Raw genomic sequence first — 70,519 nt, 5'->3', positions numbered from 1 at the left:
GAAATAGATTGTTTAGTGGAAACACTCTGGGAGAATTCCTTTGCCTAAGGGAGTAAGTGAGATCTGTGTGTGGCCCCCCTACAGTCAGTCCAAGGCTCGCAAAAGCATGCGCGCACATCCACACACTAATCACACACCTTTATACCGAAATGCACAAATCCCCCACGTACAAACACACTCACACATACACTCACCTGAACGTACCTGGAGACACCTATTATATGCATGAATGTACAGTAGTTGCACACTCACATCTACACACTCTTAAGGTCTCGCACTCACACACTACAGTTCTCAGATCAGTTTCTTTGCAGCACTTCTGCAGTGTCCCCAGAGTGCCAGGACTGCACCGCACAGTGTCATCTAAAGAGCAGACATTTGTACCTGTTACTCTCTCACTCTGATGAGAAGCTGTGATGATACCACTTCTAGCACTTTCCTTGGCTTGTGTGTGAAAGGGAGAAAAGTGAGTTGCACAGAAAGGGCTTTAGATAGAAAAGAGGAGGATGGCAGACGATGGGTGCAGACAGAGGGAGACAGAGAAAGGGGAACAGAAGCCTGATGCCAGTGCAGTGTTGGAACACAAGGCTCAACATTGTCATAAAGAAAAACTTTTTTTTAATAGAGTTAGAGTAAAAAACTAAAATACTGAGCGTCGTAGTGAAAGAACACATTTTATCTGTAGATATATGAATTTGTGGGACATGTGGGCCAGTATTATTAAGGGTTTCATTTATTTTTGGTTCTCTTAACAATCACCCCATATTAAAATGTCAATTAGTAACCACACACCAACTTGATACATACTCCAACACTTCTAGTTCTTTAATCCTGGTCTTCATTGATAATTTTCATCATGAGACTGCTGTGATTATTTTAAGGTACCTGAAATTATTCTGGTTGAAGGTCCTGAGTAAGTAACCCTCTGGGAATTTTAGCAAAGATCTCTTTGGGGTTATTGCCAGAGGCAGACATGTTTTGCCCCAGGACAACTTGGTGTTCACCCTCAGGGGCCTATAACCTGTTTTTGGTTTTTTGTTCTGTTAGTGTTTTTTGTTTTGTTTTGTTTTTTACTGAATTCTATAAATATTAAAGTCAGTTTGATCTGAAGTTTTGTTTTATTTGGACCTTAATGACAAAGTTATTTTCACATTGGGAGTTTTCCAAAGCGCCTTAATGTGTACCACATTCAACCAAAGAAGAAACTTCTTTGTATTACGTAACATTTTCATCAAAATAAGACAAAATGAGCATATGGTGAAATAACTTATTAAAAAAAATAAACATGCGCAAAGTGAATTCGTTCCTAATCACCCAAATGTTACACCAACTTGCTTGACCCCTCGCTGAGGAGAGTCTACTTCCTCCTCCATGTGTTTTGAGTTGCTCTCACACTGAACACACAAATGGGTCCTCTTCTCTCCCTCTCTCTCCTCTCGCAGTGCTCTCACTAATGGACAGATGGCATCCCATTGTTTACTGAGCCAAGGTACAATGCCTTATCGGCCATAGCAGCGGAAACTGGGCTAGCGTTTATGCTTGACCCAGCTTAAATCTGCCACCAAAAAAAAGGAGGAGGGGAAGAAGGCAGGAGGAAAAAGAGAGGGAGGAAGGGTATATGAGAACGGCCAGCCAATATAGATTCTTACAAAAAAATAAAAAGACATGCAATGAAATTTTTGGCCTTCTGCTTTGACCTCTCTGCCCCTGGTGTGTACATTTCTGTGCGTGCGTGTTTGTGTGTTGCAATGGTTGAACCCTCTCCCCCCCTCCATTTCCTTTCTCACCTCCCAGTAATCGAGTGAACTGTGACAGCCCCCATCATATATACTCACCCAAACACGAGTACACAAACACAAAATACACACATGCCTCGGGGCTAGAGGTGATTTCTTGATGATGGGATCCAATCAGCTCAGAGCCAATCAGTAATGAGGGTTAATCAGCTGATCGATCGGAGAAGAGGGTCTCCGTGGCTACAGTCCTCTCTTCACTGTGACTTGCTGTTATGTGTGGTGCACCAGGTAGGATGAATTATTTGTTAGAGATGTTATTAAATAAATACAATCATCATGGATTGCAGTGCACAGAAAGAGAAAGAAAAAATCCCAAATATTTTCATATTAAAGGCAGAGCTGGATTAACATATCAGGGTGGAAGGGATAAGTGAAAGGCAGAGTAGCCTTTTACTCACACACAGTAGGTTTCAGGTAAATGACTACCCTACGTTTTACAATACTGTGCTTTTTTTTAAAATTTAAATTATTTTAGGGGGGTTTTTTGTATTTGGGCAAGTCTCCGATATGAAATTAACTGTTTTGTTTCAGTGCGTCTCTCATTATGAATTTTTGGTTGGAGTTTCTATAGGCCGATATGTAAAACACAAAATCTGCTGCTGATTCTTGAATTTGTGTGTGCATGTGTGTGTGCATCTATGTGTGTGTGGGTGTATTTTTCCCTCTGTGATGACTTCACAAGCGCCAGCCATTCAAAATAACCAGTGAATCAAGGCAGACTTGTAATATATGTACCTATAAAGCATAAGAACCTACATATCTTCTCCTTTTTTAATCTGCTTTTTTCTAAAAGTCAGACTTAATTGGGACACAATTTAATTGCACTTCATTGATTGTTCTATCTGTTATGCTGGTGCAGTCACCCAAAAGAGTGGCTAGTACATCACTACTACTGAGAGCGCCCGTTTCACTCAGTCAGTCCCCAGCTCCTCCCCTCCTGTTAACCCCTGAGGGCCTGAGACCTGGGGAACTTTTAATTATCCACACCCCCAGCTCTCTTCTCCAGTGGCCACTGAATGGTCAACAGGCTTTTTACTACTTACCGAGGCATCAGTGCCTGAGTAATAATAGAAAACAATGTCAGCGTGCAAGGAGAAGTGTTGGGGGGGCGCAAGCTGAGAGAGAGAGGAATAGAGAGAACGAGAGAGATAGGGGTATCATTAGATAAGCCTGTCGGTTAATTAGCCCCCCTCCTGATGCCAAGAATGGCCATCAGGCGTTATCCGTGATCGCCTATTTTTTATGGTCCTTTGCGGACTCCACTGACGAGGTTGTTAAGCAGCATGGACGGCATATGGCGCCAGGACAGAAACACACTGTTGTCAGTCAGTTGTACATTGACTGAAAAATAAAAGTTTTTTTACGCTGTTGCAGAGGCGGGACTGGAGACGTTTCGCCGCAGCTGTTTGTTAGCCACGGACTTTAAAACAAGATCCCCACGAGTAATGGAGGTGTTTGGACTATTCATCAGGTTAGCTGTGTGGGAGGGAAGCTGACAACACAGGCTGCACCTACCGATGTCTAGATTCACAAGATTTACATCAGTAGCAGAACATTTTTTCCCAAGGACACCTGCCAGAAGCTGTGCTGGAGAGATAAAGATATCACAGTGTTTATTTGGACAAGAATTGCTTTGATTTAAAGGGTCGATTCAAATACCAAAAACATTCTGCTGGATACTTTCAATTTGAAAGCACATGGTGAGGTTTTCAGATTCCTACTGGCTCTGGTAGCTGTAGTAGGAAGTTCTCAGTATCTCAGTAATAATGACATGAGAGTGAAGCTTCTCTTGTTTGGATGTTTTAAAGTACATTGGGTTGCAAAATTATTATAACAATATTACAACACGGTTTACACACAGTTGTTTTTATTTGGTCACTTTGGGTTTCTTGCACACATGCTGAAGGCCTACTGCCAGCAAACACCAGATAAGAGCAAATTCCACCTTATTGTATATGTTTCCTGTTTTATACTGATGGGGTTTTTTTCTTTCTTTCTTTTGTTTCTATTACTTCATAATGTTTTTGTTTCCAGTTAATCACAAAAGACTCTTGGTTTCCCTGAAGCATATTCAAGAGGACGTACAATAGAAAGCATTTACACAAACATAACTTCTCTTTCTCTTTCTCTTTCTCTTTCTTTCTTGCTTTCTTTCTTTAAAGTCAATCACGCCTGCATATTTTCCCTTTCCCCCCCTCTGTTAGCCTTTCACACTCTTGTCCCTTACTGCCACCTTCTCCCTTCTTCACTTGCATGCAGTCCTTCACATTTCCAAATCTCTAAACTATTTCTAATTTTTGCCCTCATCTCTTCATCTCACCTGTCCTTTACCCTCCTCTCTCTTTCTCTTTCTCTCCCCGCCTCTCTCTCTCATAGTGGTGTCTGGGTAGGCTGAGCCCCAGGGCAAGAGAAGCAGCGCCCAGATCTGTTGTGTGTGTCGTATGACTAGTTATTTTATCTCAAGTCACTTTCTAAACCCGAACAGTTCCATCTCCATCCCTTTCTCCTCGCCCTCCCTCTCTCTCTCTTTGTATTTCATTTTCATTTCATTTTTTTTCTTTTCATTTTTGGCAGGGTTCCTGGTTTATTTACTGTACTGTATTTACTTCTTGCAAGCAGTGTAGCTGTGTAAGATAAGACGAGTGGGCAGTGTTTGTGTGCGTACAAGCCCGTGTGTGTGTGTCTGCTGTAAGATGATTCAACTTGCTTTCTGTCATTGACGTTGGCATGCATAAATACAGACCTGCTCTCTCTGCTGGTAAAATGGGTAAATGCTAGTGAAAATCCCAATAAGTCTTCTTTTCTTGCAAAATACATCAGCATGCAAGTATGACTTCCACTCTGTAGCCACATTGTATCAACATCAGAATCTGCTGTTCTGGAAAAACACCTTGGAGATTAGTCCTGGAGAGTTGTGGGCATGTTGGTTAGAACTAAATACCATGTCAGGAAAGAGGACACACAGCACACATATACACAGCCGCACACACATAGTCTGCTCTTCGGGAGGAAGCCTATTGTGTGGAGCAGAGATCGATGGAGGGGTCAGGCCATGTCAGAAGAGGTAAGGCAGAAACAAGAAGAAGATTGTTTTCTGTGTCTCTCTCCTCCACTGTCTAGAGACCCTGCTGCTCGATGCTTTGCATCAAGGTACAACCTTTCGGTTCAGGGAGAAGGCACTGCTCACTTGCAGTAGAAAATCACTCTGAGCAAATGTACTTCACAATGTAAAATATACATATATATATATAAATCATCAGAGCTCTCCCCATTGGATCCATGAATATTTTTTTGTGTTTGTATCAAACTGAAAGAAAGAAATGACAAACTGACCAAAATCACATTTTTATTTATGATGCAGGAAGTTTTTCTGAAAAGTATTTACTGTCTAGTACCTTTTTTGTCTCTTAAAACACTAATTTAGTAGCCAGCATTTGCTCTGGTGTTATATAAATATAATAACAGCAGATTACTGAGTAATAATTATCCATTTTATCACAACTGTTAATTCCTGGGGTCTTGCTGTTATTAGCCATCAGCTGTTATTTTCAGATTTTAGCCTCTAACTGATAAGTGTGGGAAAGGAACATGTGGTTCTCCACACTTGTCCTCTAGTCTCACCCACAATGGTCTGCTTTGTCCACGTCACCTCCCGCCTGCCCTGTCTTGGGCGATTCATAGAGTTGGCATTGTGCTTAATAAAGTTACAGTGGCCCTAAGACATCTGCCTTCACTGGGTAGCAAAAGCCAGCACATTAGGGGTTTAACAAGCTGGGACAAAAGATCTCCACCGTCACTTTGCCAGAGTCAGAGCAGCAAGACTGAGCTGAACAAAACTACCTAGTGAGGTTGAACCAAGCCATGAAATGCAATTATCATTCAAAATCCTACCTACATGACACATTTCTGATGTATTTAAAATAAAGGAGAGTTTGTCTGGAGGGCAGATCACTGACATGGCTAATGAGTTAGTCCTGGCTGGCACCAAACCAAGCTAATGATTCACTTGGGCTTTTCTGTGACCCTAAAATCCTCCTGCGCTAAAAAGAAAAAAAAAAGAAGCAAGGTTGCAAATTCAAATACTTAGCTTTTTAAAAAAAATAGCCACTAAGCAGTGGCTCCAGGACAAAGTAAAACAAATAAGTGAAATGTGATGCACTAATAGTGATTGGTGATGATGATGAACACACACACACATGCTTCCATTTATTTATTTTCTTTTTCTCATCTTTTGCTGTGAGTTTAGTTAAGATGAATAATCTTATCTACACAAAAGTGTTACTGTCATTTCTTTGCTGTCCTTACACATCACTTAGATATCTGCCCAGCAACATTTTTTAGTTAATTTTTTTGCAAATCACTGCTTTCTTGAACTTCTTTGATGTGAACAGATGCCATTCAGGTGTCATGGAAATTGGTGACTTAAGATTATCTGAATAAAAGCCATAAGGACTTTTTCTTACGCTTTGCTAAATTACTTTTACTTTATGATTCCTAAATACTCTTTTGCTTATTGTTCGATTCTCTTGTGGCTCATATTCATTCCCATTCCTGGCAAAGCATCGCCCCGTGTATCACCTTTAGACTTCGTTTGTTTGCTGCCCGTACAGCAGCTTTGCTCGTGTCACAGCCAGCACATGGCCAACTCTTGACTGATGGCATGCTCTCGTTCCCCAGAGCTGCCAGGTCCCTGGGTTGTCTCACTCTCCCCCACCACAAAGATCCCTCAGGGTGTCAACCACCAGTGTGCGTGTTCACTGTGTGTGAGTTTGTTAAAGTGTGTGCATGTGCTGTATCTCTCCTGCGCAGGTAGCTAACTGTGACAGCTCAGTCCACAGGTAATAGTCAGGTGGCTGAAAAGAGAGCCCCCTTGGGAAGATCCCAGTCCACCAGACCCCAAGGGATCGAGAGAAAGAGAGAGACAGAGGCTCAGAGGTAGGTGGATAGGTCAACCAGCAAGGGGTTTCAGTGTTGGCCCATGACTTGCCTACAACCACTATTCAGTTTGGCATGGCTGTCCTCAGGCTGTGTGTGTGTCAATCCATAAACACACTGATGGTTCTGAATTATTCTGGATGCAATGTGGGTGCATGAATGGGAATCCTAGGGTTGTGGTAAAAAGGTCAAAATTTGAGAAGTTAGTGACAAATTGCAGCTTTATCCTTTGTGTCCTTCTTCCAATTTGTCCTAATAACGATCGCGGCCAGTTGCTGAAAGAGTTTGGACCCATGAAAACTTTTAACAGCTGACATTAAAACAGTACAACAGCACAATCTAGTTAAATCTCCTCTGTGGTTACTTCTGTTTGGGGTTAATGTTAACCCAAAATTAGGCTGTAGAGTTAGATTTCATTAACTTACCGAGGATTTTTTCCAGTTTTGGGAGACACAACACTCTTAACCACCAAGTGTCAGTGTTTCAGAAAATTTATACAATATGTTTATGTTTATGACTCACGCACGTAGTATAGTAGAATATGTACATGATTAAAGAAAGATTTTGATTACTCCAAATACACTATGTTGCTGAACTAAAACAGTTGGTTCAGAGTATAGGTGGTGAGAGTAGTAACAAATTAAAACTAAATTATGTGCTGCAGACCATCAAACACCCCCACCCCAACTCTGTTATGCTATAAATTGAGCATTAGAAAAACCCTGCGTTGGCACTGCGCCACAGCAAATCCAAGATGTTGCCCCAAAACCGATTCAGAGGCGCAGAGTATAAAAAAGCAGAAATACACATTAAGAAAACTGCATCAGTGATGTAACTTTGGGACACGTGACTAGATGTGCTGGAGAAAGCCCTCTGACTTTAGGCGTTGAATCTAAAGGCCTGTCAATGGATATCCTGTGTTCTAACAGGTATGCACAATGCAGTCTTAGCACGCCTAAATACATTAATGAAATAAGGCTTATCATCCTTAATACCTGTGCGTGGGGAGGTGGTGAATTTATAGCCACACTAAACCTGTAGAGTATTACAGCAGGTGTTTGCAGGATTCTTAATAGCTCCTCATGTGTCTGAACATGCCTTGGCCTACACTTACAGTAAGTGTGCATTCAGCGGATGGATCAAGGTGGATTTATACACATGCTGTTCAAAACTCCTTTTCTTTTCTTTCCAGAACTGCATGTTTGATGTAGTCTTTTCAGGAGGTGGGAGGGGAGGACACTATTGTGTTGTCTGTTCTTCTAGCTAACCACACAGTTTGAGTCAGACAGTTTACTCGGTTCTGGAAACATTCTGACTCATCTGTCACGAGACCGTGAGACCTCCTAACATCTTGTTCTGCATTGCAAACGAACCCCTTTAAGAAAACTCTCCTAAAAGGCAACACAAACAGGATTCTCCTCCTCTTGACTCTTCTTGTCAGGGACACCCTTTATCACCCTCTCCGTTTTTTATGAAGGGAGGCCTATCTTTGGACTATCATTTGACATCATGTACACATTCCTCCTACCAGATGCTCCCTTGTGATATGCTGTGTGTGTGTGTCCTCCCCCCCTTGCTATGTGACTCAATGGGTTGCTTTCTTCCTCTGGAGAGTCCCCCCCCACCTCTTCCATCCACACACAAACATATAGACCATGTCACCCACAAAGTCCATTCAGCTGACGGAGACGGCTGGCTGTGGGTGGGGTGGGCGGAGGGTGGTGGGGTAGGGGGTTGAGCCACCACATGATTGTGGGTATGGCCCCTCACAGAAAACCACCTTTTCTGTCAGAGGGGGAAACAGACAATGCTTTGTGGACCATATAGAGGGAGTCTACCCCTTCTATTAAAGGCACTGACACCCAGCTGCTTAAGCACGTTGACTAAACTATGGACCATTGTTCCATGCATGCCTGCTTTAGTCACAATCCTTCCTCGATAGTCAGCTAGTAATGATCAATGGCTGGGCCCTGCTGGAGTGGCCGAGGGTCTGCGGCACCCCACAGGTCTCCGTCCTGGGCCCACTCATCTTGAGAGTGATTGCCTGTCACTCTCCACCCTCTCCACACCCCTGGACTGCAAGAGGCACTCATCTTGTCTCCTCAATTAAACCCACACAGCAGGTCACAGACTCCTTGCTACTGGTTGCTGGCTTTGTCAATCTGAAACAGCAGCTAACATTGTTTTGTTTTTTTTCCCTTCCACGTTGAAGTACAGTTTTTATTGGTTTGGAGATTGCAGGAGATAGGTGCACCAGTTCTTATGTTTTTCATCCCGTCTCCATTTTACGACAGCCTTTAAAAAGCTAATGTCTGTCATCTCATCTGTTTGGTGCAATTAAATTCTTCTTTTAGTGGTATTGCAAGGAGGCCTCAGCTAGCACGTCCATCAGAAGAAGAGCTGTGTATAGGAGACATGCTCAGTTAGACCGCATGGTCATAAAGGTTATATTAATGGTTTATGTACCCCAGTGCAGCATTGTTAATGGCAAATGGCATTTACCGGGTTCTGCAGAAGAAGGCCATTCAATCCACTGTATGGTTTATCTATCATGTCAAGCGCTCAATAAAAAAGCCCTCAGTAATATCAAAGAAGACTCAACACAAAGGCTCTACCCTTGGGCTAGATTTAAACCTTCTCTTGTGTTCTACATAACGAAATGAATAGTTTATATTTTCAAAATCCGTCTGAAATTAATCAAATTTAATTCCTCTTTGCGCCGAGCCTAAGTACATGCACATGGACACACAGCGACAAACACACACCACGGCGTGTCTGTGTGCGTGCACTCGCGAGGCAACAATGCGATCCGCACACAGGGAAACAAACCCTATTAAAAGAATTTCAGGGGTCGTTTCAAATCTGGCTCTGTGAAATAGCTCGCGCCTGAACCAGCGACTGGTTTCATGTGTCCATTTGATTGTTTAGCATTTCTTTATCGGCGCTGATGTCATCAGAATGGCCCCGCACCACGGCAGCACCTCGCCGGCTTTACAGTTAAGCAATGTTGGCTGAATGCTGAAGAGGATAACGATAATGATGATGGAGGTTATCGTGGAGTAATTACTGTGCACAGAGGATTCTACACAGTGTGAATGAGTAAAACACCCAAGCGAGCGAGATTGAAAGAGGGAATGAGGAAAAAACACTGAAGGAGGGAGGTAGTGGGGGTGGGGGTCTCTAAATGTGTCGCTTGATTGAAGTGCGTAAGGTTCTGAGCTAATTACATCCAGAACCACAGCCTAGGAACAGATGCCACACTTGTGCATCAATAAATGCTTATAAGTAACTTATTTAGGGCTGCCTGCCATGCAAGGAAATGGCATGACTTAAAGCACAAGTGCCCGGGGGCTATTCCCCGGCTCTTTGTCTTGTCATCCTGCATCTTTTAAATCTATTCACCGCTTCAAAACAACACAGGCAGACAGCAGGGCAGGCAGGGAAAAAAAGAGTAGAGAAAGAAAAAAAAAGATACAAATATTCACACTTTGCAGACAGTATTATGTTTGCTGTTTGAGTTGTCTGGCATCAAAAGAAAACGCTGTCTTCTCTTAGATTTGTGAGTCGTAAAAGGAGTGGTAAGAACACTGCTTTAAGGCCAAGCTCCTGTTTGATGAAATGCAGCTGTTCTTTAAAGTTTTAAGATAAATATATTTTGACTTGAGTGTAGAGAGATACATTAGCTTGACAAGTTGCTGCTATGTTTTATTTAGCTTTTCCTGTACTAAGCTGTCTTCGTGCCTGAAAGTTGTGTGCTGTCGGAAATTAAAGGTGAATGTGAGATGACTTTCTTGTTGTTTCCCTTGTTTAGCATACATAAATATGAAGGTATCTTTATCTTTCATGCTAAACAAGAAAAATGGATGCTAGCAGACAGCTTGATTGAAAACTTGTTAGCAGAGCACACAATATGGCTGTGGCTAAGAAGGTAGAAAGGGTTGCGTACCATTTGGATGACTGGTGGATTGACTCCTCAGCTACTCTGGTATCACTGGGAAAGATACTGAACACTGAGTTGCCCTCATTGGATGTGTTTAAGTCTATATGCGAATGTTAGCCAAAGCGCTAAAGTATAGAGGAAAAAAATGGAAAAAATATGCATGTGATTCCTTGTACTATTAGTTAGACTAGAAAGGCACTATACAAATACCGTCCATTTACATAACATGTAATCAAAGGTAGATTTAAGACTGGCTTAACTCAGTATATGCTTTTAATTGACACAATTAAAGTCAAAGTTAGTCTTGAACTGCCTGGAGTTGTTGAAATGTAATTCAAGTCATTGGTGTGTTACTTGATATATCTTTGCTTTCTAACGTCCAAATACCTTCAGCTAAAACTTTACGTAAATCTGACCCAATACCACAGTTTCCGTGGTCTCTCGTAACTCGTATTGTGTGCATATGCACTCTGGCTTGCAACTGTGTGTGCATGTTTTGCAGCTTGCTAGTGGTCCTTGCCAAACTCGCAAAGCTATATAAAGCAGCAAAGCCAGAAAATCAACTGTGTGTTAACAAAGGGCCTCCGCACATTCCCAAAGATTTACACACAGAGAGAAAGGCCAACCTGATGACTGATTGCTGTCACTATTGCAAGCTGTAAAAGGGGAAATTCTGTAGAATTCTGCACAGCCTGCGCAACCGGTACCAGAAACACTGCGGTGCCTAACACAATGCTAATGCAGCTGGAGAGGAACCATTTTTCTTCCTTTACTTTTTTTAAAAAAAAATGCAACAAGCTGTTTTACAAATGATAATTTAAGCAACTTTGCACTTACACCACACTACATATATTCTGTTTTACATTAACACATTCGAAACGTGTGTGATCTTTCATGTTAGCAGACTATGCAAATGAGAGTTTAACCAATGGGAAAGCACAATGACCCTGTTTGTTTTGTAATATGTGGTATAATGACCTTAGAAATACGTTTGCAATGCAATTCTCACTACGGCCTATCTTTTTGTTGTCACCGTAGGCAAATTATATCCAGAACAACATCCTGCCAAAATCTGCATGCACATGCGCAAACACACACACACACACACACACACACACACACACACACACACACAAATGAGATTTCTTAGTTTATGAACAATGTGAGTACTTTGAGAAAGAAAGGCTGGTTAAACTAGAAGACTTAATTAAAGGGAAAAAAAAAACCTAACAGTTTTTATGTATATGGGTCCTTGCGTGTATTTGCATACGTACACACATGCTTGTTTGTGTTCGTGTGCCCACGTATGTGCAGACAAACACACAGTTAAAAGGTGTATTTGTCACAATCTTAAGAAAGCGTAGGATGTGAAGACGTAAAAGTTGCCAAACATGGTAACTTTTCCATGACATCACTCATCTGCTGTTAATAGTATTCCCACTGTCCTGCTTTCCTTCTCTCTTAGAGGTATATAGCAGATATACAATGAGTGTTAGTGTTTTATAGGAGCTCCAAAAGACCTCCTGCCAGAACCCCTGCTTTTGTTTCATGTACTACTAATTTGTCACACCCATTTCTTACTCTTTCTTCTTCAAAAGTGCTTAATGTCTTTGGCTTTAGTTGGGACACTTCTGTACTGTATTTCCAGAAAAAGAAAAAAAAAACAGTGTGCAGTGTGTATTTAGAGTCTGTTATTAATTATTATTATTATTTATGCTTTCATTAACTTCTTCCCAACAGTTAATAATGAACACAGGATGCCCAGTCCAGAGATCAACAGGATCTATACTTTCACTAACACTCTATTAATCTTAATCCACGTTATGAGATTTTTTAAACATGGTGTACAAAATTCTTTGAACTGTCAAACAATCAAACTTGAAGCCTTATTAGTGCCAAAGCAGCTGGAACATACTTTCTCACTGCGTGAAGCGAGTCTTTAAATCCATGCACAGTATGTGACAAGTATGAAAAAAAAAATGTAATCCGAGGTGTCTGATTTCACCTTCAGGGCAGAGGTGCGTGTGTGTGTGCGTGTGTGTGCGTGTGTGTGTGTGTGTGTGTGTGGTGGTGGGGGGGGGGGGGGGGGAGCTCTGTAAAAAGGCCTCATATTTTAATGCTTTCAAAGAAAATTACCGCTCACTGTTTGTGGACTTGTTTGGGCAATGAGCAAACACTCTTGGCATATATACCTCCTGGCCCCACCTCTCTCCTACAATCCACAGCTGCAACCACCAGCCCCAATCGTTTTGATCTAATTTCCTCTTTTTTTTTCCTTCTTCCTTTACCTTTCCTGCTGAAATTGATTTCTGCTTGTTTGGTTTGGCAGTAATAAGATCAACAGTAGGATCATGTTTCAATGGCATACTACCTTGAACCCCAGGCAAATGATTTGTCCAAACTTAATAATGGAAATACTTAGGATGTATTGGGAGATGTAAACAGTAGTTGTAATAAAAAAGTGCCGGAAGGTAAGGGCTCCTTTAAGTTGCAAAGCCTTTCCACTTATGTTGGCCGTACACACCTCGGGCTCTCCCCAAACACCGCGAATAAAATGTATCCCCATTTAGCCTGGCGAAAAGTCACCCAATAAAAGCTATTTAACTGGAGTGCGGTCTGGAGCGTGGCATGTTTAGCCCACTGCAAAGTTTGACCGCCAATGACAAAGCTGTCAGCAGAACAGGAAACAGCTAATGCTTCACTACACAGACAATTAGTTTAAGCCACAGTTCGAGTCGCACACATATAGACACTGGTTAAGTCCCACTTTACACTTTCATAACGCTACATACAACACTGTTTGTCCTCTCCAAACACAGATAAACAAGAAATCCCCAAAGAAAATCACATATGCCTAAACTGTTTGCAATCAGGGTTTAGTTTTTTTCTTTTCAAAGTTTCAAAGGGTTTTTTTTCTTCCTACTAACACAGGGTGCTACTCTCAAGCCAGCTTTTGTGCTTCTCCACATTGTAAACCCTCACGACTACATACAAGTACAGACATTTCTGAAGCAATTTAACACAGCGCATTTAAGGGGACTTGTTTGGGATTTGGGGATATATTGTCTTCTTAAGACCTGTCTACACAGACATTACAATAAAACCTCAGCAATTTGCTAAAGTCACAGAAGTACCAATTTTAGGTTATATTTAGGCCTTCAAAAGCTATATTGTCTGCGTGTCAGTTTCTAATTAAACCCTTCAAGAGTTTTGTTTACAGGCTGCTGCCTCACACCTTGTATGCATTGGCCCACGTACATTCCTCAAAGTGAATTAGATTAGTTTCACTTCATGCAGGATGGCAGAGTTGCTCTCTGTCTTGCGCCATAACGTGAAAATGTATCCATTCAGGAAATGCTTCACATCCTCCCTCCTTCTTTCCCACAGAATTAAAAAAATAGATACTTTACCAAAGCTTCCACACCTAATAGTACATAACAAGGTTCTGAATGCTGGGATTTCTCTAACGTATTTTCTATAAACTTACATTTGTTCTTTTCATCCTCTGCTTCATTCAGTCACTGGATAGGATATAAATCTTGAAAACGTTTCTGCAGCTGCACTCTGTGGAGCTATTGCCCCAAAATAGACAGATTCACGGCGTATTTAGTTCTGTATCACACCCAGTGTTGTCTGCCTCATGCAGTCCTTGTGACCAAGCCACAGAATCAAGATTTTTTTTAAAAACCCTTTATGGCTGAAAGCCAAAAGTTTGCACTTTGTGAGGCAGATATTTCAGTATGGATACTTTAAATATCTATAAAGAAACTGTTAAATGCTGTATTAATGTATTTATGAACACAGACTCAAAGCAAATGCATGCCAGGAAAAAAAAGATGTAGGAGTTCAAATGCTTACTCATGCTCAGCTAAAAGTCTATTACCCCAAATGTTCTTCTTTGACCGCTGTCCCTGCACAAAGACTCCATTGAACCAACAGCAACATGTCTCTCCTGCCTATAAAAAAAATGAAGCATGTTAAACAAATTGAATTTCAGTTTGTCCAGATTCAATTTGTTATTACGATGCATTTATTTCTTTCTCCAACACAAATGATAAGATAACAGAAAAAGCCCTCTTGGACATTGGGCGGCTTTGTTGCTGGTGTAACTGGGGAACTGATCATTCTTACCCTGACATGTTTACACATAAATCAGTTTGCAGTGTTACAAGTGAGTCAGTGTTAAACCTCCACTGCTGCTCTTGCAGGCTAATTCTTAGGTTCTCTCCTTGCCATGGTAAGAAACCACTAAAAAGAGGCTTAACTGGTGATCGGTCATAACACAGAAAATGTTCATCAATTAACTGCCAAGGGCCCAGTGTTTCTCCTCAGGACTTGCTTTTTCTGGAACAAAGGCAAATATAAAACCAAACAGGAAAATAAAGTATAAACGATGTGATTTGATGCTGTCATCTACTGCGTGGCTTCATTTTTTTAACCCTTAGCCGAGGGTAGAAATGGAAACCCTGGAAGTTGGTCGAAATAAACAGCGGTGTCAGCGTGGGGGGCGGATTCGTAAAACACCTGTTTGCAGTATGGGGCCTGAAAGCAGAAGTTGTTAATAGCTGGCCATAAATCGCTCACTCCATTGTTCTGTCACCAACTCGCAGGACTGGATTTCTCAGCGGGATTCATGAGGTAAAACTTTGTTGAGAGCGCAACACCGGCCCGCCGCCCACCACCTTCTCTGCTATGGCATCAAACATTTAAAGCATCAATCGCCAGGCACTCCTTGTGAACCTGTGGGCCTCCACACATTCCCAAAGATTTACACACAGAGAGAAAGGCCAACCTGATGACTGATTGCTGTCACTATTGCAAGCTGTAAAAGGGGAAAGTCTGTAGAATTCTGCACAGCCTGCGCAACCGGTACCAGAAACAATGCTAATGCAGTTGGAGAGGAATCATTTTTCTTCCTTTACTTTTTTTTAAAAAAATGCAACAAGCTGTTTTACAAATGATAATTTGAGCAACTTTGCACTTACACCACACTACATATGGAAAATGAACTTCTGAGCCGTAACCATCCACCGTGGCGCAAACTGCCCTTTGAATTTCGACTTCTCTCCAAGTCACTCGGCTCCCTTCTAATAATCTGCGTAAAAAACATTTCACAAATTTGAATAAAAAATGGATGTCTCCTTTTGTGGCATATGATTTAACTACGTTGTAAATTAGTCACGGCCCTTTAGCAGACGCTTTTTGGTGGGATGCTGATATTAAGATTAATGTTTGCAGAAAAACACACTAATTTATCATAATTTAGCTGCTGTTGACCTTTTCAGGAGGGCTTGGGAGAGCCAGCTGAGAGGGGTCTTTTTCCTAATCGGTCTTTTGACAACAAACACAAGCTGTTTGGACCACAGAAAACATTGAAGTTGTATGAAAATTCCATTCATGTCTGCACTCACGTCACCTGGACAGCCCTCTTTTCTAAAATAGAGCTGCCAGACAAAAAAAAGGAAGAAAAGGAAAAGAAAAAAGGAGGCAGAGAAATTGCTCTTGGGGGAGGGGAACCGAAAAAAAAAAAAGAGCAGTTGCTACAGACAAGTCTGTGCGGGACAGGAGGGTGACCTCTGGCCTTCTACCAGCCGTCCCTCAGAGTAGCCTCAGAGTAAGGGATCAGCTCACTGTAACAAGCTGCACAAAGACAGCAGGAAGAGCAGAGGGAGGAGGGCTGAATACCTGAGATCAGATCTGCTGATCACTTGACTGCATTAAAGAGTCATCTCAACATTCTTCCTTTAAAGAGCCAAGCCTCTGATATGAGACAAGGATAAGCTGTTTCACTCATCTAAAACACAAATTATGTTTTGTTTTCTTGGTTTTTTTAATACAATGTTGCCAGTTCTGAACTCCAGAACTCACTGTTTTCCATGAACAGCTTCAACTTAATTTAAATGTTAATTTTAGTGATTACAGATCGTTATTTTAAAGAGTTTAAGTGCACTATAAGTCTTTCAAAATGTGGAATTCTAAGTATGGAAGCCTGTGTGCTCTTGTTCTAAATAGAAGGAGTTAAAAAAAAAAGATAAGGGACACACCAGCTTTTCTACATTCTCTGTCTAGTTAATGTTGGGAGGCTCTAATAAAAAGCCACCATGTGCCAATTGAGCGCCTACAATTAACAGATTAGAGTGATAAAGAGGTTGCATGGCTGTGAGGCAAGGGGGCCGCCTCCCCGGGCCCTCAGGGCTCCACCATGGGCAGGACCGTGAGGGGGAGGTGGAGAAGGAGGGAGGCTGAACCACTGATGAAGGGCCCAGATAATCTCCTCCTCCCTCCTTCTATCCCTTTCCCTCCACCCTTCCCTCTCACTTCACCTCCCCTCTCCCAGCCACCCCACCCAATCCCTTGCACTCTGTGCCCTGGAGCACCTTTTTGCAAATACCTGCTCAATATTCTAGTTGGGGGTGCAGCAGCGGCGGCGGCGGCGGTGGTGGTGGTGGTGGGGCATGTGGTGTGTCTGCAAAGGGGAGATACAACACACAGAAAAGCTGCTTGAAACAAAAAGCGGAACATCTGCTAAAGCGATTGTGGGGTAAATATGTTTGACAATTATTGTTTACAGTGACAGTGGTAACAGTTTCAACAGCAAAATCAAAACCCCACCATTTCTCTATTTGGAGTGAAACAGATGGGCCTAAAGCAATCCATTAGCAACCTGTCAAAGGCTTCATTCTCAACTTACTTTTATGTCTTTGCTTCTTTTGCTGTGTGACTGAGGAGAGGCGCTATTTGGGCGTGATGATTATTATCGGCCCGGCATAAATCAGATACCTACTGCTTATTGTGTATATGTTTTTCTTTTTTCTTTTTGTCTCTCTGTTTCTTTACTTTCTTCTCATGCCAGTGTTTGCTGTTCAAGGAGAGCTGCTTGAATCCACATTTGTTCCTCCCTCTTCTTATATTATTGTATTATTGATGGCGAAACGCTCCACGTTGCACTTGAAAGAACCTGCGAAAGAGATAACGATTTTTCACTTTCTCTTGTTTTGTTTTTTTGTTGTTTGTTTGTTTGCTTCGGCACCGAGCTCCGTCTAATACTTTGGGGGCATTTCTGATTTTGTGTGAGCGGGATTATTCAACAATAGAAATTATTAACAAGCCGCTTCTTTTATCAGGCACTCTCAATATTCTCACATTACCTTGAGAGATCAACAATGTGAGTGAGTATTCAAAGCAAGGACTTTTACTATATGATGTTTGGACCTCAATCAAATCAACTGGCAAAAAGTTAGGAAACAAGGAAGCCTTGACAGATTAAAATTAAGAATTCCATCTTATAAATTTCATTAGCTAAGGCTACGTCTAGGTCTAGATGAAGATCAGGGTTAACTGGGTTAGGGTAAGTCTCTAGGAAAGCCAATGCATGGAAACAGTCTGCATCTCTTTGTGTGTATGTGTGTGCACATCAGCATCCACGTGCCTGTCACTCTCTTCCTGTGACTGTGGAGTGCTCATCAATAAAGACTAAGGTGCTATCTACCGCCACCACTGTCCCCGTTCTTCCCACCACTGTGTTGTGCTCTAAATATGCTCAATCAAATAATGTGTTGGGAATAATTAACCCCAGAGCCCCCATTGGTTCTAATTGGCACCTATTAGAGGGCTGTATGATTTCTTGATAAACAGAGGAGGGGGAGAGCAAATGGCAGCAGTGGTGGGCGGAGATTTGATTGGTAAGCAAAGTGCGGGAGCGATGCATACCAGGGGTAACCAACATTTAATTATCAATGAGGTTTTCGCAACACTTTAGAGAGGCCCCGGGCACCGTTTCCTTCAGTAGTAGTAATAGGCTCTTTTTAATGGAACTTGTGTTAAACACGGTGCTGCCACTGCAAAGCTTTGGCGCTCAGCACCAGCCCCCTTAGTTGTGGCTGCTTTAATTTAGGTGAAAGAAGACAGAGCTCATTTGGGTTACACACTCAGTGAAAGCATGCGGCAGAGCCATGGAGGGGAGATAAAGGGGGATGCCCACAGTGACTTCACATAGTCTGCTTTAACATTTTCTCATTTGCATCCGATTTGCCACTTCTTTAGGAAATGATTCATTTATTCAGGTTGCATCTAAGAGGTTAGGACTAATCTACACTTAACTAAACTTTTTTTTATCAAAGGAAATAAAAGCACCTCCGAATTGACTTTTAACTATATGCACATTTTAATCTGTTGAGCCACCGCAGTGGAGCCCCAGTGTTTTAAATGACTTGTGGTTGAATGTCACTCTAATGTCAAACTCCACCAGCTGTCACCACAGTCATTAAAGTGGTTTGCCAGTAAGACCAGTGTGAACTTTATACATGTCATATGATTTCTTCACCAAACAAACTGGTCTCTGTATTCTATATTTGAAGCATTTGTTTATCCTAAAGCATTAAAATATGTTTTTAGCCCTTTCTGCTTTACATGTGCTGTCTAATAGCACTCTGGCAGGTCAAAAACGAGTTACCATGAGGCCTTAATATGTTGCACTATGTATGAATATTGGGTTCAAAGCAGCTGAACATCTGTTATTATTTCTGTCTCTTTTCCTTTTATATTTACCATTCACAATCAATTTAATTTGTGTTCTGTCACCAGATTGGAGCCATGGCTGTCAAACCAATAAACACAAAGGATTCTTAGTCTGCTTGTTAGGAAAAAGGATAAACACTTTAAAATATATATCTTTGAAAAGGCCGAAGAAACATGTGAAGTCAGTCCGTGCTGGACATGACAAAAACTAAGTGTTTTTAGTGATCATTTAAGCATAAATATGTAAATATATTTTTAGTTACAAATAAGAAAAAGAATGGTTCTGATTTTACAAATCTATGTTAGGAGAGGGCTTGAGCTTTGGCCTTTATCCGAGGCCTGGGGCTCGATCCTTCTCTTCCACTCTTTCATTGGGACCGGCGTTGGGGCAAAGGGGCTTGAGGCAGAGCCAAGCCCAAGAATGACCCAGTTTTCAGGGGTTCCTGATAGCAGGCGGCCGGGAGTCTCAGGGTAACCCTCCATCAGCACCAGCTCCTGTAATCTGGCCTAGCATGTGCCAATCAAGCCGACCACGATGACAAGCTCGTGATGACACGGCCATCGTCCACTCTCCTCTCCTTTGCTGCCTGGACATCTCAAAAGCACGAAAACATCCCAGTGATTATGGCATTTCAGTGTCAAGTGGCATGTTGAGTTTGGCCAGAACCTTGAGATTGACAGTGTGGAGACAACATGTTTGTGAGCTTTGCAAAGTTTATTGGGAAAGGTTGAGGTTTTTGGCACACAACTGTTCAACAGTATTACATAAAACTTGTTTGTGAAAGCAAACTATCAGATCACATTTAAATCTGTAAATCTGTGAAGATAAAAAAAAAATTGAAAAATAACTTTAAAAAAAACACATTTTTTCAACCATATTTTCTTTATATACTTCTTCCATTTGGTCTCGTGCATTTAACAGCTGTCAGGGGGAAATCCTTTTTCTGGACACTGACATATAAGCATAATGGAGGAGAGTAGGGGAGAGAGAGCGAGAGAGAGAGATACTTGGTGGGAGAAAGGGAGAGAGAGCAGCACATCTGACAATCCACTGGCATGAAAGTGAGCCCCTCAAGCTAACAAATTCAGAGAGAAAATTACAGTTTTGTGCGTTTGTGTCAATATGCATGTCAAAAGGTAATTGGGAAATTGTTCTGCAATGTCAAGTCCTGTTGGCAGTGTTTAGCCTGTGGTAAGATCAAAACCATTTCTTCACAGGCTCTGAGAGGCCAGACCAAGCTCTCTTACTCTCACAGCCACACAAGGCTCCCCTTTAAGCTAATAACGTGGCTGTTTATCTCTAAGTTATTACATTACTATCAGCTGCTCTACTGAAAATGACAGAGAAACCTAATTGTGCTTCTGATGTGCCACGTGCTATTTTTATGTAAATCTATTTTCGTGTCCATGAGATCACTTACATCGAGACAATCAGCAAAGATGAACTCAGTGCGAGAAATAAAAAGCATTTGCCCTTCAAAAACATTAGAAAGGAGGAGACTGTAAAGTCAGTCAGCAAACAAATTTTTTCCACACAAGTTTTTAAAGATTGTTAAAAATACAGTCGCATCTAAATTTCAGAGTATTTACTGTGCGCTTCCCGGTGTCATCTATGAAAGCTCGAAACAAAATGAAACTGTAACTGCATGAAAAGCTACTCACACAGTGATGATAAATGATCACAAATTCCCTGAGATGACTTGAAGTGTAGTGTTTTGAATGAAGAATTATATTTTGTTAGATGCTACATCAAAAATCTTTTCCCCTTATAAAACAACTGTGATTTTAACGAATATTCAAACAAAGAATAGACTGTAACAGAGCTCTGTAAAGCCCACCCTCATCACATCTGTGTGAATTCATTTGATTTTCTTTAAATCCTAATTTGTTGTAAATGATTTAAATGGTGTCCTCTGACACTAAATACTGGATACCCACAAGGACCAGCATGCCTTAAGGTGCTGTTAAAGCATTAGTTTCACACTTTTACTTTAACATGTTCTATTTTGCCTGGTCGCTCTCAGCTATGTGTGGTATTCTGAACTAAACAGTAAAACTTATAAACACCTAAGTCATGTTTAATAAGGGTAATGAGTATAGCTTAGCAGAAAAATTGTCAAAATGAAAAAATTGGCTACCTCAAAGTGGCTTTTTTTCTTCTTATTCTGCTTTACTGCCTTTTACAGATAGTGGCTATTCTATTAGGGCAAGAGTAATAATTTAAGCATATTTAAGCCTGGTTCAATAATATTTACAACTTCTTGTCATAAAAATAAATAATGCTATAGAAAACACCCACCACACTCTCGTGAGACATTCACACTCCCACATCTCACTGCTGGAAGGAGCCTTGGCTTGGAACTGGCTCATGACCTTTCTCACGTGTCACAGACATTTTTTTTTCTCCACCTCTTTATTTATTCCTTCCCTTGATACTTTTGTTAATGTATCAGTGATTAAAACACACGAAAAAAATTAAAATGATGATGATGTTGGTGGTTGATGGTGGTTGGGGTAAAGAAACAACACCAAAAAATATAAAATAATAGTAGTAGCATTCCTTGAGTTTCTCCCACGTTTGCCCCATTTGAGGAGAATAGACCCCTCGACCTAGCATCACCTACTTTTAAGTCAGTACCATTCAAAGAAAGGAAACTATATTATGCCTCATTCATATAATGGGTTCAGCCAAATTTCAGAAGCAAACTGTGTGGTTGTTGAACAGGTGTAAACAAATTATATACAAACTATAAAAGAAATCTACTTTGGCTTTATCTTATAGAGCATATAACTGTCTTTATTATTATTATTATTATTATTATTATTATTATTATTATTGTAACTAAATGCAGTTAATACATGTTCATGAATACGTGCAGAACACACAGAAGGAAACAGAGAGAGGGAATGGGAAAAAGAGAGATTGAGGGTGTGTGGGGGCGGGGGGTGGGGGTGTATACCAATCGTTAAAGGGCCAAGCCAGTGAGTTGATTAGGTTCGGGAGAGAGAGAAGCTGCTGCAGCTTTCTTTGCGCACAGACACAGTATAAGTCCTTTATCATGGGGAGGCACCGGCGTGGCCTCGAGCTATTGCTGGCCTGAAGCGAAGTACCAGGGAGAAGGAAAAAAGAGAGAGAGCGAAAAAAAAGAAAAAAGAGGGGAGGGAGGGGGCGGGGGGGTCTATCATCAAACTTCATAATAACGCTTGGGGTTTGCCACAGCTGCGCAGTGACCCTTTTATTTTGCTGTGATGGAACAGATAGCTCACTATGAAATAGTGTGAAATTATCATGTCTATTAATTCAGTCAGACATCCACGGCTCTCCGTCGCTACCCATCCCACCCCACCTCTCCCTCTGTCTTATTTCATTTCTTATCCGTGGAAATATGTGATTTCCTAGCAAATGTTCCATTTTACTAGAGTGATTTTTCATCGTCGATTCACTGGGGGGAAAAAAGAAAAGGCAAACGATGACATGGGGTGTTTAAACTCTGTGTGTTTGTATACAAGACATAACAGAGGTCCGTGTGCATTTTGATTTACTTTCTCCACTCACAGGGGTAAAAAAAAAAAAAAAAAAGTGCATGTCTGTGATTTCAGCACAGGAAATAATGCATTTCAGTTTCCTTATCGAATCATATTTTGCTGTTAATCCCACAATGAAGTCAGAACGAAAAACTTGGCACACTGGGATGGTTTGCTGCTGCCCTGGATAGTGATTTTTAGATTTATTTTGAAAGAATTCAAATTATTATTATTATTATTATTATTATTATTATTATTATTTCTACGACTAGTCTAACGAAAAACCGTCTAAAGCGTAATTACTTTTGAACTCTTCAGCTTACATTAATATTTTTTTTGTTTGTTTTGTTTTGTTTTCAGTCATCCACAAATCACATTAACTTATAATCAGCCTTGTCAACTTTCTGGTTGAACGGCCGAGATGATTTCCTCTTGTTGACTGGATAATGCTTGTTGCTTAGAAACTGTAAAAAATAATCATAATGATAATAAATGACTAAAATCATCTGAGATGCTGACAGAATTCACCAAAACGTCATTTGTAGTCATGCGACCGTTTTTGCCAATGAAGCCTGCCAACGGGGTGCACTGTCAATATTAATGAAGACGATGCTCCAAATATGATGACCTGACAGCAACAACAACATGAAGGCAAGCCAACAAGGCATTTTAAAGGATGTGGCTCTGTGCTTGAGAAGCGTGAGGGTCTGGTTTGATAAAAGATCTGGAGGTTGATGCAGAGAAAGGGAGAGGAAAAGAGAGTGTGTGAGAGAGAGGGAGAGAGAGAGAGGGGGGGGGAGAGAGAGAGTTGATTGAAATGGCGTGTGCCTGGCTGACGGGAGCCAGTGAGGGACAAAGCCCCTGCGAAGCCACGGCCACTCGAGCAATTATTCCTCCACGCTGCATTTGGATTAGTGCAATGGAAAGAAGCATATGTTTGGCCCGGGGCGACACTCCCCCCCGGCTGACTGCAGAGGATTCAGGGAGAGACACGGAGAGAGGCAGAGGGAGAGAAGGAGAATGACTAAAACTAGAAAATAAACTGCGTTAAGCGAATGGAGAAATATTAACACAATTTTAATCCGCTCATCTTTCATATATTTGGAGATATACAAGCTCGGTTTCATCTCAATGCTTGATAGAAGAAGAGTACATATATATATATATATATATATATATATATATATATATATATATATATATATATATATATATATATATATATATAAAGTGTGGGCGCTGTTTATGTTCACACACCTTTCATTTTCATTTTTGTGAATGAGTCATATTGAGGTGGAATTATTGAGCTCTAAAGCCTATCAGGAGTACCTCTGTTTATTCAAAGTCACTTAATGTTTTCTAATCGATTACCTAATGTCTCAAGTAATCAAGGGCGATTTGGTGAAGTCATTGACCTTTCTTGGCTTCTGAGCCCTGGCTTGCTGAATGGGCAAGGGGGCCCAAAGGGGGTCAGAGCCAGGCGGTGGGGGGGATAAGCTGCAAATGACGGCTGATGTCAGAGTTGACGACAATTAGCCATTTTGCGCTTCATTGCAAACTTTAAAAATCACATAATTCAATTGCGCCAATAGCCGTATCAAATGTCTTTTAGGGGAACCTTTTGCGCCTTGTCCGCTCTACTTATTATTAAGTCGGCAGTTTGAAATGCGCCGATAGTAAAAATAAGATACAGGTCGTTCTACATAGCAGACTCCAGTGGATAAAATGACCATCTGTTTGCTATTATTTGAGACTTTGCCCTCTCTTACTACTTCTAAAACATCAACATGTTTAGTCCATCAAAAGCCTTTATCAAAACACCTCTGCTCCATCAATCAACGGAAACTTTCCCGCATTGTGTGGGTACTAAAAAAAATTTGGTGAGGAGGACCCGTTTTTTTTATAAAGTAGTGCGAAATAATAAATAAATGAATTAATAAAAAACATTAAACTATGTATTCCATCTCAATCAATACTCAGATCCCCCTGTTTAAATGTCAGGAACACAGCTGGACTTGAATCAAATTCCAGTCATACCAATATAATATTTCTGTCAGTGCAGAGAACAAATCTGGGCCTCATAGACTGTTGCCCTATATCTTCCCATGCAAGCAAGCAAGCTCCAAAGCATTGCCTCCAAGCGTTACAGTGCAGACTGCTGTAGTGATGCCGCTACGGGGTAATTAGGCCATCCAGACAGTCCCTTCACCCAGCAATGATCTCAGCAGTATCAACTAAATACTTTCTGACCACAAAATAATAATAATAATAATAATAATAATAATAATAATAAAGAAGGCTCCCAGCGTGCAGAGTGGATGGGACACATTTGTACAGGAGTGATGAGCGCAGCAGTGATGTGCAGCTGGTTGGAGATGAAAAGTTATAACCCCGAAAGACGGCGATCAATCGAAGGCGACTAGCGTGGAAAAAATAAATATGTTTGGAGTATCAGCGCACAAGCATTAATTTCTCCTCTAAATGAAACCTCCGTATAAGCCTCATTTATTTAAATGTTGCTGCTTTGCTTTTAAACTTAGATATGAGTGGCTAAAGTGCGCGCGCGCACACACACACACATAGAGGCGGTTTGACTGGCTCTGTCTGTGTTTGTCCTTCATTACATCTCTGCTGCAGACTATAAATACCAGCCCTGCACTGAGCCACATAGACACATACTGTATGAAATAAATAGATAACACTTCTATTTTTTGTTGTTTCTCTCCCCTGAGCGCCATCACGCTCTATCACACAAATTTATCAGTGTAACCCCTGGAATATATTTTGTTTCACATATTCTCCCAGAATATATTTGATAACAACAGGCCTCACACTTATTAATTACTATACGGGAATCAGCTGTAATTGGTTTAGTTGAGACAACCAGCAGTTAGGGATTGAATTATCCAAATTCAGCTGCTGACTGGCTCTTCAAATTTCAGCCCCCCCCCCCACCACCACCACCCTTTTTTTAATTTTTTTGTGTTGTAAATGACTTTTGCTGTGAGGCATTTGAGAAACTAGTTCTACCTGTTTAAGATCAAATTAGGGTAAAATTCCAATTTTGTTTTTTTTAAGGTGTCCATGCAAATTGCAGGCCCGGTATCGGTGTAAACAAAGGCAAACAATGGGATTTCGAGTTTCTTTAACACCCCGATTCTATTTAAAACGCGCTCTAATTACGGGCCTTTCGATCCTCCTCATCTCCTGCTAATAACGAGCACAAATTTCCGCCATTGTCACCGATATGACTATTTCTAATGCGTTTGTCTCACCGTCAAAAAACCTGTTTTCATTCAGCCCGGCCCTGATAAATTTATTAAATAACATTAGCATTAATGACACACGCGAGGGGCTTCCTTTTCGCTAATGCCAATGAATGCTGTTTTAATACGATTGTTTTCCCCTTAAAGTGACTATTTATGCTAGTCCCCCTCCTCACCACCACCACCACCTCACATCCACCATAGCAGGAGCAGCCGGGTAGTCTCTCTCCTTTATGAGTGAGCTATTGTGCCTGAGGACAGGATCCCACACACAATCTGAGGACTGAGCCAACAAAAACAGGGCCTGACAGACAATGCCTCGCTTCACCTGCTCCAGCACTGTGCATCGCAATTATGCCAAGGACATGTACAGTTAGGCTTCATTCACCCTCCTGCAAAACAACTGCCTCAGAATTAAACCAAGGCCCGAAAATCATGCAGATAATAAATACGACTGCCGAGGAGACCGGGGAGAGGAGGAAGAGGGGAAGGAAGGGAAGGGTTGGGTGGGGTGGGAGAAGGGTGGGGTGTGGGGTGCCATATCTCCCAGTGTTACAATATTTTAAACTGCATGGTTACCAGACAGTGAAATGGGGAAAAGCAAGAAACAATACGAGAATGCATATATCACCAGACTGATTCACGCCGCAGACGAGATTGATTCGGAACTATAGGTGCCAGGCCATCAGCACACAATCAAACGCAGCTTAAATGTTATGCAATGGGCCGCTCTGTGCAGCTCATGCAGCAACAAAAAAAAGAAAGAAAAGAAAAAAAGGCTAGCGCCAGATTTGCCATCACAAAGTACGAAAATAAATACATAAATAAATAAATAAATACAAATTTAAAAATGGCCACATTTTCAGAACCACAGCCACAAAATCAGGCGAAATTGTAGTTTAAAGCTGGAGATTCGTTGTTAAAAAGTGAAAAAAGTGTTACGATTATGCCACGGAATAGACACGTGAAAAAAATAAATAAAAATCCACCACACTGAGCTCTCTGATTGTTCATTGATTACACTGAGCGGCGAAACAACATAACAAATATTTGATGCGTGTCTTTGAATAAAGATCCGGCACAGAATCAACGAAGAAGAGCCAAATATAGCCTATAACAACAAAACATTGCACACCAGGCCTATATACATCTCAGAGGGTTTTAGCTGGAGGGGTGGCGCTGCACACTTCAAACGCGAATATATCCATTGTTGTGAGCCATTTGGCCTGCATAAGATCCTGTGCTCTGAACTAGGGAGTTTAAAGTAAGATTTTTTTTTTATTATACTTGAGGGAAACAGTGAGTTCAGCTGCTTATTGCAAGGAGCAATCGTCAGGGGAGACTTAAACTCAATTACTGTAGCCGTTCAGAATAGGGGGGAAAAAATACCAAGACAAAAAAATCGTGAAGAAGAAAAAAAAACACCCGGGTATATCAAGCAGTGAATAAAAAATTAAAAGATATTAATAAAATCGAGATGAAGCGTATCAAATATTTATTTTTTTCTGGGCAACAAAGGACTATAATACATTGACAGGCATAGGAACTATTGCCAGCACAGGTCTATACAATACAGCTAAAACCGCCTCCAATTTTCGGACATTATCGGACATAACAAGATATCAGGTGGTCCCCAAAAAAAATGTTTTTGAATGTCTTCGAACATTGAAAAAAAGACAATATTCCATTTATTGCTTTTATGGTGCTTCAAGGAGAGAACAAGAGGTGGGAACGTATTTCTGATTGGCACAACACATAAAAGCTCGTATAAAAACGAAAAATAGAAACACACACACGCACACACACACACAAGAACATTTCTCCTCGGGGTGGTGGTGGGGTGGGGGGAGGGGGGGTCTCACTTATGCTCTGTCTGAAATAAAAGTTTAAAAAAAACTGAATAAGGATGATATATAGAGAGAAAATTGGAAGTTTATTTCTATTAAATTTGTTCACTTGCTTCAATGTCGCCTCAACATGCTACAAGAGGGCTGAGTTGAAATATCCCAGAGAAATGAAAAATTACCCCAAACTTCTGTTTTTCTAAGAACCATAAAATCACATGAAGAACTAACCGAATATTCAAACCCACTAAAACAGGAGGCACCAGATAAATAAAAAAAAAAAAAGAAGTTTCAACAGACGCACCATATTTACAATTCCCATTAAATTACACATAAATAAATATATACATACATGAACACTGATTCCCTTATATAACCGTGAATCGTGTTGAAATTCAAAAAAGTTCAAGTTGGTCGCTTGGACAGAGAGAGAGAGAGAGAGAGTGAGAGAGAGAGAGACAGAGTCTACAACTGAAGTCATGGCATGGAGATCTGTGGGATTTCTCGTTGTTTTTCAAGTTTACTATTCACAATACTGATAAGAATTCGTCCTCTTTTAGCTTCTTCTTCTTTTTTTTCTTTGTCACAATCGTAAAATTGAGATATAGAGGGGTCGCTGGATTTCAGTCCATCCGTTGCAGCTCATAAAAAATAAGGGGAGTACATAAAAAGTCCTCTGGGTGAGGCAATACAGCTTTTCCACGCCCTGGAGCTGTTCCTCTGCAGCTTTTTTCTCCTCTTTTCTTTCTTTTTTATTTTTTAAATAACATTTCATATGGTTCAGGTGGTGGAAGAAGATTCTTGCGACTTTTCTTTTTTTTCCCCTCCCCCTGCTCCTGAATCCAAAGTGGGATGTAAAAACATAACAAAACAAAACAAAAAAAAAAAACATGTAAAACCGCGCAAGATCAGGAAGTGGCACGTTTAACTTTATCAATAATATTTATAAGGTATTTATAATATTTATATTGGATGGTTGGGGGCAGAGGGGCGCCGGGGCGGAAGGGTGTGGGGTCGGTGCAGAAGAAGGGCCCCTGCGTGGGGGGGCCGGTTTGGCCCTCGGTGAAGATGGGATGGAGAGAGAGAAAAAAAAATCACTTTCTGTGCTTCTCGTCTTTGTCTCCGCCTTTAGTGCCGTTATCTGAGTGACTGTTGGGGTTGTTGTTGAGGTACATTTTGTCCATGGCTTTGATAGCCTCGGTCAAATAGTTCTGCAGGGCCGTGATGGCCGCGCACAGTGCAGGGGTTCCGAAACCGTGCGAAATTAGACTGAAGTGGGTCAAACAGCTTTGAATTCCCGGTTCAAGAATGGGCTGTGGCCGCGAGTTTCCCAACGGCGAGCGGTCCTGGGACAGCAGGTCTGTGAACTCTTTGCAGACTTGCCTAAAATCAGAGCGACAGGAGGTGTTAATGACCGAGACAGAAAATCCCTGCATGAAAATTTAATGTTCCAATAATGCAAGAAAAAGAGGCTAAATACAAATGGACACACTGCAAAACGAAATGCCCCCGCGGGAGTGCTGGGTTGTAAATCCTAAACTTGCTTAAAGCGAGTTAAAAGTATCCGGCTGGAGCTTAAAAGAGAAACTTATTTCATCACATTCTCATATCTGCGTGGACAAATTTGTTGTGTGAGCCGGTGTTTCCTTCGCTTCGTTTCCAAAAATAACATTTGGGGAAAGAAAATGTCCTGGAGCTACAAACAGGTGACAGTTAATCTCTTAGCTGCAGTATTTTACTTTAAAATATAAATAATCATTTTTAAAAATCATAATACACAAGGCAACTACACAAGGAAAGATCTGCTAATATAATGAACTTCTTCTTCTTTTTTCTTTTTTTTTGCAGCCTCAACTCTGAACTTTAGTGGCTGATTATCAAACAGGAAAGACAAAGAAATGAAAAAAAAAAAAAGAATAAGAAATTCCTGCTTTCATCCTTTTATTTTCATCATTTAAAACCAACGATTTAGCAATATATGACATTAAATTATTAAATACATACATTCCTTTTAGGGGGCTCCAGCATTAAGGGTGGATTAACACAGATACACTCTCCATATCATGTCACTTGTATATTAACGTTAAAAAAAGCCTATAATAAGCAGTTATGGCCAACAGCTGTTTGATTATAGCAGCCTATCATCAATATTAAATGCTGCCTCTGCTTTTCTTTGCCCTGTAAGGACTTCCCATGTTTTAGTTAATGCATAGTAAACACCAACAGTGTGCTGGATGAAAACCAGCTATGTGTCAGTGTCACTGAAATCTCACAGTAAACAAAATGCTGCTGCGCCAGTGGATGAGGCGAAAGGCCCATATTGAACAGCGGTATATTTAGCAAGCCTTGTAATTATTATTTATGATATCATATAGAGGCACCTGCTTAAATAATAATAATAAAGAAAACAAGGAAGTGAATTAAATCTATAATTAAAACAGGTGAGAAGCGTGGGGTTAAAAAAAGAAAAAGTTTATTAATTAATTAATTATTAATTAATTGTTATTCGGTAATGCTAGCCCGATATGTATGAGGCAAACGCGTTGTTTATTTATTTTGTTTGGGGTTTTTTTTTATTTATCATGGTCACTCGTCTGACGTAGCATACTCTAATTAAAAAATAGAAAATAAAATAATGCAAAATAAAATATCCAGCCTGTGAAAACTGCGTAAAAAAACAGCACTTTGATCAAATTCTGTGCTGGCACAGAGCGGCATGCATTTGGTGTGACATGGTGAAATGTGATAATAGCACTTACTTCGTGGCCAATAGCATGTTTTTTCTTTGGACTTGTTCGTTTGGGTCGGAATGCTGACGGTTTACATATTCAGCTACTGCCTTGGCTGGAAACTCGGTCTCGCATACATAACCGAAATCCCTGGCAAGATGCACCGCTTCGCCTGAGAACGAAAAGAAATGAGGTTGAATGTGTTTGCCCATAAAGCATGGTTACATCAAGCATAGACAAGTTCACACTCCCTGCCCGAACACAGCGTCCAGTCTGTGCGTTCAGACGGCAGGGTTAAGGCACCTGTGCGTTCCCAGCAGCGTCAGTGATGATGCTGCTGCTGATGACGACATAATAATAATAATAATGATTATAATGATAATAACAATAATAATAATAATGAAGCTGGCCCTGCGAGCTGTCAGTGCACCCCGTCTTTCCGTCACACCGTGGGAAGACTTAAGAGATGGAGGAGAACCTTTAAGTGGAGGTGAAGTATAGACGGAGCGTCATGCTCGACACCATGTCATTGATTACCAATGCCTGCGCATTATTGAAAGTCCAGCAGATCACAGCAATTTTAAAAGGCTACACCTAAATCTCACTTTGCCTTTGCAAACTTCACTTATGAGACTTGCTGCTTTAATTCCGTCCCAAGCTCGCCTCTCTTGTTGGTGGATTTTTTTTTTTCTTTCCAAGTCTTTGGTTTTAATTTCCTGAAGCAGTTGAGTTTTTACTGCGGGGCTTCCTGCCCATAAGCCTCTGCTCCGGAAGAACGCATGCGCCAATTAGCATCAAAGCTCAAGTCCGGTAAGCTATTTTCCATAAAATGGAGCGGATCGTAAACAATGACAGCACAGAAAACCCACTGTCCCTTCAATAAATAACCGGCTGTCTCAGTCCCCCCCACCCTTCTCTGTCATCCACCACCCCAACCCCCCACGTGCCACCAACCTCTTATTACCCACAATCAAACATTTCTCCAGGCTCATTACAATACAGCACCAAATTTCTACGAAACACAATGAATATTGCATTCGGTGCTCCTCTGCAATAATGATTAACGGGGACCAATGAAGCATCGCAGGCTTTCACCTTTGGAAACCAGCGGCACACCAAATACCACTGCACTGAATAATAAGGTTCAACTCTGCTAGCAGAATGGATTTATCCAGTCGCGCAAAAGGCATCTTTTCTGCGCACAATAATTGACTAATTTATTTTATAATAGGCCCAAAACATATAGCTCCCAATAGGTCAGCGCCACGCCATTTGCATGCAATAAAAATTCCACCAAAAGCCAAAGCATGGGAAGCTATTAACGAAAGAATTAAGTCACCATTAAAAATCAGCTCTGTACTGTTATATCCAGACTATATTAACGTTTGAAACAATGCAGGGTTAATAAATCAATCGACTTCTCATCCATGAGGTGAAACAGTTCAGCGGTGCCCAATAAACAAGCAGCACTCAATAATTAACTGGACTTCAACACAAATTAATCCAGTGTATAAACTAGGCCAGCCGTGGACCTGCAAGTGTGCTCCTGAAAGCGAAGGCCAACGCTGCAAAGCCACTAGAATTACCAGCACCATTCTCACTATATATACATATACGTGTGTGTGTGCGTGTGTGTTTCTCTTCTCACACACACTCGCAGACATACACACACACACATCCTTCATGCTTTATTACTTGCGAGGCAAAGTCGGTCCACATTACACGGATGAGCGCATATGCTGATTTCCAACACAGAGAAAGAAAGAAAGAGAGGAGAGAAAAAAACGAGTTTGCAAGCACCTGGTATCGCGGGAGCAACAAGAGTGGGAACGTGATTTATGGTATCCGACTTACCTTCGACTAGTGACGTCAACAAGGTTACGTTGGCTGCCTTGCGTCTGCCCGCAGGTAGATTCAAACCGATTTTATCCAGCTTCTCCCTTAAGCTTCTTCCTCCGTTCTTAGACTTGGCCCTGTGACAGTAACACAAAGCAGAAACTCATTGTAGTGTTGCTTATGTGGAGGAATTTCTATAAGGGAGGCTAATATATGAGCAAGAATATTTTCTTTGAATATATATATATATATATATATATATATATATATATATATATATATATATATATACATATGTATATATATGTATATATATATATATATATATATATATATGTAGATTAACAGACATATAAAGGTAATGATTAATCCATAACTATTAATGATTAACTATATGTATATATGTTTTGGCTAATAGTGGATTTGATTTAAAGTCGGACGTGAACTTCACCCTCCTCCACATATCTGATAGCTGCAAACAATAAATAATACTAAAGGAGCCCCCTCCGCCTTTTTTCTACCAGCAAATACTGTACAAACTGAATAAATAAAGTCCTACTTAATAGGCAGCGCTATTACTGGCTGTGTGTCTGCAGCACTTCTGTAGACAGTTCACTGGAGACCAATGTTTTCATGTGTAATGCCTTCAGTGGGCCTATAGAGCTGGGCTTGAAACAGACTAGGCCTACATTAATTTGGGAGAGAGAGAGAGAGAGAGAGAGAGAGAGAGATACCCAGTACGCTTGGGAAGTTGATATGGAATTTAACAGACCCCCCTGCTTTAAATGCAGGAGCTAGGTGTCATGGTTGGTCGATTTTAATTATTCTTGGTACAGAGGAGAGAGAGAGAGAGAATGGGAAAGCAAGAGAGGAAGGGAGAGATGCACGCTCGCTGAAAGAAATGATTGGAGTAGAGCGAGAGTTTCATACGCACGCGCACAAACCCACAGGTAAAGAGGGAGTAGAGAGACGAGGTTTTTTTCCAGCCAACCAGTCAATCTCACCTCCTCAGCACCCCGCCCAGCAGAGAGGCGTTGAGGCACTCGGGCGGCGAGAGGCGTCTCTGCACCTCTGCCACCGTGACCTTGTACTTTGATGTGGAGCTGAGCAGGGACAGGCGACCCGGAACTGAGCAGAACACCTCATTGGGGTTAACCACCCCTCCGAAAAGACCGTCCTTATTTACTGGGATTGCGGAGACGTTGTTGTTCTTGGATAAAGACACTGGACCTATAGCCAGGGAGGAAGAGAGGGAGAGAGAGAGAAGGGGGAGGGGGAGATAAAGTGAGGGATGGCGGGATGGAGAGAAGGAAGGAGGGAGGGATTGCGGGGTGAGACAGAGAGAGAGAGAGAGACCGTGCTCAGTGAATTTCATGCAATGCAGAGCCTTAACTAAATGAGAAGGGGTTGGGGGGTTAGGCCCCGAAATTGGAGTTTAGCACAACATGTGTACATGTTCGGTAAGACTGGCGAATAATAACAATAATAATAATAATATATTGCAGAATCAGTAAAATCAGCACTATGAGGCCTGATTTCCGTTCAAATATACCTGCCTGAAAGCCAGTATACTTCCGCTCGTCTGTGCTCTTTTGTTTTATTATTATTTTTATTATTATTATTACTTTAAAAAACACCAGCCAATGACGTTATGTAGACAACTATGCAGCAGACAATGAAAAATAAAAGGATGTGTGCGCCCTAAACAGCATCTCCGCACAAAGCAACCATACCAACCGAGAGATTCTGTAAAGTCTACCTATTCTGACATATCCTGGGTATCCAGCAAAACACCGTACCCCGTGTGTGATTTCACACTGGGGGGGGGGGGGTAGTGGGTTAAGGATGTGTGTGTGTGTGTGTGTGTATGTGGAGGGGGGGCTCAGCAGTGCTGGGCTTTACACCGTTTTGGTGTGCAGTAACCGGAGACAAAGGGGACTGTGCGCCTTTGGATAGATCACTTGTGACATTAATGGCTCAAGGGAGCCTAATAGAGACAATAGGAGTTAAACGAACTCTTGAGATTACTAATATAAGAAGCCAATTATCATGTTGATGTGCAGATAGACAGACTAAAAAAGAAAGAATGTTTAAAAAGATAAAAAAGAAAGAAAGAAGTAAAAACCGAAAAAAGGAAGGGAAGAAATGGGGAAGCAAAATCACTCCGTATCTTATCCAGCGAGTTCTAATTTGACCTGACAAAACGTTTTTAAAACATGGCCACGAAAAGAATGGGACTTCCTCGTGTTGTATCAAGTAATACAATTCACTGAATTTTAACAGCAAATAAACACGACGGACTGAAGCAGCAGCAACAGCACAATCCAACAACCTTCACCAAAGTAGCCTAAATATATATTTAAACAATTACATTTCACGATATTAAAAATCCAGCCAAGTGATTTTTTTCCCCAAGCCTAGTTTTTGATTCCCCTCACTGAATGACAGACTATCATCCTACACACAGCAGGCCTGTGCTCCATCCAGCGGTACCAACTCCCATTTTAGATTTGACCACGCTACGTGATTGCAGCTATTGGCTTCCTGAAGTGCCAGGATCGTCTATGAGGCCTGTATCTTTGACCATCAATAGCACGCGGGCCTACAAAGCCCACCAGCTCTACTCATCTCCCCGCTGCGCTGAAACGCTGACAGTAAATTCCATCAGCGAGGGGGGAAAAAAAGGTGCAGCCAGTTTGACGCACTTGGAAACCATGTAATGAAAAATAGGCTACTGCGTATTAGGATCAGTCAGGCATTACCGCATTGCATCGAGCTCTCTCGAGCAGAATAGTGAATGGCGTTTGTGCGTGTGCGTGTATGCGAGTGTGTGTGTGTTGCTTAGTGGTGTGCAGCTTGAAGAAACATGCATGGTACTGTATCTCGGAGGAAATTGCTTACCTTTTTTAATTACAGTCTGGTCGGGGATGTGAATTCCTTGATCCTCAACAGGCTATGACACAAATGCAAAAAAAAAGGTATACGTTTAAGTACAAAGGCAGGAAAGAGAAGGAAAAATCTAATAATGTCAACCTCGGTCCTGCGTACGTAAACGCACCTCAGGATGCGGTGCAGGAACAAAGCCTGACACAATTAGCAGCCACAATCACCCAACATGGAGGCTCCCGAGGCCCCATACCTGTTATTATTGTCCATGTGTGTTTTCGACCGGTTACACTGATTAGATGACAAACGCAGACTTAAATAACGAAGCTGTGTCGCCCCATAATCCTGACCTAATTTCGCCCTCAGATTGGCTGTACTCACAAGGAAACTTCTAATCTAGATTGGATAGTAATTATGGCGGCGCTGCCTATTAAAGGCCTATGAACTAATTAGCGAATTATTGGTGTTTGTTTCTGATTTTTTTGTAATGTTCTCAATATGAATGGAGTTTATTGACAATTTTAAAAGCTCGTCCATCACAGATCTTCAATAAAACGTCTGCCTGAGCTCCGTGCAGCAAAGTAAAATTCTCTCGTTATCGGGAAGCAGTATACTCTCGTGTTATTGTTCTCAAATAAGCGTCGGCTTCATTTATTTTATTTTTTTAAAACAGCGAAATTAAATTAAAATCAAACGACAAAAAAAAAATTACTCGTGAAAATAGAGATATCAGTTATTTTCATCTATTTCATGCCTTTTTAGTTTCAGATGTCGAACAAAAGCCATGTGTCAACGAACAGCATTATAAATGTTTTCTTTTAAATATATTTCATGACAGAAATAAATTGCAAATCAGTGCTGCTTTGTCTTAAACCGCATTGAAGATACTGGGAAAAAAAAATCCATGCATTTATTATTTAGTATATTTGCTATTTTAAGAGCTACAATGAGCTCCCCGAACCTAATTTACTGCGTGTCAGTCGTGTTTTGTATCAGCTAATATTAATAAGATAAACATGATACAGTTACAGCACTTCTATGACTAGTACCTGATTTCTTAAAGGCGGGGTGACAGAACAATTTTCATTATTTATTTAAATAAAACACACACACACAAACTCTCACTGATAATAGCGGGTTGGCACCCGTGGTGCTCGAACTCTTAATGACAGCATTATTCCTTTTCTTTCTTTCATTTTTTTTCTTTCTATTTTCATTTCTTAAAGGGAGTAATTCCACAGAAAGAGAAAGCCAGGTAAACGCTGCCTCACCTGCACGTCTTCTAAAGATTGGTGTATTCCATGGATAGGGATAGAGTCCGACAGTCCCGTTTCGATGCCGTGGCCGGATGGCAGGAGCACTTCCCTGCGATACTCCCGGCACAACTGGTGGGGCAGGCCGCGGTGCTGATGCAGCAGGCCGCTCTCCTGACCCTGCCTCTGGCCCGGCCAGCCCGGGTGCTGTGGCTGCGGTTGGGCGTGCAGGGAGTTGAGGGAGTATGGGTCGTTGACGTGCGAGTAAGGGTCCTGAGACTGCGGGTAGATGGGCTGGTAGGGTGGAGGAAAGTACGGGGGCTGGAAGTCCGAGTTCGGTGTGTGGGAGAGCGGAGGGGCGCTCGTGTAGGGACTCTGGCCCACGCTGCCCAGCTGAGGTAGCCTGGCTGTCCCATTGCTGGTGCCGTCGTGACGATCCTGACAGGTAAGGAAAGAAGGAAAAGTGCGTTTTAGCCTGAATACGTTCAAAATAAAAATCAAAATAAAGGACACGGTCATAAATTAGCGAAACGTCCGTCTATATTTTTACATGTGAATGCTCTGCGGGCATTATCAAATATGCCCCTGAGTGGATGACACGAATTAGCTCAAGTGTGGAATCTGTGTTGAATTATTCCAGTTAATTGGGGAAAGGGATTTTTTTTAAACAACAAAAAAACAATAACACCTACAACACATCCGCAAAGTTTTGGGAATCCAAAATAACCTGACAGTACATGAGCAAAATAAATAATTTAAAAAAAATCCAGAGAATGAAACGGCATTAAATAGGAAAGTCCTGACATTTTTTTTTTTATTTTTATTTGCAGGATGCTCAGCTGATTTTTTAAGCATGCACGCTTTGCAAAAAACTTGAAGTAAAAAAAAAAAAGAAAAGAAAAAAATCTGGTAGGCAAAGAAGCAAAGAAAGAAAGTATCTGATAGTGGGAGACTCCAGCAACTTACCATCGCGGAAAAACTGTGCACTAACATCTGTAAGGATTTTTGGTGGGGACTCAATAATAATAAAAAATTATTAATATAATAATCAGTTCACAAAAACACGGAGTCTTTAGGGGGGGGGGGCGGGGGCGGGGGAGAAGAGCAAAAGGAATAAACCAGCAAAACCCAAAAAGGAAAAAAGAAAAAAAAAGAACAAGGCCCCCGAAAAGACTCTTCTCTCCTGCAAAGATCACGATGGCCCCGGCGATCAGATATGTGCCTCGGTAGCAGGACGATAATCCATCAGAAATAAATGGTTAGATCCCAGCTGCCCTTCATTTGCTTCTAACAATGCAGATATTCGGCGGTGCTGGCCGATCGAGGTTGAAAAGTTTCTCTTGGTAAACCCTCTTTTCCCCCCTGTTCTCCGGGCTTCTATCACAGTGCTACCGTCCCTTCGCTCGAGCTCATATTAGCCCAAAAAAAAGAGCCGCTTCTTCGTCTCCCTCTCGGACTCCTACCAGAACGCATTCATTACAATTAATATCACAGGAATACTTAATAACAAGGAAAGAATAGACGGAAATCTGGCGTGAAGCGGAGGACGCAACTCAAGGCAGGAGTCTGCGCTTAAATGACGTCCATTGAAAGGAGGAATCAGTATATCTAATCAGAGATGGGGAGAGAGAGAGAGAGAGAGAGGGGGAGTGAGAGAGAAAGAGGGAGTGAGAGAGTGTGCGGAGAGAGGCACACACAAAAAGAGGGACATTCACCTCGTCTGACGAATCAGAGAGAGAGGGAGGAGGAGGAGGGGGGCATTTTAAAAGAGTCCCAGGCCAAAGCGCAAAAGTGAAAGAAAGACAGGAATGGGAAGGGAGGTGGACCACAGGCAGGAATGAAGAAGCCAGCGAAGGAAACAATGTGCACCTCTGAACTGGGTGAAAATCCAGCAGACGACGCTATGGGCATTCCAGCCGGCTCATTTCTACCGTTTGTCCCTTTGTTTTCCACCTCAGACTCCGACAGCGAGCTGTCCTCCATGGTTCTCTCTCACTCTCTCTCTCTCTCTGCCTCTCCTGTCTCCGCCGAATTAATCCACCGATCCGTCCTCGACTCCAAAAAACCCAGAGTCACGCCGGCTTTAACTTTAACGTTGACCCGGAAAGATGGAACAAAATAAAATTCCCACAGTGTGAGACAGGGCCGCTGGATCCTGCGCTCTGTAACTTTTGCGCGCGGCTTGAAATAGCTCCACTCCCCTTCCTGCCTAATCATGCACTTTAAAATTACGAAACATCACTTACTGGGGCCTCGGCTGGATCGCGACTGCAAATGTTATTTATCTGTTTATGTATTTCTTTTTTTGCCTCGATACCAGCGGATGAAACAAACCGTTTGCCTGTAAATTAAAAGAATCCATTTAACACGACCGCGGAGGTGCCACTTTCTTTCTTTCTGTTTTTTTTTTTTTTGCTTTCTTGCTCCCGTCCTTCTCTATTCTCACAGGACGCGGGCGAAAACACGTCCGACTGGCTTCTCCACTCCTTAAACAAGCCACCGGTATTACTGCCAAACTTCGTCTGTGTCCACAACAACAACAACAATCACTCAGTGTATGCACTTCACACATACACGCACACGCAGAATTTAACAGCTTCTGCAGTGATAGAAAAACCTGAAGAGTCCAAGAGCTTGTAACTGAAGCGCAAAATGAACCAGGCAGTGCCAGCACTCACACTGCTTTAAAATATTATTTTTTAATTTAATGCATGGTAAGTGTATATTATTGCTTTAATGTTTTCACGTGCAATAGAATTTTTAGTCATATTTATTTTATTTTTAATGTAAGTTTTAAAGTGGAAAATGCTGTGATTTTTATGCAGCCAGGCGATATTAAAAACAGCTTCCTATTATCATTATTATTATTATTATTATTATTATTATTATTATTATTATTATTATTGTTATTATTATTACATTAATTAACAAAAGCCATAATATGCAGTCTATTCATCTTGCAGTTAAATATGTTCTCTAACAGCTGTCAAAAGAATCTCATAGCTGGATCAAAACAATTTTAAAAAGCAGCCATGAAATAATTATTGAATGTTTAAAAATAATAATAATATAACAACAACAAATTTAGTAAATTAAAAACGAGCCTCTTACCTCGCAGTCTTCATATTTAATGTTATCAGTTAATTTCCAGAGCATTTTCATGGGTTGTTGAGGTGGATATTGAGTATAGGTATCGCCTTAGTCTTGTTTTCACTCAGTGAATTGTGCTCCCCGCTCAGAAAAACTACTTTTATTGAAGCTGTGGGTTGGTTGTCTGTCTTGCGCTCTGAGGTCTCCCTCTAATGGTGGAAGTGAAGGGCTGGATCAGCTCTGTAATAACACTGGCACCGGGCCTCATTAGCATATCAACAGCCGTTTGATTCCCCCCATCTGCTCACACAACACCAATGGACAGCATTACAGGTAAAGACTAAAAAAGCAACAAGACGCTACACACGGTTATTATTTCTACTGTTCAATGAGGTGTGTGTGTGTGTGTGTTTTTTTTATTGAGAGGAAGGGAGGGTACGGTCATGCATGGGGACCTGCTCGCACCTGGGACACTTTCTACAATCATTTTGATTTCATATTTGGGAGGATGGAAAAGTGCACATCCTAAAGAATCCCCCAGAAATTGTATATTTTTAACAAATTGTCAAATATATTTTTCTGTGACTTTTTTTTTGTCTAAACTGAACTTACTTCTATCCACCTCTTGATGACTTTAAATTTGATGTAAAGACAGCATGACTATGCTACCACCCCGTCACACACACCGTGGGGCCAACCTTGATTTTTTTTTTTCTACAAAAAAAAAAATAAAAAAATCCCAAAGTGTTATTTTAATCCTATTGAGAGCGGAGACCTCGAGAGGCTATTCTTTCAGTGTGATGTTAAAAAGGGTGAGTTATTCAAAGCTGCTCTACAGGTCCACTGGCTACCTGTAAGGTTGGCAGGGCTTGTGAGGGAGTCGAGGAGGGAGGGGGGGTTGGTGTCAATAATTAACACAACAACATGGCCTTGTTTCATTTGAATGAGCGGCTGGGGGAGCCTGGCTCTGTCCTGTCGCCGGTCGAGCCTTCACCTCACCAGGTCGTGGGTCAGCAGACAGGTCCACGGCGCTTTAAGGCGTTGTCCCCCTTTTAAAAGCCTGTTTGGTATTTTTGGTGGGACAGAGACAACCCCCCCTCCCTTCTTTTTTTTTTTTTGTAACAAACAGTTGTTATTAATGAACGTGGAGCGGCTGTCAACGACAGCAATGCATCCGTGCGTGCTGCAAAAGAGACCTGGCCTGCTCGCCTGAAACGGGAGTGTTTCTCTTCCACCAAAGATCTCAGGTCGTCTCTTAAATCCCCAACGCATCCACAAGCCGAGGCCATACTTCTGAGTCAAGCCCAGATCATTTTTTAAAAATTAGACTCTACAGAAAGTCCACTGTGAGATGCTCACGCCATGCACAATTGGAACAGCTGCAAAGCACATGAAAAGTTTATCATTGTTATTCTTTGTTTTTGTTTTTTCTGCTTTAAAGCCTAACTACACGGTTCGAGCACGGGCTGTGTTTTGTAATCGCCCCACCTCTAACAAAGCACCTCAAGTCTGTTTCCATACACGTCTAACTTATGATGAAACAAATGTGGATATCACAGTGTGTCTGAAACGCGCACGATGTCCTTGCAACAAACGATCCATACCTTCAGACATTCAGAACTAAAAAACAACAACAACAACAACAACAAAAAAAATATGGTTAATTCCACACTTCAGGCTATACCTCCCCGCAAAAGACTCCAAAATATCTCCTGTGTGATCAAATCCAGGAGCCTCTACAGAACTCTGCCGCCTCTCTTTACTACAGGATTTCATAGCGTCCATGCAGCCTCATCCAACAAGTCGATACTTTGACTGTTTTTATGTATTTTTCCCCCTTTTTGCAGCCGTTTTCTTTCTCTTAAGGTAAACAACACATACCTGCCATTCCATCATTTTGCCCATAATTGACATTCTTTATCCTCTGCTTCCTTTTGTTTGTTTTGGTCCGATCCGACGGCGCGTCTATTTCATTAAGCCTTCGTTCGCAAAAGTAAACCTTTACCTGGGCCGGAATCGCTTCACCTGGCCATAAAAACGGTGCGGAGCCACCTGGCGACGCATGCGCACTGCTACGGGTGTGGACCAGAGAGTGGCGAGCACCTGGGAAGAAAAAAAGAAACAGCTTGTCTGTGTCTGTGTGTTGAATAGGTCTGAGCTGTCATACTTAATTAGTTTTTTAAACAACAGCGTTCACAAGTGACGAGCTGAAAGTATGGATATTATTTAGGCTATTTAACGTGATTGATGCAGACACAACACACCCCAACAAATACATACATCTGTAATAATATTTTTTTTAAGATCAGTTTAAAGGAAAATGTCCATTTCATGTTTTGACAAAAAAAAAGAGGATTTTATATGATTTTTCATCAAATATTAATTTGGTTTATTGTGCGCATAAACAGTGTGATAATCTAAGATGTGCTTTTTAAAATAATAATAATAATAATAGTAATAAAGGTTCCATATGAGAAAATACGGGAAACTGCGTGGGACAAAGCGAATATAAATATATATAATTATAAAGGTTATATTTGTCTTCACCTGGCATAAAACTAAAAAGGACATATCTGTTAACCTTTCCGTTCCTTTTCTTCTCTGATTTGTCTTGCTTAGTAGAAAACATGAATTGTCAGTGCAAATGAAACTGTGTCAAGTTAAAAAACTTGAAGGTTAACTGCCAACATCATTACACAGAAAGCTACCATACTATTGTGAGAGTCATTATTTATTTATCCACTGTTTATTTCTAATACATACTTATGTAGACCCCTCGGGCCAAGAGCGAATGAGCAACCCCCCACAACCCCCCAACCGCCTCCTCCCTCCCTCCCCCTCCCCCTGGTACACACGCACACATGAGAGACGCGCACACACGCACACAGAAAGCAGAGCAACACGTGCGCTGACGTGGGTGACAATGGCCAAATCTTTTGTCCGTAACCCCTTCTCCTCTTTGAAGTAATACGCTTCACACACACACGTAGGCAAACTGGCTGCTATGGACGTAGTCGCGGGGGCACTTCGCTGGCAGATAGCAGCATTGACCTACCTTTCACTATATCACACACATAAAGACAGCGTGTTATATGCGTGAAGTGTAACACTGGTGCTTGTGGACAAACTTTTAACGGGGGGAAGAAAAAATACAATTAATTTTGCTTTAACCCGATTTTTGTTTTTTGGTATTTTTCTAAATTGCAAAATTCCACACGGAGACTATAGATTTTTGTGGCGTTAATATTTTAAACGAGCCTTCATGTTTGACTTCAAAGGCGAACACATTTTAACTGCACACACAATACCTGCAGCTATATAGACCTTACCAGGCCTGGACAAAGGAGAGGAAGGTGGGGAGGGGGAATCAGAAATATTGTTTGGGGCTCTGCGCAAGGGAGGAGTGAAGTTTTAAAGCAGAGCTGTCTGAGAGTAGGTTACTCTTGTTCTGCAGCGGGGTCCCTTTTGAATATCTAGCCGGTCTAGGGCTTAGTTTCAACCAGCAGCACACAGCACCGGGCCTCCGGCAATGTTCCCCAACCGCCAGCTGTGTTTAAAAGGCGATAGCCACGACTGCGCCTCAGGCATCTTGTACATTTTATTATTATCATTATTATTATTATTATTAGTTTTAGTAATAGTAGTAGTAGTAGCAGTAGTCGTATTGCTATAATCATTATTGTTATTATCAAGTGTACCTAAAGACAGACAGATCTTGGTGCGTATTTTACGCGTCCTTCTCTCATTGCTAGAAATGGCAGAAAGACTTCCTCCTTCTTCTTCGTCTTCTTCTTCTTTAAAAAAGGCTGATCAAAGACAGGAGCACTTTTTCGTATCCCCCAAACGTTATGAAGTTATGAAGTTGGTAAATCATTTCGTAGAAATGCTGAGTTTGCAACAAATATTATTTTCCCACGGCCACGCTCTAGCTCCTGCTGGATGTGTCCTACTGGCGAAGATCTCCAAAGCCACACGCACCTTGGTTATATTCATAAAAATTCGTGATTTATTTATCTATTTATATTTTTCAATTGAGACGGTTTCAGGCCCAACGTTAGAAACGCTGCTCTCTGAACAAGATAACTTGTGTTATAGCGCCACCTTGCTTTTGGATAAGAGCGAGGAAGCGCCGCTAGTGGATTGAAGTCAATATCGCAGGTAATTGAAACCAAATGAGAATGTGTGAGCAGGGAGCATTCCAGTAAGTAAATCTGCAGAGCCGATGCCAGTCGGAAACACAGGTGCTTTAAAGGAAAGTCTACATGAAATTGCACGACCCGTCAGGAATACAAACGTTTGCAAATATTACAAATGCATTTCTAACAAGCAATACGCTGGGCGCTTGTGTTCACCTGCCTTTCTTCATTAACCTTAATCAGTCTGTCACGCTTAAACTTGATCGTTTTAGTCACCCATCAGAAGAAGAAAAAGTAATAACGATAATAAAAACATTCCGATGTCGTAAGTGGTGATATTGCAATCTGTATGTTTATCCTTTCCCTTTGAAGACAGCCTTTTTTTCGGATGCATGCAAATCAAAGTACATGCCTATTTGAAAAAAAGCTATTGGTATGAGGGGTGCGGTTTGAACTTGAAACACAACCTAATATAATCCTGTGGCGCCATCTAGCGGCCGTCAATTATCAAAAAACAGCTCCGAGTGGCGTTGGGGTTACTCAATTGAGCGCATTAGTGGTTGACAATGACATCATACGACGACGTTAAGTAAGCAGGACTCGGTTTATTATGGAGAGTACAGGACAATAAATCGTCAGTAGTGATTCCGCAGAGAAAATAGTTTAATACCTTTTAAGTGTCCTCGGTCGTGTTTGTTTGCACCAACATAAACGATAAAAAACACATTAGTATTATTATTATTATTATCGTTATTATCATTATTATTATTATTATTTAGCGCAGCCGTATGTCTTTCACAACATAAAGAGATCTGCTCAGAACTGTAAGCCTACGCATTCGGCATCCGCGAGCGCATTACGTACAGTGCAGCAATAAATTGTGCTCGGTGGAGAACAAGCTGCCGTCGGTAGGGACCACACTGTTTATGTCAGTGACAGACAGAGGACAAACTGAACGACTAAGGTTGTAAGTCGGTTTGTTTTTTTTAATTCAGCTTCCATACTCGACAGTGTCAATGTTTTAGAGTGCTGCTTAAGACTGAATCTACTTTCAAAGTTTACGGGGTGACTGTTAACAGTGGTTTCGATAATGTTGTGTAACTTCTGAGTGTGTGGTGCAGCAGTGATGCTAGTTTATGCTAAGGCTCAGTAAAGCAGTCTGGCTTATCTACTAAGCCAGACACACACACGCCCCTTTTTTCTTTAACGACTTCTGATCAAAAGCTGACAAACTACGGCTGCGGTGTGTGACAGCGGGAACCTTCCTACAATGTTTTCACTTTTTCTGTTCGTTCCGTTAATGCTCAGTAACAGCTCTGTGTTGCAGGACTCGCACAGCTCCTTAAGTATTTTTACACCAGTAGGTCAAATTAGATTCACATCAGGAGGAGGTTTTAATTGAATAATCGATGTGCAACGTCAATAATGTGTTTGTTGACTCGCATAACCTCACGCTGTGATCCTGACAGGTGTCCAACATGACTGTGGATTGGGTAGGATATGGATACGCCACGCTTGTAGCATCTGGAGGAGTCATTGGTTACGTGAAAGCAGGTATGTGTTACCTAAAATACTTAAGTTAAATAATCACATTTCAATAACAGCAAGTATTACTATTGGTGCTGTTGTCTCGCTGGTTTATATTTTCCTAGGTTCTGACCTCCTGTATGTTTGTTCTGTCAGGCAGTGTTCCCTCCCTGGCTGCTGGGCTTCTGTTTGGGGGCCTTGCAGGTTTTGGAGCTTACCAGGTCTCAAATGATCCTAAAAATGTTTGGGTGTCACTAGGTTAGTAAACTTTTTTTTTTTTCTTTCCTCTTTCCTCAGCTTAGGAAAAACATCATGTCAGAAAAAGCTGTAAAGTTTGAACACTGCTGTGCCATTCAAGCCGCAGTCTTGACTGTTAATTGAATAACTCTATTATGCCTTATGACCAAAAAAAAACATACACTCAAAATGTTTAGTATGTGGACCCACATACTAAACTGCATAAAGCAGCTGTATGTTTTCCATGTAAGTAAACAGTTTCTGAATATCTAATGTCTTCATTCTGAGTGCCTTCACTAACCTTTTCCGTCTCCTGCTGTCTGCCAGCTGCATCAGGAGCACTGACTGGTATCATGGGGAAGCGGTTTTATGGATCGAGGAAGTTCATGCCAGCTGGTCTGATGGCTGTAGCAAGGTCTGGTATAAGTCCAATCAGCCATTACTTGTTATCAGTTCCACAGATGAGGGCAGTATTATTCCAAATATCTTAGTTTGATTTTGGAATATTATTTTACTTACTTTGCACACAGTAAAATATTTCTTAGTCCGAAACCAGGGTTCTATCGATTGTCCTCTTCAAGACTATAATTTCAGACTTGTCTGAGTCATTCACTCGTGTCTCAGCAGTTGTTCTGGGGGTCTTTAGATACAGTTTGCTAGTTTTCTTCCCAGAGTTTTTGAAATCGTTCGCTTCCTACCTCTGCCAGGCTTGTTCTGCATTGTGTGGCTCTTTCTTGATGAGATTTCTCATGCCAGTTCTTCACATTTGATAATTTTGTGTATCCGTCGCCTACTTTTTGAGCATTAACAACTTTTTCTTTTTCTTTTTCTTTTTTTTTTCAAGTTTAAACTGATTTCTTTTGTTTTTGGTACGATGCTCTCTCAAGTGACAGCTCAAACCGTTGAAGTTTTTATACTGTGTAAATAAGAAGACAACCTTCAGTTTTAACTTGAAATTTTTCCAGTCTTTGAGCATTAAAAAGTTAAAGCACGTCAATGCACTGCAGGGGTTTGTGCTATGCCTCAATAGAAAGGTCAATTGTCAGGGGGAGCATTAATATTGACCCTGGTAACTTTTATTTTTTTCTGAAATAATTCTGTTATTGTGTGCTAATAGAAATAATTTATGGTTTCTAAAGAAGGCTAGTTTATTTGGAAATGCTATGTTAATAAATTCCTTGCTCCATTTACAAAAAAATTATTATGACAAAAACGTTTAATATCATCGAGGCAGTAATAATTTTATCCTCATTTCTATGTATATACTACATTGTAGCCAAGAAAACCACATTTTACAAAGGATTTTATTTTTCCCCCACTTCCAGTAATCTGTATATTTTTTTTTTTTTTTTTTTTTTTTTTTTTCCCCACTGTATACTTTGGCTCTTTGAATGAGGTCTAATGTAATCCTTTTGTTTCAGTGCTCTGATGGTGGGGAAGCTTAGCTTGGCGTTGCTCCAGAAACCTGTACAGTCCTGATGAAGTTAATATGTTGAAATCATGGAAGAAATATCAGTTCCCATCAGCTCCTGTGGCTCTTTTCAGAAGCACCCTCTCAGCATTTGCCATTTACTGCTTGTCCTTTTGTTTAAAAAAGTGTAGATTTATGAAATAAATGTACCCTCTTGTTTATATAGTAAATAGTTGTCTTTTTTTCAGTGAATGCACCTTTGAACTTGTTTATTTGTTTTAAAAAAAGTTTAAAAAAAAATTCAGCTTACTCATTGATGTATTACAAAGAGGTTTGCAGTTCCCTTACAGTTTTCAGAGTCTGCTGTATTTTTATGACACTCAAGATTTTTTGTGTCACCTACCTACTACATGCTGAATAATAGCAGAGAGGATATAACATTACAGGAACCATTCATTAAAGACATTTTGTTATATGAAACTAGAGAAAATGAATTTTTTTAAAAATCTAAAGTTAAAAAAAAAAAAGTTGAAATGCTGTGCTGGAGTCCTACTTAAAAAAAAAAGAAAAAAAGAAAAAATCCAAGCAATAACAATGAAATTGGCTCCCACTGTATCTGAAGGATGCAGTGGGATTGTCTTGAGGACAATACCGGTCCTGGTTAAGCATCATGGCAACCATCATCTCCAGAACACAGAGATTCAATGCACATACAGTTTGGTCCTACTTGTATAAACATAACAAAGAACGTGGGACGTGCTCGCCCTTGATATCTGAGCGTAAGCATGGTTAAGCAGCCTGCTCAGGATTCAATTTCTCAGCCAAAGACTAACAAGCGGTAGTAGTTGTAGCATGTGCTCCCCCAAACTACCGGTTTCCGCCATATTTGGATGTCCAGTCGACCCTCCCATGGACGGGCTGCACTGCAGGAGCTCTGGTCAGGAGGTTTCCAGAGTTTTTTCCCAATGCTGAATAGCTGCCGCCCTTCATCTGAGTGCCGTCTGTCCTCTTCTTCCAGGCGTCATATTCTAGAAAAAACAAATGTCTCTCTTAATCACCAGTGTCTTTATAGATAATGCTTTAAAAAAAAAAAACAGCAACTATTTGAAAATGGCAATACCTTCACCAGTTTCTTTTAATGATGAGTTGGATATAGGCTTGAGTTTTGCAGATTTTGGGTTGTCTTTTTTATTATCAGGAGAAGAAGAAAGATTTACTAAAAGTGAAGAAAAGGGAGAAAGAAAGGAAACATACTCCCAGTAAATGTGATGCAGGTTAAAACAGAGGAAATTAGAAAAGAGTACAGGATGATCATACAACAGAATAGTTCAACTACAATATCAGAATTAATGTTTATGATTAGAGAAAGAGAGCAATCTCTCAGACACGTTGGGAAAGAGTGCTGATTTTTTGTTCTCTCAGAGCAACATAAATGATTAAAAGTACCTGGCAAGTTATTTTGTTGGGCTTATATAGAAAAAAAGAGTTATTTACTTGCATGCTGGCCAGCCAAGGGGGCAAGCTGGATTCTCTGTCCCACTGAGCCAACCTCTTTCTTTTGAAATGAAGAGATGTAACCACCAGAGAGGTTGTACTTGGTGCTCACAAAGTTCCCTTTAAGAAAATAAATACAGAATTCAAGCAAAGGTCTGAAATTTCTGCATATCTTAGAGACTTAGAGCTTTTTATTGTCATTGTGCAGTTTCTTGCACAGCGAAATTGGGTAGCTGGATCACAAAGGTGCTAAAATAAGAAGAAGAGAAACCAATATACAATAAGGCTGAAAAAATAATAATAAATAAATAAATAGAATAGAATAAAAAGCAGTGTATAAGTATACATATGTGTGTGGAACTATATACATGGTGTATGTGTAGGAAACATTGAAACAGACTGGGACCAAAATAATTGCACATGAGCCAAAAATATTGCACAGAACATGGAAAGACTGAGATATTGCACATCTTATTATTGCACACCCCAGATGTCCAACCAGCAATTGAGTTTAATGTATTATTAGCTAAAATGCAACATTTAAAAAACACAAAAAACTGATCTTGAAAACACAGATCTTGTCACACATGGCTTTACAACCACTAATTATATGTGTGAACACGTGTGACATACTGTAACCACCGCATACGCAAAAGCTATGAAGGGCACAAGCGGAGGAATAGGGTCGAGTGATTGTCATTCAGCATTTCAAAGAACACTATCGAGTCTCTCCACCACCAGTCAGAGATTTTTATCTCCATAATTACTCAAAAGCTTCATTGTTCCCTTAAGATGTTGTGGTAGTATCATTTATTTTCTGTTGAGCAACTGGAGTTCTTCGTTCTCATGTTAACCTGCATGTTTACACCCTAGTTTCACGCGGAGCTTTAAGAGGCCGGTTTCTTTCACATGCAAAGTGGCTGTTTGAATACCCGAAACTTGCTACATCAGTATCAGCCACCACCCTGGTTGTTGGTTTATTTGATTTTATCCTCAAGCTATTTTATATACCGCCTTCAGAAAGGTTGTAAACAAAGCCATTTTAGTACTCCAAATAACTAACAAGGCTATGAAATACAGCAACCCCCCCCCCAAAAAAAAAAACCCCATCTTACTTAAATACCTTTGGAGAGGTCAATTTTCTCCAGTATTCTTTCTTTGACCACAGTTTTGTCTGGTGGGCTATCCAAACACTTTGCAGCAGTGTCTTCTAATCACATGGCCCAAAAAAAAAAAGTAGAGTTGGAGGAGATGCATGGAATCAGAGAGAAAGGAGAAAAGACAACCAATGAAGTAAAGGCGAAGAAGGGAAACTGAAAGTATTTTTGCTTTTTCAAAAGAAAAAAAAATACTTTTCATGCTAAATAAGACATTTTCATGCAGAACAGGCGAGCAGCATTAAAACAAACAGTGCTGGGAGAATGGATGGGGGAGGGGGGTACAGCTGCAGGCCATTTAGGGAACACTTGATCTACAGTCTTAATCTCATGAATAAGCAATGGAGAGGTAGAGACGAGGTAACAGGAAGAGACAGCAGCAGAGAGCAAGGACGAGGGACGCATACTGTGGGCCTGCCTACATGACAATTGATTTATGGTGTCCTAGCTCGCCAAAGTCACACATGCTTAGGCTCACTAACTCTTGATCATAACTAATGACCAGGTGATACTAGCTTCATCAGCAGCACTTAGAGCCTTAGTGTAAGAAAGAGGACACCGTCATATTATGTAACACAAAGGTGAATTTGACAGCCGCCAGGTTTCCAGAGCAAGTCATGGTGTAGTCATTATTTAATCTACTGAGTGAGCAGGTTTGTTGTCTGTTGTCAAACCCAGTGCTTGAATATTATATTTTTTGTATGTGATTTGTATTTTTCTGCCTTGGTACATTACAAAAAGATCTAGACGCTGTCAGGCTGCTTCAATGTGTTACTGAAATCTGGAAACTTGAGTCCCCTCCACTGTGCACTACGCAAAATCCTCTTAACACTGCTGCATTAGACATCATCAGTCTTTACCTGCATTGGCTCTGGTGACAGATAATCCTCCCCCAATAGGACCAAGTGGTTTATTTACAGTGTTTGAGGAGTTCTCCCACAGGTCCCGCAGTGTCATGCCAGTCAGCTCCTTTTCTCCAGAGGAGGTCTGATTCTTGCCGATCAAGCCTTAAAGCCAACAAAATTACACGATTAAAAATTTAGCCCTCAGAAAGTGAAATTGCTATTTTCACAAAACTGATTAAAATGCAAGCAATTGGATTTTATAATAATAAATCAAACCCTGAAAAGGATAAGCGGAAGCGAATGGATGGATGGATGGATGGATGGAAATCAAACCACGATAAAAAAATTTAACTTTTATTTATTTATTTGTAACCAGGGAAGCAATGACCTATTTTAAACAATACAGATAAGACTACCTATCAGTCTTACCAGGCAAGTATCTAGACTGGCTGAGATAGTGTTGGCGGGCCGCAGATCCTGGGAGATTAGAGTCCATTTGGCCAGTCTTTACATTGTTTGGTAGCTTGGTAACGGTGCTGAAGGAGTATAGAGGTTTCTGCTCCTGGTGTCTGAAAACAAAGCATTACAGTAAGTTCTGAATATGAATGTGGATGTTGTGGAATGTAAGATAAATATGAAATGTTTTCAATATTGCATATTTATTTACATATATACTGTAATTTATAAACTGCAGCACATAGCATAGCAGCACATAGCATAGCAAATGCTTCACCAAGCAAAGTTTCCACTCTTCTTAAGCTTACTGTGGACATTGGTCCTTGGGGCTCTTCTCCTCCTCTGTATTCACCAGGCTGGGTTTCTTGGAGTTGGAGGCGGATGTTTCTGAACGATCAGATTCCTCCCAGCTGTCTGAGGTCTTGGCCACTGTCTGGCCCCAGCGACGGCGACCGCTCTTCAGCGCCCCCGTCCCGACGCCACCAGCATTGTTCTCACTGCCCAGCGCCTTCTGCACAACATAGTAATGTCACGTTTGGGCAATGAGTCTTGCTGAATTAAGTTCTACTTTCAACCACTGCATCTGCGCCAGAACTTCTGCTCTTTAAGAGTACTCATCCAAACTGACTACTTTATTTTAAAAACTTTTTTTGCAACTATTTAATCTGACTTAATAAAGCTACTCACTGCATGGCTGAGGCCTCCAGGTTTACTCTCAGCCTGGGGTAAGGGGATCTGCTGCAGAGGCTGTTGATGGTTTCTGGAGGAGGTTGTGGAGGCTTTAGACTCAGAGGAAGACTGCTGCAGTTCAACTTTGTACTCAGAGGCCTGTTTTTGAGCAAGCGGCCTGTTCTGGACTTTCTTGACCTCCTGGCTCTGAGGGCGTGGCCCCAAGACCTGACCCACCTGGAAGTAAGGATAACGCAAGGCCTAGGAAAGGAGATGAAGGAACACAGATTATAATTCTGAATAATCTGAGGATATTCAATTACACTGAAAGAATATCTCTAGAAACAAGAATAATACACAGTCTGTACTTAAAAAAACAACAAAATAAAGCACATCATTGTGTAACTTGAGTCATTTAAACTTGCAGGGATGGCTTTCATGCACAAGACAGCAAACATGCACACCAAACCTAAATCCCAGGGCATTTTAGAAACACCCCTGTGTACCATAGGGTGTATTTTATTCAGCAATTACAGTTTTCCACCATCTGAATCAGACAAGAGCTGAATGAGCTAAAATTAGATGTGCATCTGTGCTTCTGAACAGAACCACCCACCTGGGAGCTGTTTAGGTAGAAATGGAAAAGCTTTGTCACTCCCTCTAACAGTGTTAGGCCTAACTTTCTCTCTGGAGTGTAAATTACAGTCAACAATATGATGGGCATATAATGTGCATAACGTGTATGCACATATGCAGAGAGGAAAAATGTTTTGCAGCAGAACTGAGAATGAAGTATGGCTAAGAGACTACTTAAAATGTGTACGATTACAATGCAATCTCTGCAGTGGAAATACAGATAATCTGCATGAAGTGATGAGTGTTGCACTGCAATGGAAACTGCTTCTTTGAGAACAGGTAACTTAATTTTAAAGAGCAGGCTAAAAAGGATCTTTGTTAAAGAGCCCTTTGGCAAATTAAGCCTAGAGTAAGACTTTACATGCCTACCTGTGCAGCAGTGGGCCTTTTTTTGGGGTCCCAGTGCAGCAGGTCCTTCATCAGGGTAATAGCCTCATTGCTGGCATTTGGAATAAGGGTCTTCAGGTGGGTCGGAACACATTGAGGAAATCGAAAGTTCATGGCAGTTGCTAGCTGGTGACCTTCTGGCCAGTCGGTCTAATGGAGGACACAATGAAATGATTACATATTATCATTATTCAGGTGCGTAAAGGTTGTTCTGGACATTTTTGTTTTGTCTTTTTAAATGTTAATAGTTTAAAATAGCAAAAGTCTGAGGCAAGGTTTTTAACTTGTCAGATACCTTGAGGTGGCTGCAGTTATGAGCCAACACCACGTAAATAAAACTGAACTGTATTGTGAATTGTGGCTGATGTCACAGACTAATCTCCTGGCCAGGTTATAGCAGGTTGCAAACAGAGTTAATAGTGATGGTGTTGGAAAGCCTTTTTAATCAAGTGTCAATTTGTTCAGCATGAACCACACTTAAAATTCTTTAGACCTTAGAGAACTAAATAGGCTTACATATTATTTATTCTAATGTGATTTAACTACACTAAATATAGATTTTCATCTTTAGGAATAATGTTTCAATTAAATTCAGCACTTCATAAGTTTAGAGTATTAATGATTGAACACATGAACTAAGCTCACTGACTGAGCTCAAGCATTCTCACCTCTCTCCTTTCACCTTGGTCTCACCTTTTTGACGGTGCCCAGGACTTGGCAGATCTTAAATATCTCGTCTACTTCACTGTTCCCAGGGAAAAGGGGTCTGAGTGTGTACAGTTCAGCCATGATGCAGCCCACAGCCCACAAGTCAATGGGAGAGCTGTAGGTAGATGACCTGAGCAGGACCTCCGGAGCTCGGTACCTTGACAGACAGTCAAGAGCAGTTAGATAAACAGCTTGTAAAAGTCAGTGTAAAAATACATGGCCATACGGTCCAATGAAGAAAGCATAAAAACCATCATGTTAACTTTAGCTTAGCTCACTCTAACCAGTGCTTTCTTTTCTATCTTAAAAGTTTACCACTGTGTGGAAATTCCTCTCACCATCTCGTTGATACATAGTCTGTGTAGGGAGGTTTGGAGCGGATCTCTCTGGCCAGTCCAAAATCTGCTATTTTGACCAGTTCTGGACCCATGCACAACAAATTCTCTGGCTTCATGTCTCGATGGAAGAAACCTGCACAAAGGTTTATTTCAAACTTTTAGCTACATTTTAATAGACTCCACTCAAATCATGACAACAGACTGGCACTAGTCCTTGTTTTCTAAATCTAATACATAAAAATGTTATTCATAATTCAGACAGAACTACTTGTGAATGGGTGAATGTTTGCCTCACCTGTAACATTAACAGGCATTTGTATTCAGAGCTCAATGTATTTCAACATCTTCATTTTAAATATACAAGTACCAGGGCTACAGTGCTTCAGTACTGCAGCTGTCACACAATGGCAGTGTAATTTGGAGTAACATTAAATATTAAAATTACTCGTGCAAATGTTGAAAAAAAGGCAGTCCATGTCACGTTACTAAAAATGTACTCTGCTGATGCAAAATATTTCCCTATGATGGAAGATTTTAAATGCAGTAGCAACAATGGCATATAATCCAAATGTGATTTACACTGTCGCCCATTTAAGTAAAACAAAACCAAATGACTCTTGATTAATCGAGTATAACTGAAGGATTTATAAAGTTTGATGTCATAATAAAATACATTTTGAACTGCGCTGCTACAGAAAACAACTAAGAAAATACAAGGACATACCTTTTAGCAATAGAGAACATAGCACACGCACATGCATGTGCAATATAATACTTGTGGTCTACCCAAGGGTCACAAAACTTTTTAAATATCACATACACCCAAACTCACAAACTACAGGTTAATCTACTGTTGAATGAGTAAAAGGATGACAAAGGAAAGCTTCTTACCATGTTTATGTACAAAAGCCAACCCAGACAGCACTTGAAACATGATGTTTCTAATTTCATTCTCTGAGAACATTTTATTCTCTCTAACAGCAAACCACAGAGATAGAAAAGGAAGGAAGGATGGAAGAGAAGAGAAATCAAAGTGTTAAGAGAAAGAAAAGTGGAAAAGTCTGCATTTTGGATATATGGAAGCACATGTGCACATTAAAACATGCAAAGGTTTGTATGACCAGGGTCTTTTCTTTTATGATGTAGCTTTGTTTAGCTGATCACACCATGCCTGATTAAAAAAAATCAGAGTCAAATGTTTAGAGTGCTTTTTAGTGTGCATGCATAGATATAAGTCATCCATACATCCATTCTTTACACAGCAGTGATACAGACCAGTAAGTAAAACAAGTGTTGAAGCAAGACATTTATGGAGGGTTCACATACTACAAGAGTTTTTGATCGTTGATTGAAATAATTTAATGTATGATGACCTTGTTTGCTTGTGAGATTCTTAAATATTGACATGCCCTTGACATTTGAAATGGTCAGTGAATCTTGCAGTATGAACCCACACTCTCGTACGCTTTCAGGCCATGAAGAAAACACAGTACACCTACCATGTTTGTGAATAAACGACAGGCCTTGCAAAATCTGAAAGCTTATGTTTCTTATCACTGACTCAGGGAACAATTTTTTTCTGTAAACATAAAATCGATATACCTCCCATGAGCCAGTTAATGAAAGCAACATAACATTAACACCATTCTTTCTTACATTACACAGTAATCTGTAAAATAAATATATTTGACCACAAATCTGAGCAGCTTTAAAACATCAACTGTCTTTTTGACGTATCTGCTTTTGCCTTTGCCAAAAATCCTCAGGTTTGCACTGTACATGTACACACCTGAGGTTTTCACTCTAGCAAAAACATCAGGGCATCTCCCAGAGGAGGTGGCAGCTGTTTGCAAGAGAGAGCCTGATATAGAGGACTTACAAATCTTTTAGAGGATGATATTGACAGACTTAAATAACAACCATTAGAGCCTATCAGATCAATCTGGTGTTAATCAGTGTGTGGGCCAATTGGCAATGACACTACACAACTGTGTTAAACAAATTCTGCAAACATTTGTATTGTGAAACATGATTTTTCTTTTCTTACCTGTCCTTCATAAGCTGGTACAGGTTCTCCTTCATGTACTCAAAGACAAAGTAGAGATGGTCATTCTCTCTAATAACCTCTTTTAGTTTCACCACGTTCGCATGGTTCAGCTTCTTCAGTGACTGGGGTGACGCATGTTTGGAAAGATAAGAAAAACTGTCTCATGTAATGCAAAAATTTTCATATATAACAAGAACACTTTTAATACAGATATCAAAATAGTTAATGTACTAATTGATGAAGTGTAGCAACTTCCACTGGTGCATTTGATTGTGTCCTCCACTGGTGGTTATAACAAGAATTGCTCTTCCTGGGCTTCATTTCAGTGTGTAAGCCTGGCTTCTATTAGGTGTTGATTTATACTCAACACAGCTCACTTTATTAGGTTAGCTTGTTCAGCCTATAGTTAACACAAATACCTAATCAGACAGTCCCATAGCAGGAACTCAATGGTGAAGTTCAGACTGAGCATCAGAATGGAGAAGAAAGGTGATTTAAGTGACTTTGAACGTGGCATGGTTGTTGGTGCCAGATGGATTGATCTGAGTATTTCAGAAAGTGTTCATCTCCGGGGGTTTTCCCACATAGCCATCTACAGAGTTTACAGAGAAAGGTCAGAAAAAGAGGAAATATTTGGCAGTTCTCTGGGCATTTTTGGTCATAGGTGAAAGGCCAGACTGCATGATCTGTGATACTATCATGTCAATATGGACCAAAATCTCTTAGGAATGCTTCTAGCACTTTTTTGAAGGCGCTATACCTCAAGTGGCCAGTGAGTGCATACAATCAATGCTTTTCTTAATGCATTACCAATGTAGTACTGGAATGCTACCTTTTTATTTTCCATTGTACTTTTATACATTTTGACAATTTACATTTGCGTGAACATATCTATCTATTGGTCAATCTATGTAACAATGATCTGCGAGTAATGTTGCTATAATGTGTTTCAAACAGGTGTATTAATATTACCATGCTTACCTTTACTTCTCTTAGGTTCATACATTCCTCCCATGAATAAAACTTCCTCTTCATTCTATGGAAGACCATTAAGAAATGTATACATCTTATTATCAGATCATCACATATGTGATCCTTTCAGGGCATATCTATTACATATCTATTAATAAACATTATTATTGCTTATTACAGCATTTACAAGACTCCATCAGGTATTTAGAAAAGTGATGACTGTAATGTGATAAATATTCGAATCAAGATTTTTCTGTACTTAAATTAACCTGAAAACGTATTCTGATTCTGATGGCCTACTCAGCTTTTTCACTGTTATCCAATGTGTGTTTGTTTAAAAACAACACACCTGCTGTTATACGCCTGAGTTCTCTGATCAACATTACTGATCCTTTCCTCTGGAATTACATAAGAGTTACAGAATGAGCCGATATCTATCCCGTCTAAATTTGGTCACACAATGTCAGCAACCCGACACACCCCTCTACTTTCACTCTCTTTCACCGTCACCACATGTATTGTCTTGCATGGTAACCAAATGATCAACCAGTGGACGCACGTCCCCAGTTTCGCATCTATTATTGAACACTGCTGCTATGTTGCTGAAACAAAGCAATGTAGTTTGTTTGCCCTGGTGATGGCAGGTCAGGGGTTTCTAGCTTTACAGCACATCTGCTGCGTAGTGTCACAACAAACATTAAAGAGAATAACAAAGAAAAAGGCTGTGACGTAAAATGAAAACAGTCATATTTTGAATTCATGAGAAAAGGGAACAATTTCTTTCTGCATCACAAATTTGAAAAAAGAAATGTAATCAAAAATCAACATCTACAAGTAAAAACTGTAACAGATACACAAACACTTGATGTAAATTTGATTTTCACTATGTTTTGTGAGTATAAAGGCTCTTTGGTAGCAATAGGGGATCTACGTTAGCATTAGTTATATATCTACTATATTGCAAACAAGATTGTGATTTTATTTTGACATTATTAAGGCTCATTGCTGATAAAATATGTACATAATATAGGGCTGCATGACACCACAACAATAAATCTCATAATAGTAATATTATATGTGTTATAAAGGCTGAATAGGGAGAGACAACAAAAAAATTAAAGAATGAGCAACATCCTCACCTTTTGATGGCTACAAGCTCTCCAGACTCATTGCTTCTTCCCATCATCACACTGCCATAGGTGCCATCACCCAGCTGCTTCAGGGTGGTGTAGCGATTCATCATTTCTCAAAACAGTTTCATCAGCCTCTTTATCAGCTAACTTTATTATTGTGTGAGATGGGCTGTAGAAAAACACAGCCGATTCATCAATCAAATATCCTTCTTCTTCCTTCAAGTGTTGTTCAGTCTTTGTTTCCCCAGCCAGAATTCACTTCTTTTTTCCCAAAAGAAAAGATCGTAGTTTGGCCAGTGTTTGTCTTTGTCAACCAATCCTTGGAGTTTAAAGCTCATTTTGCAGTAACTGATCCATGTAAAAAGGTAGGGATCTCAGTCATGTAGTTGAACTAACAGCCAAGAGACAGAAAAAAAAGAAAAATCGTCAGCAATAAATACAACTGCAAACACAAAAGATCACATAAATCCAATAGCGTGCCAAAAAACTCTGTCGACCAGGATTTTTAAACAATGCGAAAACAAAGACATGCTAAGACTTCTTGTTTTTCTCTCAGTGGTAGGATTAGGTGTGTGTCACACTAGAGGCTTCAACATGACCACCCAAGGGAGATGACAAAGCCAACCCTAGTCAGATTAGGCCAACAGGGATGTAAATAGGATGTTACATCACCATCATGCTTACCGGTATCCACTACCTTGCCCAAGCACCCTGCCTGACAAGAGGATTTGAATGACGCCACAGGCCATCGTAATCACACCCGCCTGATGTACATTCAGCCATACAGACCTCCCAAAAAACTTACAATTACAACTAATATACAGTGCCTAACAAATTTATTAGACCACCTGTCATTTTAATTAAAAATACAAAGTAAACACAAAAATATTTTAGAAATCTGTCCAAAACCTAAAAATAAAATTGTTATTTATTAGGCAAATAACATATAATATATTTTAGCTGGCATACTGGACTTCTCTGAGAAGTCAGAAATTAATCGTACATAACACAAATGCTAAAAACGAATTTTTCTCTTCATGAATGCCAGTAAATAACTGTAATTGTAAATGGCATCTTACTCAAAAAATAACAACGTGCTTTACTACTTCACCCTTTTTCTCTGTAAAACAGTAAATTGAAAATGAATGGATAATGACAATCATTATAATTTAGGATTAAAAATATCATTTTAATTAAAGCATGTGTGCTTTAATGATGTTTCTGTAATAGTGGATTAACCATTACAGAAACATAAAAAATCGATTTTAGTAATTAGCAGGTGGTGGTCTAATAGGTGTGCTAAGCAGTGTACTTTAATGAAACTAACAAACTGCATGTTCTTCTCGGAAATAACGCACAGCTATCTTCTTTTGTAGGTTGCAAGTTTGTGCAATTGGATCATAATCACACATGTTTTCTGTAGAATGTGGCTTGAATGTTTAAAATAAGCTGTGAGATAAGCACACAGAGTTTTATATAGCTAGTGCGATAGGGACTCCCTAATTAATTACACTGGAAAACAATTGCTCTGGCCATTTGACTTTTCCTCAAGGAGTCATTATGCAGCCACTAACGTATTAATCATTACAAAAAATATTAATATATGATACAACTAAGACCTTCAAAATGTGACACTGCAATGTCACATTTTGTCACTGAGTAAAAATAAGCAACAAAACAAGGGGAGGGGGCAGTCCCATATGGCGATCTGTTGTGAAGGGATTTAAAGGGAATTAAGATGTATCCAAGCCACATGACATTACAAAGCTAATCAAGGTCGACGATATTACAAACCCACGTCTACAGGCAGTGTTAAAGAAACCGAGTGAGTTAGATTTAACCAATACTTCTACTCAGATAATTCTTAACTTTTGGTTAACTAACAGCTATCACACGCATTCAACCCCAGCAGTCTTTCATGAAACGAATAAACTAGCTTTACTCTAAAGCTAAAGCTATAAGCTAAGACTGCTTAATGTAAAAATATTAAGCAGGCTACTTTATCGGGAAAAGAAGGTGAGTAGGTATTTGTTGCTGACATATCAGACTTAACAGTACAGTTCCTCGACCATTTTGTGCAGACTCTTTCTTGTGTGTCCCTTCTTCTTTTTTTCCCTCACTTTTAAACTCACCACGTAGGGTCGTTAGTCCCTTCCTTGGCTGCTGTCCTGCTGATAGCTTCAGATAAAACGAACGTAGAGCTCTTACAAGGTGCGCGCGCGCGTGTGTGCGTGACTTCTCCCCATGGAAACGTACACACAACCGCGACGCTTGTTGTAGCTGTCAAGTGACAAGCGTGGAGACGGCGCCCGCAGTGCTTTATGGGCTTTGTTGTCCTTTGAGTGGTATGGCGTTAATAGCCTGTATTCAAATAGGCTAACATTTCTGGCATAACTTAGGGATGCCTATTCAATATGGACTCTTTTTAATGTAAAAATATTTTCAATTACAAATAGATAACTAAAGTGAGAGCTATACGCACGATTTTTATTATTTATTTATTTATTTTATTCTACTTTTTCAAAACACGAATGTTCTTTGGAATAAGGAGAAAAAACCCCGATTTGGTCGCAATTCGAGGACTGCACCAGTAGATGACGCTGTATGATTGTAGAGTGACATAGACAGTACAAAATCTACTTCGTATGGCATGTACATAGCCTACAGCTCACATTAGCGGAACAAAAATGTCACTGGTTGTTAAAAAATGTTTATTCGGTGTTTATTGTGTTGGGAAAAATATTCTAATAATTAAAAAAAAAAATTACACAACTAACAAGTTAAACACAAAATATATCACTATGTCATCCGTACAAAAAATGAATAAAAATGTTTTTTAATATTGAAGTAGGCTACAAGTGTTACTTATGTCATTTGTCACCTGGTCAGTCACGTGATCAGTGAGCTAATTAGTGCCTTGGTGGCATTCTACCCGTCCTACATGTCATGGTTTGCCTAGTGCGGTAGTATGTTTAACCTGCCGGGAGGGGAGGAGGGATTTCACTCTAAGAGGATTGCGGCGATCGTTAGCTGCCCGCTGGCTTTGTCAAGGCATGCCGGTTTCCCGGTTGGAGTCCAACGGACAACAACGAGGTACAGTCTTCCTCCCAGAAACTCGGCAACGAAACCGGTTGAACTTGAAATGATGCATATCGTAGCAGCGCAAAATCAATCGTGACAGTCCAAGATGACCTATGGTAGATTTTACATGGTGGGAGCGCATCAGTACCAGAGAGCAGTCTCTTGAGGGAGTTATTGCTGACAGGCGGCTCCTGAGATGAAGACCAGACCCGCGGGGATCGGCAATGTCCATGCCGACTGGATGGGTTCGCTCCCCTCCAAGCTCAGTGCCATGCCCCTCAGACATCTAGCGGTGCCAGGTGAGTCCACAAAGCGTAAAGATATTTAGTCAACGAAAGAAGGAAAATGTACTGTGGTCATGTTGGCTAAAAATAGATCTAACCCCACCCTCACGCCCAGCATAATAGGGGGGAAAAAAACACTGCTGACTCCTTCATCACTTACTGATGCAGACGGAATCCTCTCTTTTCTTCACCTTGATTTCCTGTTTGATTTCGATTTAAATTTTTAACTTTCCATCACCAGCAGCAGCTCTCCCTCTTTTTTCCAGGCTCTCACGATTCTTTCACTTTTTGGGTGGATGTGCATGCTCCCGTGGGGCCCGATCAAAAGGTTTATGTTAAGTATCTGGCTACCATGTTCAGTGTCTTAGCCAAGAAAGTCATGGTGAAGTGGTCCATGACACAGGTACTGGACTCAAAATCACTGCAATACACACTCTCTCACACATACACACACACACACACACAATTAGCCTAAATGATACATTTTTGAGATCTGTGTTTTACAGTCTAGTGTCTGTGTTTCTCAGCTTCTTATTATGTATAATGTGATGCGGTCTGTATCCCCAGAACCTGACTTTTAAGGAGCAGCTGGATGCAGGAATTCGCTATTTTGACCTCAGGGTCTCTTCAAAACCAGGCGAGTCTGGAAATGAAATCTACTTCATTCATGGCCTCTTTGGACACAAGGTGAGCGGAGGAGTAAACTTTTACTGCCGTTTTGGGTTGTTATTGTGACTGTTGAGCTGGTCTCCCTCATTTACTTTTATGTGTTTCACTGTTTGTTACATTTTTCATTTTAATCTGTCACAATCTGATATTTTCCTTCTGTGCTGAATGCGTTTGTGCCAGCTCCAGTCCTAGAATGCTAAAATGACCTTTGAATACGGCTCCAAGCTTTCATTTTCTCCCAGTATGAACAGTGACTGTTTTCTTCTAGTACTGTGTTGCAGTTGATGTTGCTAATAGTGGGCAGAGATGACCTTAAGCAAGGATCGGAGGGTAGCGTTTAGCTATAAAGATGGGCCATTCTTTTCCCAACATGAGGAACTCTTTCATTACAAAGATTCTGTCATAACATGACCATGTGACTGAAAAATATTTAATAAAGAAATGCATATTCAGGCTTTTCTGATGTCAGTGGCATTAACAGCTGTAGTTATTTAACTGTATACAGTTGATATTTGACTCTATTAACCTTTATTTTGTGAAATATTTTGGTGGAGTTTTGCAGTGCTGTACTCACTAAAATATTTAAGCTGCTCTTTGGCGTTCTAATATGCTGACTTTAAAAAAGCACTAGCCTTTCTGCATCAGTTCATGACTGAGAGACTAAGATTTGTAGATTTGTATCCTGATCCCTGCATCTTCACCCTGTTTTCTCACAAAGGTGAGAGATGGCCTGTTAGAAATCAGCTCCTTCCTGGGCAGACACAGGAAAGAGGTGAGAAGCACATTTTAAAAATATCTAAACATAAAACATGTTAATAAATGAGCTACATTTACACTACTGATTATGTTTGATGTTTAATTTATGTAGGTGGTGTTCCTGGACTTTAACCATTACTATGCAATGGAGGCAGAGCACCACGTTTACCTCATCAGCATGCTCCAAGAAGTATTTGGCAGCAAACTGTGCAATAACTGTGCGGTGGAGAACGTTACTCTCGACTATCTCTGGGAGAAGAAATACCAGGTGTGATCAGACTGCATCAGTACTGACGGCGTTTATTGCAAAAGTGTTTGTGTGCATGTTGTATGTAGCAGCGGGTAAATATATCTGTCAAATGTTTTCATGAAGTATCATACTTGTATTCATTATATGAGCAGCAAAGTGAATAGGAATAAGTCACAACAATAAAAAAAAAACTGAGCTTTGCTTTTTCCAATAATCTCCCATCTTTAGAAATCACAGCTTTGCAGGCTTTTGGCCTTCACAGAAGTCATCTGGGAACATTTCACTCTACACCTTATAAGGGTGCTGCCACTAGTTGGACTGGTTTGATGTACTTTTCTTTTGGCTATAATGTTAAGCTGCTCCCATGACAGCTCAGCAGGGCTGAGATTCATTCACTGTGCAGACAGTCAGCTGACTTATTCCTTAAATAGTTCTTGCAATTTGGAGTTATGTCTGGGTCATTGGCCTTTTGGAGGAGGAAAGTGGTTCCAAGTAAGTGGTGTCACAGGCTATGGCAAGGCATTGCAAAATGGAGTGACAGTTTTTCTTTTTTCATGATCTCCTTAAATCACGTGACGCCAAGCAGTCCCCCAGCACCTTCACTTTTTTCACATTTCACAGATTTCCATCTTTTTCATCCATTTCCTCAAAACTTGGACTCGTGGTGAGATGCTTCAAGCAATAAGCACACATATTGTTCTGACTCCCTCTCTATACCACTACACTGTGATATTTTGCCATCTACTAACCATCTATTGACCGTACTTGGAACAGCAAAATGCACTTCCTCCATCTGGAGTGATGCTGCTAAAATGTGCCTCTGTGTGGCAAAGTAGATATTCGAGAAAAGCCACAAGGGGTCACAGCATGTATGTGTCTCCTCCTGGGATCGAACTGGAGACATTTTCCTTTTTAGGTGAACATGTAAGTCCGTACACTGTAAGGAAGCCTGCTACAGCTGCCATAGGGGTAAGAGGCAGGGGTACACCCTGGTTGGAACTGTCATATGGCTAACACAGAGGTGGGTATGAGTAATTTAGAGTTACCAATTAACCTACACCCACTAACTGGAGAGAACCCACTCAGATGTGAAGAGAACATAAAAACTCCAAAGTTTGTGACCAGATGCTGGATTTGAACAGGAGCTTCTTGGTGTGAGGCAACAGTGCTAACCACCATGATGCTCTATCTCTAATCAGTTTGATATTTATAAAAAGCACGTATTAAGTGACTTCCACAAACCTTTCAGGTTTGGTGTACACCTACAAGTAAAAGGAGCAGGCAGGTGTGCGTGTAGCGGAGTCTTAGCGTGACCTCTGTGCACAGGTAATCCCTTCCAACTGTGATTTTCCAGGGCAAGAATTAGTGGCAAGTATCATCCTATTAGCACTTGTTCCATAAACTAACCTACATTTATCCTTTCAGATTTTTGTAGCTAAAAACTTTTCAATTTTTCTTTGTCTTTTGGTGTCTCCGATATTACTCTCTTTCATATTCATACCTCCAGCTAAAGCCTTTTGCATTTCTTATAAGGGCGAGGGTTTTTTCTATACTCAGACACTCCCAATCTTCTTCTTTCTCTGGCTTGCTTTTTTTATATATATATATATATATATACTAAATATCTGCTACACAGATATATGTTAGATGGAGCTGTGTGTGGGCTCTGTGTTTAAGGTGTCAGTATGTTCTGCGTCTGCATTACATTACTACAGTAAGTGCATGTTTATGTTCAGATACTATCATTCCTGTTCCCATGACCCTAATCTGTAACTGGCTTAGTTGGCAAAGAACAAGGAGATGAAGTGCAGGGCAGAGAGTGAAGAGGAACACAACAGTGAGAGTAGAGCAGGAAGTGCACAGTTTGTAGGTGAAAAGGGCAGCTTTCCTCCTCACTCTTTTTGGCATTATTGGAAACCCACAACTCAAACTTCTTCTGACTTTTCTATTGCATCTCTGCCAAGTCACTGTGGATGAAGACTGTTGATGTATTTCCAGTTACACATAAGCCCAGATTTAGACTTCTGCGAGGATTCTTTGTAGACACATCAGTGGCGCACATCGTTGCTGGTGTGTTACCTTGTGGTCCTGTCCCAGTGTTTTGAATACGGCTGATAGAAACAAAACCCAAAAAGTGCTTTGACTTTTTTACCTGCTCGGTCCCAGCTCATTGTTGTGGTCGTAGTCGTGGACTGTGTCGACCCAACTTGTACATACATTTCTAGGGAGGTGGAGAGGTTACCTCGTAGGTCATGGCATAGGGCTTCAGAGGGGTTTGTGGTTATGACGTAGCTACAACATAGATTTCCTGCTGAATATTAAATCTCCAGTAAGGGTGAAACATGCAGATACCACCATGAATGCTCAGTTATCTGTAATCATTCAGTAACTTTGAGGTCAGGTAATTCACCATGCTAGGGTCATTGGTTTTATGTATATTTTGGGGTATTTATGTTTTGCACTGCAAAATGGATCACAGAACTCGCCTAAAGTCTTTTTGTCTGCAGACGTCTGATCACCAACTTTTATATTTTTTTTTTTCTCTTGACAGGTGATTGTGTTCTACCATCATCCTTCAGCCCAAGGCGTTCCTGTCATGTGGCCTGGCAACAAGATCCCTGCTCCCTGGGCAAACACCACCGAGCCCATCAAGCTCATAGAGGTCAGAAAACAATACTTTAATTGTAATGTATCTCCCTCTGTCTCCATTTTGTTCTTTTTCTAACTAAAGACATTTAAATGCATGCTATTCACATGAGATTTACTCCATTCAAAATTCTGCCTTCTAGTTCCTGGAAACTACGCTGAAGGAAAGAGACAAGCAGGGTTCCTTCCATGTATCCCAGGCCATCCTCACTCCCACTGTCAACACTGTGGCTAAGGGGTTGCTCTGGGGCCTACGCAGCTACCTGGTGGAGAGGTCCGTGACTGTGATTGGATGGTGTAGAGGGAATCATGGATCATATTTGTATGACAGTTTCAACATAACAACTTTGGAAAAAATCTTAAGAATAACTGTTTCCTCTACTGCTCACCTTCATTCATTTATTATAGTTTGTGGCCAGTAGAGGTCAGTAGAGTTAATGCTGCTAATGAAATGCATGGAACAAAGTCAAACGCTGGCTTTGCACATGCCTTTAAAGGCCAGAAAAAGAAGAAATTCTAATAATATTGAAAAACTACAGTGCAAGAAATGCTACAGATCTTAGAGCATGTCCTGTAACACAGTAAGTTATAAGAACATGTTTTGTATGTAGCATTATATTGACTGAATGGAAAAAAAGTGATATTTCCAGTCAAATCTAGAGTGCACAAAACATAAATCAAAACTTTTCATAACTCTTAAGAGATTGTATTCTTCCTAAGTAAGGATATATGATTTTCACAAATTTTTTGCAGTCATCCGGCTCTTTTATCGTCAGTGGAAGTCTTGAAGGGTATTATACTCTCCATGCCTTTACATCTGCCACCGGGCACCAATATCAGGGTATAAAACTTCTGAACAGACACTACGGCGAGACAGGAGGTAGCCTAATTTTGCACTTCCGAGGAAATGGGATTGTTTATCACTGCTGGATAAACAATGTGACTTCCTGGTTTTGTTCTGCTGGTGGCTGAAACATAGTGAAGAATCAGAGGGTGTTAGAAGTGATACAGCTACAGCGTCGCTGTGTTTGTGTGTCTATGCCAGGAACTAAAATATGGAAAGCATTGATTCTGAATGGGAGCAAAGCACCGTTTCCCTGACAGATGGACAAAAACGTCCCTCCCTTTAATTTTCTTTTCCCTATAGGTCCACTTTCTCCCACATTGTGACATATCTCAACAGTCAGTCAACAGCTCTTAATGAAATCTGGCAGAGAAACCGTCAAGTAAGGAACTACTGATTAGATTTTCGACAATGTTGTGGCCATAACTATAAAACTAAAAGACAAAACCTTGGCAGTGGATATTTTTGGTGTGTATTTGCAAGGTCATGAATTTGGTTTTGATTCAAGTTTAAATAGCAGGATGTTCGGTGCAACAATATTTGCCGTAATGCTTTGCTTGCTGATACAGACTTTCTTCTTTTTTGGCTCTAGAAACCTGCCAACCATCATGTCCTGGGTTGAGGCTCAGAGGCCAGGGGTGGACGGAGTCAACATCATCACCTCAGACTTTGTGGACCTCACTGATTTTGCCAACGTTGTAATCAAGCTAAATAACCTGCTGTTGTCTGAACAGAACCGCAAACCAAGATGACACATGTTTTCATACCAGGAAGACTGAGATGGTGGCTCTGAATCTAGTGGCAGATTTTTCCTGCCTCTCTTTTTATATTCTTCACAAACGGCTCTGGTGCTGCTGGTAGAGCTTCGGTGTATTTGCTTAAGGACACTCAGCATTAAGATGTGTAGGGATGGACTCTGTATAAGCTTGGGTCCTCTAAAATAAAGCCTTTCAATTTTTAAGGAGCTCGTCAGCTAACTTTCAGTCTGAGTTTTGGTTGTAGAGGACTTTCTTAGCCTCAGTTCTATGAAGACAGTCCAAAAGAGGGAAAGAAGTGAGAGCTCAGATGAGAGAAAACCAGGCATGCCCAGCTGCATTTTTTTACCATCTTCATAAGGCAGACGGAGTCGTGTCATGCTGGAGTTCTGGCTGCATCTGCAGATTCCTTTTTCTGCTTTCCCTTTTGAGGGAAAGCTAGAAATACATCTCATATTTGCTACTGAATGGGACTGCCAGGCAGGTCACCAGATTGGTAGCTGCTGTACATTTTCCCTTGCATGGTTATATGACTTTTAACCTCTCAGGTGCTTCAGTGGAAGTTTATTTGGATGGTTTATCAATCATTACAGATGTGAATTTGGTTTATTTGTATTTTTAAATGGTCTTATGAAATTACTGACTTTGTAAGTTAACATAAGAGAAGAAATTGCATGTTAAAATGCTGCCTGTAGGTATTTTAGCCACTATTGTCTGAACAGCACACAAGGGATTAGGATAGCTTCTTTGTTTGTTTACAAGATAAACTCTGTGTAAAAAGAAATTCTTGATATGATTGCAATGGAACTCATTTGTGTTTCCAACATACTAATGATTGTTGAAACTGGACCAGTGAGTTAGGGTTGGCTTGTTAAATGTGGACTTGGTCTTTTTCCAGTAATTAAATGAACTTAAGGGAAAAATAGGGGCTTAAATTTTTTCTTGGTATTTTTGTTTATATGTGAAAGAAATGCAATTTTTTTTAATGAAAGAGAAGCCAGCTGCTCTCTCATTACTTACTGAATTTAACAAGCGATGTGGACTATGGCACCTTTAGGAGGACTGCATAGGAAAAGCCCAGTATGGGTGGAAATTGTGCCGCAGTTCCCACAAAACACATACAAATACTCACAAATAGCTATATATCTTTATGTTTGTAGTATTTTTTCCCCCCTTGGTCTGTTTCCACTTAAGGTGCTTAAATGTGCAGAAATAGAACTAGTCTCCCAATAAATGTATGTTGGAAAGGAAGTGAAGAGTATATGGTTGTGTACAGTATATGCATGTGGATGAGGGTCCATTTAAAAAATGTTATGCTTAAAATGAAACCAAATGCCAACCGTTGCAGTCTTAAATGTTTTTGCTTGTTTATAGTGTGCATGTGCATCAGTGTGATTTACAGTCTGTGTGTGTGTGCCTGTCAGGACCAGTGATTACTATGCATGCGTGGACGGTAGAGCAGCGACAGTCACCCTGCATTCTTGTGGTCAGACTAGAGTAAGAGAAGAAAATGAGACAGCAGAGGAAATGTCATATAAAGAGAAAGGAAGCAGTAAGAAAACTAGACTTTTAAATGAAGGAAGATGACATGAAAGATCTGAAACAAAAGGGAAGAATTTAGTTAAAATAGAGCTGAAGTTGAACAGCTGCCTTTTCCTGCAGCGGCATCATCATCTAAAAGGGAAATGTTGTTTTACTTTTTAACCCTGTCCTCATTTTGTCACTCACCGACTCACTTATGTCAAATAGCCTGGTGTGTCCAGGCCACATTGTTGACAAGGTTGAGTGTGGTCACCAGGCACTGCGAGGTCCACACACAGACAAGCAAAGGCACTTTAATTGTGGAGTAATTACACATACCATTGTAGGCAAGTGGGAGAGCAGGGAGCAGCAGTTCGAGCAGCAGCTCGAGCTGAGAACATTCCTCTGTTGTTTAGATTGGTTCTGTCTTTTGCTCTCCCTTAGTCTCTCACTTCACTGTATCCCTGTTGGCTTCCCAGGTTTCAAAGGAGAAGACGATCTAAGCGTAATCACTCAGATGTTAATAAAGTCCTGCAGTATTAAGTGTTTCTGTCCAGTCGTTTATAAAGACTGCTGTTCTGAAGCTGCTCTCTACCCAGTATGGTGGCAATACTGACACAGAGCTCTCCTAAACTGGTTGGGCTCCTGTTGGGCACCATAGTTGAAATAGATCTACAACTGTGCAACGTTAAGCAGTGGTATTTCTGTCACTTCACATGTTCTCATGTCATTTCTCTCTTACCAGGTTCAGAACTTACCTCATCTACCTCAGTTGCCAAAATATTTTCTGTGGTTGCAAGGCAGTTGTTTCGCATATGAGTAATCGGGGTTTCCATTTATTTAATCTGTGGTACATCTGTGGTGTGAAGTGTTTTAACCAAAACCAGCCTTATACACTCCTGTTTGCTAATTTTCTCCTTAAAACCACTATGACTAGTTCAGGGATGTCAAACTAATTTTATATCATAGGACACTTACAGCCAACTTTGATCTCCAGTGGGCCAGACAGGTGAAACACCCCCTTTTTGTCAGTCCACAGAGGTTCAACTACAAATTTAATCTCTGACATATCTTAATATAACATAAAAACATGCAATTAAGACAGCATGTCTCAGTTTTTTACATGATAAAGAAATCTGTCAACATCATTCTTTGGGCTTAATTGTGAGAAATAAATGTGAAATGTTACCGAAGAAATTCTGGTTTTTTCATTATCAGCAGTAAAAGCTGTAAAACTCCTAAATATACAGTTAAAAATCCAAAAGTTTATGCCCTCTTTTGCGTTTTCCAAAGACATCCGGTGAGCCGGATCGGAGTCTTTGCCAGGTGGATTCAGGTCTCTGGACTGGAGTGCTAAAACACACGTAAAATGCAGCTGACACTGTATCTAATGCCTATAGAAGTTCGGTTTGAATGACAGCTGACAGCTCGGACTTTTCAGTCAGATCCAGGTTTTGTCAAAATTGGGAGAGTGTGATCACTTTCCAAAGAGCTCCAGTGCTCCTGCTACACCTCCTGGAGTCACATGACAATTGTGGCATCCATTTGGGAATGCCGTCTAACATTTGGTGCCCTTCTGAAACCCACATGCTCTGGGATGATATCACTGGGAAAGATTAGAAGCTTTCATTGCTTCTAGGCAACCATGCAGACATAATCACTTAAGAGCTTCTGGAAATACTTGAGAAGAAAGAAAGCTAAAAGGAATAGCAATTTTCAGGCAGTAATACCCAGATAAGGTTTTAGCTGTTCCCTTTTTAAATTCTTTCTCATTCAGGACTGATGGATGCATTAGCTGGTACCAAAAAAGTTTTAAAAAGTCCATGAACTTAATTTAATGTGAAGTAAACCTGATATTTTAGATTCTGTAGTTTGCTTTTGGCCAGTTAGAGTGTCATACATACCAGGTGTCATGGAATGCTAGGAAGCAGTGGACAAAGTGG

The 70,519-nt window shown here is 40.6% G+C and overlaps 4 protein-coding genes across 20 annotated transcripts; 2 read left to right on the top strand and 2 right to left on the bottom strand.

Moving 5' to 3' along the window:
* Positions 1-27,459: 27,459 nt before the first annotated feature.
* On the bottom strand, positions 27,460-41,650 carry tfap2a (transcription factor AP-2 alpha). Of its 4 annotated transcripts, none has more exons than XM_003443522.5 (7): positions 41,499-41,650; positions 36,546-36,965; positions 35,290-35,341; positions 33,393-33,618; positions 32,407-32,525; positions 30,583-30,724; positions 27,460-29,206 (listed from the first exon to the last, which is right to left on the bottom strand). In XM_003443522.5, the coding sequence occupies exons 1-7, from the start codon at positions 41,529-41,531 to the stop codon at positions 28,918-28,920; spliced, it is 1,281 nt and encodes a 426-aa protein (XP_003443570.1). In that variant the 5' UTR covers positions 41,532-41,650; the 3' UTR covers positions 27,460-28,917. The 4 variants fall into 4 exon arrangements, with proteins under 4 accessions (XP_003443570.1, XP_003443568.2, XP_005471755.1 ...); XM_003443520.5 differs by lacking the exon at positions 41,499-41,650 and adding an exon at positions 39,639-39,899; XM_005471698.4 differs by lacking the exon at positions 41,499-41,650 and adding an exon at positions 38,397-38,940.
* Positions 41,651-44,572: 2,922 nt separating this feature from the next.
* tmem14ca (transmembrane protein 14Ca) lies at positions 44,573-47,158 on the top strand. 3 transcript variants are annotated; one of them, XM_005471700.4, is made up of 5 exons: positions 44,573-44,720; positions 45,223-45,307; positions 45,437-45,538; positions 45,845-45,932; positions 46,939-47,149. In XM_005471700.4, the coding sequence occupies exons 2-5, from the start codon at positions 45,232-45,234 to the stop codon at positions 46,994-46,996; spliced, it is 324 nt and encodes a 107-aa protein (XP_005471757.1). In that variant the 5' UTR covers positions 44,573-44,720; positions 45,223-45,231; the 3' UTR covers positions 46,997-47,149. The 3 variants fall into 3 exon arrangements, with proteins under 3 accessions (XP_005471757.1, XP_003443567.1, XP_005471756.1); XM_003443519.5 differs by having other exon boundaries at positions 44,584-44,717; positions 46,939-47,158; XM_005471699.4 differs by lacking the exon at positions 44,573-44,720 and adding an exon at positions 44,828-45,113.
* Positions 46,348-60,466, bottom strand: mak (male germ cell-associated kinase). 9 transcript variants are annotated; one of them, XM_013270357.3, is made up of 16 exons: positions 59,891-60,466; positions 57,777-58,161; positions 56,647-56,701; positions 55,666-55,787; positions 54,510-54,592; positions 53,619-53,751; positions 53,266-53,437; positions 52,555-52,722; positions 51,568-51,810; positions 51,189-51,391; positions 50,854-50,993; positions 50,440-50,586; positions 49,546-49,632; positions 48,423-48,542; positions 48,049-48,144; positions 46,473-47,956 (listed from the first exon to the last, which is right to left on the bottom strand). In XM_013270357.3, the coding sequence occupies exons 2-16, from the start codon at positions 57,878-57,880 to the stop codon at positions 47,796-47,798; spliced, it is 2,034 nt and encodes a 677-aa protein (XP_013125811.1). In that variant the 5' UTR covers positions 57,881-58,161; positions 59,891-60,466; the 3' UTR covers positions 46,473-47,795. The 9 variants fall into 9 exon arrangements, with proteins under 9 accessions (XP_005471764.1, XP_013125811.1, XP_005471759.1 ...); XM_005471702.4 differs by lacking the exon at positions 54,510-54,592 and adding an exon at positions 55,118-55,197 and having other exon boundaries at positions 59,903-60,466; XM_005471701.4 differs by having other exon boundaries at positions 59,903-60,466.
* A 229-nt stretch (positions 60,467-60,695) lies between these two features.
* On the top strand, positions 60,696-69,119 carry plcxd2 (phosphatidylinositol-specific phospholipase C, X domain containing 2). 4 transcript variants are annotated; one of them, XM_003443517.5, is made up of 9 exons: positions 60,696-61,150; positions 61,402-61,538; positions 61,703-61,822; positions 62,523-62,576; positions 62,673-62,828; positions 65,362-65,472; positions 65,600-65,778; positions 66,604-66,682; positions 66,893-69,119. In XM_003443517.5, exons 1-9 carry the CDS (start codon positions 61,048-61,050, stop codon positions 66,920-66,922), a joined length of 969 nt encoding a protein of 322 aa, XP_003443565.1. In that variant the 5' UTR covers positions 60,696-61,047; the 3' UTR covers positions 66,923-69,119. The 4 variants fall into 4 exon arrangements, with proteins under 4 accessions (XP_003443565.1, XP_005471767.1, XP_005471765.1 ...); XM_005471710.4 differs by having other exon boundaries at positions 60,698-61,150; positions 65,600-65,730; XM_005471708.4 differs by lacking the exon at positions 66,604-66,682 and having other exon boundaries at positions 60,699-61,150.
* The last annotated feature ends 1,400 nt before the right edge of the window (positions 69,120-70,519 follow it).

Source organism: Oreochromis niloticus, linkage group LG9 (assembly GCF_001858045.2).
Source record: "Oreochromis niloticus isolate F11D_XX linkage group LG9, O_niloticus_UMD_NMBU, whole genome shotgun sequence".
In the NCBI taxonomy this organism is placed as follows: domain Eukaryota; kingdom Metazoa; phylum Chordata; class Actinopteri; order Cichliformes; family Cichlidae; genus Oreochromis; species Oreochromis niloticus.
Note: the sequence above shows the minus strand (reverse complement) of the source record. Positions and strands in the feature narration are given on the sequence as shown.

Excerpts from the sequence above, each read along its gene's own strand:
- tfap2a (XM_005471698.4), bottom strand. The coding sequence starts at position 38,510 with ATGGAGGACAGCTCGCTGTCGGAGTCTGAGGTGGAAAACAAAGGGACA. Across the intron at positions 33,619-35,289 it reads CCAGACTGTAATTAAAAAAG|GTCCAGTGTCTTTATCCAAG; the intron begins GTAAGCAATTTC and ends CCCTGGCTATAG. Across the intron at positions 32,526-33,392 it reads CTGGGCGGGGTGCTGAGGAG|GGCCAAGTCTAAGAACGGAG; the intron begins GTGAGATTGACT and ends TTACTGTCACAG.
- plcxd2 (XM_005471708.4), top strand. The coding sequence starts at position 61,048 with ATGAAGACCAGACCCGCGGGGATCGGCAATGTCCATGCCGACTGGATG. Across the intron at positions 61,151-61,401 it reads CAGACATCTAGCGGTGCCAG|GCTCTCACGATTCTTTCACT; the intron begins GTGAGTCCACAA and ends TCTTTTTTCCAG. Across the intron at positions 61,539-61,702 it reads TGAAGTGGTCCATGACACAG|AACCTGACTTTTAAGGAGCA; the intron begins GTACTGGACTCA and ends CTGTATCCCCAG.
- mak (XM_013270357.3), bottom strand. The coding sequence starts at position 57,880 with ATGATGAATCGCTACACCACCCTGAAGCAGCTGGGTGATGGCACCTAT. Across the intron at positions 52,723-53,265 it reads TCCTGGGCACCGTCAAAAAG|ACCGACTGGCCAGAAGGTCA; the intron begins GTGAGACCAAGG and ends GTCCTCCATTAG. Across the intron at positions 48,543-49,545 it reads GAAAATTGACCTCTCCAAAG|GGAACTTTGTGAGCACCAAG; the intron begins GTATTTAAGTAA and ends ATTTTCTTAAAG.
- tmem14ca (XM_005471699.4), top strand. The coding sequence starts at position 45,024 with ATGTTTTCACTTTTTCTGTTCGTTCCGTTAATGCTCAGTAACAGCTCT. Across the intron at positions 45,114-45,222 it reads CCTTAAGTATTTTTACACCA|GTGTCCAACATGACTGTGGA; the intron begins GTAGGTCAAATT and ends TGATCCTGACAG. Across the intron at positions 45,539-45,844 it reads AAATGTTTGGGTGTCACTAG|CTGCATCAGGAGCACTGACT; the intron begins GTTAGTAAACTT and ends GCTGTCTGCCAG.